General features: G+C 50.7%; 1 protein-coding gene across 3 annotated transcripts; it reads right to left on the reverse strand.

Annotated features, from left to right (window-relative positions):
* Positions 1-248: 248 nt before the first annotated feature.
* LMO1 (LIM domain only 1) lies at positions 249-46204 on the reverse strand. Of its 3 annotated transcripts, XM_039470941.2 has the most exons (5): positions 46033-46204; positions 40988-41247; positions 6193-6406; positions 2890-3015; positions 249-675 (listed from the first exon to the last, which is right to left on the reverse strand). In XM_039470941.2, exons 2-5 carry the CDS (start codon positions 41010-41012, stop codon positions 570-572), a joined length of 471 nt encoding a protein of 156 aa, XP_039326875.1. In that variant the 5' UTR covers positions 41013-41247; positions 46033-46204; the 3' UTR covers positions 249-569. The 3 variants fall into 3 exon arrangements, with proteins under 3 accessions (XP_039326875.1, XP_039326876.1, XP_074257161.1); XM_039470942.2 differs by lacking the exon at positions 40988-41247; XM_074401060.1 differs by lacking the exon at positions 46033-46204 and having other exon boundaries at positions 40988-41945.
* Positions 46205-58195: the final 11991 nt, after the last annotated feature.

The following is a 58195-nucleotide window of genomic DNA, read 5'->3' on the forward strand; positions in this document are numbered from 1 at the left end:
CTTGGGGACCTACTCAGGGCCAGGGTATGTGCTCTCCAAGAGGGACGACACCCCAGGTCTCACCTCTGGCTGGGGCTGGAAGCTCTGAGTTGTCCCCTTCCTCCCAGCTTCTTCCCCTAAAGCCAACCTGTTGCTCCCCTGCCCAGCAACAGCGTATGCTGGAGGCCCCACCCTGCTCTGTGCCCTGCCCTTGAGAGGCAGAGCGGAGGAGGCTCCAGGTCTGTGTCAGTCACATGAACAACGCAGAGTAACCTCCCCGGAAACATTCATAAGTTTAATCCACGCCAGTAATAAAATCGCATTACATTTCTCATAAAATAAATGTTCCCATTTATATACAGAAGACAGACTGTACAGGCCCAGCCTGGCCCCAGGAGGGGTCACACACAGACGGGCGGCGGTGGAGGAGGAAGGGCCATCCCTCCCATTAAGGACGGAGAAGTTGTAACGCAGCAGGAGAGCGGCTGGCCAGCCTGCACTGGTAGAGTACCTGGCCGGCCGGCCACGCAGGTGGGCGGGTGGGCAGATGGGCTGACGGACAGACGGGCCTGGAGGCCAGGCGCCAGGCGTTACTGAACTTGAGATTCAAAGGTGCCATTGAGCTGCCCCTCCTCATAGTCCATCTGACACAAGATCATGTTGTTCTTCAGGAAGAATTTGTCTCCCACACAAAATCTGGAAAATCGAAGCAAGAGAGAGAAGCCATGGGGTTGGAGGGTCCCAGTGGGTAAGAGGGGGCTGCAGACAGAAGCCAGCATGGCCCAGGAGGTGGGCTATGTGGGAGGTGGTGGGGGAGTTTGTTCCTTGAACCTTCCAGAGGGGGCAGATAAAAGTCCCTATAGCACATCTGGGCGATTCCCCTGGGCCAGTGCCACCGTTGGCCAGGCCCTGCAGCGTGGGGTAATAGGACAGACAGATGGTTGAGCCTGGTCTCCTGTGGAGGTGAGTGTGGGGTTGGGGGTTGGTGGAGAGGTACAGGAACAGCCTACCCCAGTCCCAGAGAGGGAGAAAGGGAAAGATAGACAGAAAAAGAGCAAGAGGGAAGAGAGATGGAGAAGGGCGGAGATGGGCAAGGAGGGAGGGATAGGATGCTTGCTTTCCCATCCCTCTGTCCCTCTCCCCAGTTTAAGACGATGGCTCAGTACAGGACATTCTTCCTCTCAACAAAATCGGTGGTTACCTGAGCATCCTTCTAGGAAGTGACCCTGTTCCACTATCTCCTCTCCTACCCAAGGAAGGCCCTTCTTTGGTCTCCTAGTCCTCCCCAAGGACTGGAAGATTCCAGTCCTTTCCCCAAAGATGTCCCCAGGGTGGGTGAAGCCTTTAGTGAGACCCCAAGGTCGCTGGCCTAGTTCCAGCGGATCCCAGTCCAACCACCAGGTGGCGCCGTAAGTTCACGGAGCCCTCCTAGCGGCAGGTCCGGCCAGGGCCCCCAGTCAGACCAGCGTTCCCTGTAGGTCCCTCTGAACCTCACTTCCTACCTGACCTGAGGGCTCCTGAGAAAAGCACCTGCCTTCTGGTGCTAGGCCTCCCAGGGCCTCCCACAGGGCTAGGGCACAGAGTTGGGGCCAACAGATCAGAAAAGAGGCTGGGCTGGAACCAGAATCGCAAGGGTGGGGTCAGGAGAGAGTGGCCACTCCCTGAGGGGACTTTGCCCTCCAGATTTGGGAACCCCTTCCCACTGGAACATACATGCACACATATACACATACTACACACTGGATAAAGGGGCATGAGGATACATTATCCCATGCACATGCACATTTAAAACATGTATACAAGCCAGCGGCAGTGGCTCACATCTGGAATCCCAGCCCTTTGGGAGGCTGAGATGAGCAGATCACCTGAGGTCAGGAGTTTGAGACTAGCCTGAACAACATGGTGAAACCCCATCTCTACTAAAAATGCAAAAAAAAAACATTAGCTGGGTGTGGTGGCACGTGCCTGTTGTCCAAGCTACTCAGGAAGCTGAGGCAGGAAAATCACTTGAACCCAGGTAGTGGAGGCTGCCATAGGCTGAGATTCTGAAATCATGCCACTGCACTCCAGCCTGGGCGACAGAGTGAGACGATCTCAAAAAATAAAATGAAACATGTATACACATGTATACTCACCTCATCATGCACACACATTGCACAAATACACACACACCTCCAGACATTTAAAAACACATGTACATCTGCATATCACAGACATTTAAAGCATGTGTACAACTGCCTATTAATTCCATCATGCACGTGTGCACGTAACATTTATAAATACACATGCATGCACATGCACGCTCACTATGCGTACGCAGTAAACTCAGGCACACCTCCATTACATTCACACGAAAATGTGCCACACAGATGTGCACATCCAGTATTTGAGTGCACATGTTTGGCTACCGTGCTTACACACACATAAAACACATAAAGCAGGGCCGGGCATGGTGGCTTAAGCCTGTAATCCCAGCACTTTGGGAGGCTGAGGCAGGCGGATCACGAGGTCAAGAGATTGAGACCATCCTGGTCAACATGGTGAAACCCCGTCTCTACTAAAAATACAAAAAATTAGCTGGGCATGGTGGCGCGTGCCTGTAATCCCAGCTACTCAGGAGGCTGAGGCAGAATTGCTTGAACCCAGGAGGCGGAGGTTGCAGTGAGCCGAGATCGCGCCATTGCACTCCAGCCTGGGTAACAAGAGTGAAACTCCGTCTCAAAAACAAAAAAAAACAAAAAAACCCCAAAAACACATAAAGCACATGCACGCTCCTAACCTGCACACAGCGCCACATACACACACGCAAGCTGCCTTTGCATGCACATCCCCACCGTGCCCCTGGCCCATCCCAGCAGGCCTCAGGCTGGCGTATCAGGAGTGTGTTGGGTCTGCCAGTCCAGCACTGACCTCTGGTTGCAGAGCTGGCAGGCGAAGCAGTCGAGGTGATACACATTGTCCCGGGCCCGCATCACCATCTCGAAGGCTGGGATCAGCTTGCTGCAAGCAGCACAGTTCCCTGTGGTGCCAAAGAGCCTGCCGAGGGAAGGGCACAGAGGTCTCAGCAGCATTCTGGGGAACTGGGTGGGCAGGGGAAAGGGGTTGCCTCCAGGGTCCTTCCCATCCTCCAGCTTGTGGGCTTGGCAGGTGGGCTCATGAAAGGAGGTAAGAGCACCGAGGGCAGCATCTATATTCTGCCTGGAGAGCTGGCTTCCAAGAAATAGGCATATCCCCCTCCAGGGAGGGTGTGTAGGTGGTCAGGAGCTGGCTGTCACTGCCCATCCCAAGGCCCCCTCCCAGGCTCCCACAAGGGTCCTCAAGCCCTAGAGTCACCAAGAGAATCCTAGGCTGGGCTTTGAACAAGGGCTCCAGACCCACACAGGCCTAAATTTCACGGACAGACAGTGGATCTTGGGCTGTGTGTCCTCAGGCAAGTCGGTGAGTCTCTCGGAGCCTCATTTACCTCATCTGTCAAAGTCCGAAACACACCTTTCATGGGGTGCTTGTGAAACCCCTTGTACATTCTCAGTCACAGCTCACTAAGCAACCACCTAGGTAGTGCTCACTATGTGTCAGCCACTGTTCTAAGATCTTTACAAAGATTAACTCTTAATCCTCACAACAAACCTAGGAGGTGATACTATTATTATTCCCCACTTTAAAGGTTTAAAAAACGAGTCACAGAGAGAACAGCTTGCACAAGGCCTTGCTCCAGAAGGTGTGCTCTAAACCACTGTGTGATGTTTTTCTTACCGTTAACATCACAGTGTTTTTTATTTTATTTTTTTTAAAATAGAGATGGGGGTCTCACTCTGTTGGCCAGGCTGTTCTCGAACTCCTGGCCTCAAGTGATCCTCTTGCCTCGACCTCCCAAAGTGCTGGGACTACAAGTGTGAGCCACTGTGCCCTGCCAGAGTTAAAGTGTTTCATTAGATCCTTTTTCCATGACAAACTCACCGTGTCACTTGCCTAAGTCCCTTTTTTCCTTTCTCTGAACCTCAGTTTATCCTGCTGTAAAATAGGGACGGATGATTGTATTCAAAGATGCTGTAAAACAGAACTGATGTCCAAAGGAAGCTCCAAGGACATCTGGCACCAATGCCTGAGGCAGGCATCCCTCCTCTTAGCTGCTGGCTCTAAAGCTCTAGGGACAGGGAGTTTACTCTGTCCCCATGCAGGCTAACACTTGGCTGGATATCCCAATGGTCTGAGCCACCCCAGCTCCTCCTTGCTGCTTTCCTGCACAGGGATGGAGCAAGCCCCGAGTGAGGCAAGGAGGCTGAGAAGTTGGGGGAGGCCCTTCTAATCCCTGAAGGATCCAGCTCAAGCTCAGGCGCCTGCAGATGAACTTGGCTCCATTATTTATCAGCTTGAGCTGCCTGGTGGCTCAGATTAAGGCAGACAAAGGCTGGGCCACAGCATCTGCCTGCCAAGAGGGACTTTTCTTGCCATCAGCCCAATGAATAGGGCTGCAGAGGGCGCAGGCTCTGGACAGTCATTCGCCAGGGCTGAGCAGCTCAAGGAAGCCACGCTCCTATCCCAGCCCAGGGGCCTCACTGGCCCTACAGTCATTCCTTGCCTCTGCCAGAGCAAAAAAAATTACCTTCTGTCCCTAGTAGCTGCTAGGGCCCTGGATGCTTGTGGGTGCGTTTTCCTGCCAAGTGCCTCCTGAACTGTGGACCTCCCCCTCCAAGTCCTGTGGAACCATTCAATGGTCTGTCACGTCGTCCTACCCTGAAAGGGTTGTTCCCAGGTGATGCCCTAAACCTCCAGACATGGAGGCCCCTTCTAGGCCCTCAAGGGGTGAATTCCCAGGAACATTCTTTTCTTTTCTTTTTTTCTGAGACAGGGTCTCACTCTGTCACCCAAACTGGAGTGCAGTGGCACGATCACAGCTCACTGCAGACTCAAACTCCTGGGCTCAAGCAATCCTCCCACCTCAGCCTCCTGAGTAGCTGGGATTATAGGTGTGCAGCTATTACACCTGGCTTTTTTTTTTTTTTTTTTTTTTGTAGAAATGGGGTTTCACCATGTTGCCCAGGGTTGGTCTCAAACCCCTGAGCTCAAGTGAATCGCCTGCCTCGGCCTCCCAAAGTGCTGGAATTATAGGCATGAGCCACCACGCCTAGCCTGAACATTCTTCCTTAACCCCTGCTCCTGGCTTCAGCCTCTCCCCTCCAGCCCTGGCCAGGAGCACCAAGTCACAGATCCTGTTTTACTGCATCACTTTTAAATGCGGGTGTTAAAGAGAAGGTGCAGGCAGGTCAGTCAAAGGATCCTTGAGGAAGTGGAGGAGCTTCCATTGATAACCTCCCTTTCACAACATGACCAGACATGGGCAGAGAGAGCCTCATGAAGCCCTTGCCCCGACCTGTTAATTAACGCAATGGGCCCGCAAGCCCAGCCACAAGCCCCCCACAAGCCCAGCCACCATCCAGCAGCCTGCGACAGAGCCAAATGCAGGTGCTGGGTCTCAGCCAAGGCCCTGCTTTGTGGCCTCCTTCCAGCCTTGCTGATGTCATAAATGGCCTCAGGGAGGGTTAATTGGGGGAGGCGGCCCCAGGGAATAGGATCCAGGTTGTGGGGAGGGTGAGTGAGAGCTCAGAGGAATGCAAGGCAGGGAAGTCTCGTTCTTTCACCCTTCATGGGGGTGGGGAGTAGTCAACTGAGGCCGGGAGAAGGTTAGGAGCCAAAGGCTCAGAGCCAGCTCCAACCCAGGTCTCCAAGCCCCAGCAGCAGTGGCCTTGCTCCTAGGATATGGCCATCTGCCAGGAGCTCTGGGCAGATGGATGCCTGCTCCCAAGGACCACCTGGAAAGGAAGGTTGGGCACTGGGAGATGGGTCAGAAGGAGACTCCATCAGGGAGGAGGGGCCCAGTTAAGTCAGAGCTTACAACGTGCTTCTCAAAGCCCCTCTGAGGTATCCCCTCCCAGATTTCAAAACAGGTGGGTCAAAAGCACCTGGCCAAGGCAGAGGCAGAGGCAGGCTGGGCCTCAGGAAGCTTAACTCAGGGGCCCAGGGTTACAAATGCCTGCCCAGACCTGTGTTGAGCACTGAGTCCAAGGATGCAGAGACGTGGCCTGCCCTCAGGCGACTTCTCAGACAGCTGGGGCGAGCAGCGCAGGGGCGGGACATTCAAGAATGAGGCACAGTCACACTGGGGCTGAGGATAGGGGCTTTCTGAGCAGGACGAGGGCTCGGGGGGTGGCCCACCTCAGGTAGTCACGTCGGCACAGAATGAGGTTGGCCTTGGTGTAGAGGGTGGAGCCCACCTCGCCCAGGCGGCAGTCGCAGCAGGCACACTTGAGGCAGTCTTCGTGCCAGTACTTGTCCAACGCCTTCAGCAGGTAGCGGTCCTTGATCTTGCGGTTACAGCCCGCGCAGCCCTTCTGCTTCCCTTTGGGTTGGACGGAGAGCATCGGTACACCTGCAGATGGACAGACAGACAGCAATGCCGGATGGGCCCTGTAGCTCTGGGCCTCAAGCAATATCCCCCAAGAATGGGGAGCTCACTGCTTGCTGCTGCCTCCTCTAGGTTTGGGGCTCCCAGGAGCCCTTACTTTCTCCCCAGTAACCTCCTCCCCTGGTTCTGGGTCCTGCCCTTTGGGCTGCATGGCACAGCCTGTTCCCCTGGCCCTGTGAAGGTCCCTCCGGAGGCTGCTCTGCTCCAAGGCACACAAAGACCCCAGGCCTGGCCTCCCTGAGCTGTTCCTCCCTGCCCAGGCCTCTATCCCCTGTGCGGTCTGATCCGGAGTAAGCCCGAAGCCTCGCCTTGCAAGGCCACCATCACATCAGCTCTTCCAGCAATGAGCCTAAGAAATGTGGTCTCCTCAGGCCTGTGAGGTCCACTAGAATCTCCAGATTTTTTTGGCAACTTGTCTTTCTCAAACTGATAGGCTACAGCCTCTTGTTCTAACCGTGTAGAACTGTGGTGGCATCACAAAGGAAGTGAGATGCCCCTGGAACACTCCCAGGAAGGGACAGCGGCTCTGGGGGTCCTGGCAGGTAAGAGGAGGCAGCTGGCGGGGCCTGGCCAGGGCTCCCCTTGGGGGCGCTTCAGCCGGTGTCACACCTCACCTGTTCTGGCTTGGGGGAGGGCAGGCTCTGAGCCTCTGGATCCTTCCTCATTCCACCAGGATTAGGATCTCTCAGGCATCAGCCCCTCCCAGGGCCCATACCGGCTTCTCAACATACACGCAAGCCCCAAGCACAAAGGGCAGGAGCCCAGCACGAGGTTTACCACGGGGCAGAGGCTCCCATCTCGCAGGCAAGCACGTGTGCTCACACATGCCCCTCACGCGCATACACAATGTACAGGTGTGGGCACGAAGCGACAGAGGCTCCCAGTCCCGCCTCCTGGGACCACAGTGACAGTTGAGAAGATGGGGACAGATGTACAGTAGCCTGGACATCCATGTGGCCCCGTGAGGCTTGGAGGGAGGTGCGGAGAGCCTTGGAAGCCCTGCTCTGTGACTTTGCAGGGCGGGAGCCTGTGGGAGTTGCCTGAGGACCCTTGTGAAGACAAGGAGGGTGTGCACGCTCTGTCCCTGACTCAGGTGCAGCTGGATGGGGGAGTGGGCTCTAGGCCAGCCCCTCTGGCTTTCCAACACTCCCCCGGAGGCTGTCCTCCCACTGGCCCCATCCTCTCCAAAGGACCCCCGCTCTCTCCAGGGCTCTGGCCTTCCTCCCATCCCCTGGTGTCCCTCCCAATCCCCGCCTTCCTCACTGCCCCCAGCCTACAGTCTGAGCAGCTGGGCCGCTTCTCTTCCTTTTGCTTCCCTCCTCCTGGGGCATCCGGGGAGAGCCAACCACAAGACGCCTTGGTATCAGAATCCACAGATGTAAGGTCAGAAGAGCCCTCAGAGTTCTCCCAGTCAAATGCTCTCATTCTACAGATGGGGAAACTGAGGCTCAGATAGTTACAGCGGCCCCAGGGCTCCTTCCCGTCTCCTGTGCTCGCTCTCAGCCCAGCTGCCTCCTCAATCTTCTCCTGGACAAGTGAGGCTGGGGAGCAGGCACCCACCCACAGGCTGCAGGGCGCAGGGCCAGTGGGCCCCCTCCTCCTCCTCCGTCCAGTCCCCGCAGGGCCTGTTAGCTGGGAAGTTTGCCGCCTAATTTCCTTAAAGCAGCTGTAAAGGTTAACTGGTCTGAGAGTGGGATGGGGCACAGGATGACTGTTCTTGGGCTTCCTGTGTCTCCTCCGGCAGGGCCCAGCCCAGCACAGAGCTCTGAGAGAGCCCAGGGAGGGCAGCTGGGGAGCAGGTACCCCCAAGAGCTAAACAAGTCCCGGCCTACAGGGAGGTGTGGGGAAATGGGGGAGGGGTTAAAACAGCTGATGGGGAAATGAGGGGGCTCCCAGGGTAGGACCTGGGCCAGGGTAGGGCCAGGGTAGGGCTCCAAGGGCAGGACCTCATCCCTAGGCCCTGTGCAGGGATCGTGCCGCCAGCAGAGATACACATTCAAAAACCAACTTGGAAAATGCCGGACCAGGCCGCTGATCCAGCCCCTAGCAGGCTGATGCTCCTGTGCTCAGTCAGGCTCGCCGCAGGCCTGGCTCCCTTCCCAGTGGCCCTGAGCTGCTCCCAATGCGCTACACTTGGGCTGTTACCAGAAGGTGGGTGAATGGCTGGAGCATCCGTACTTGAGATACCCTAGCTCTCTAAATTATAGCCCACAGTGAAGGGAGACCATGAGAGACCCCAGCACTTGAAGCACCTGCCCCACCCTCTCTTCCATCTACCCTGGCTCTTGGACAAGCCGGTTTTCCAAGCTGGGCCCCCAGTATGTTTTCCTGGCTCCCACGGGGCTGTGAACTACAGCGCTAGCCCACAGTCTCTCCACTAGAGAGATGGGGCATCTAGAGGACCCTGCAGAGCCATGAGGGGCGAAGCTGCCAGCTGCCTCAGGCCCCTCCCTGCTGCCCGTGCCCAGGCTGGCCCTGCACAGGCAGGTTACCTTAAGTCCTGGACACCCCTCTTCTGGGTTGCTGAACTGATTGCTGGGCTCTGGAGAACTCTTAAAGAAGCCACACAAGCAGCCTGGGTGCAGTGGCTCAGGCTTATAATCCCAGCACTTTGGGAGGTCGAGGCAGGTGGATCACGAGGTCAGGAGTTCGAGACCAGCCTGAACGACATGGAGAAACCCCATCTCTACTAAAAATACAAAAAATTAGCCGGGTGTGGTGGCACATGCCTATAATCCCGGCTACTCCTAGGGAGGCTGAGGCAGGAGAATCGCTTGAACCCGGGAGGCGGAGCTCGCGGTGAGCTGAGATAGCGCCATTGCATTCCAGTCTGGGCAACAAGAGCAAAACTCCATCTCAAAAAAAAAAAAAAAAAAAAAAAAAAAGGCCACACGGCTTCCGCCAAAGTGCCAAAGTGTCCCAGGTCCACTGAGACGTGGAACACCAGGGTCAGCCTGGTGGAGGAGGCCCCAGAGCGTCTAGAGACCCCTGGGTCTACAGACCTCCCAGTGAGAAAGGCTGGTGTCCTGGGGGAATCCTGAGTCATGGCGGCCCCGTGGGATGGGGCTGGGACCAGACTGTAGGTTTGCAGTCCAGAGCATAACCCCCTAGTCTCTCTGGGCCTAAGTTCCTTCATCTGCCCATAAGAAACATTGAAGCAATCCCTTGCTTCTCACAGGAGGTCTGGGGGTCAAACAAAACAGTGGAAACACCCTTCCTCATGGGACACCCATGCTGTGTCTGCTCTCACCGGCTGGCCACGGAGACTTAAAACACTCCTGGAAAGGGGGAAGGGCTTTCAGGAGGGGCTCTGCAGTCTGCTCCCCAGATGGAGGGATAAGCTCCCCACAGGGTCTGGGCCCTTCCTCCTGCCCTGCCTCCCATGGTTCCCACCTAGCCCCCCAGCCAGTCTGCCAGCCTGCCCCCTGTGGACACCTCTTCCCTCCCTCCTTCCCCAGCCTGGCTCTGGGACCTGAGCCTCGGGCCATGCACTTTCCATTAAGGAGATAGCATCCCTTTGCTGAAGTCCATTTGGGATCCATTTTAGTGTTATCTAAAAATCAAATCTACATGGTAATCCTTTTAATGTACTCCCGACTTTAGAAAAAAACCGCTTTGCGCTCCTTCAGGAAAGGTTTTAAAGCATTACCCAGTAATTACTACTCACCCATGAAAACACTGATATTTTACAATGGCTGATGTTTGCACCGTCGCGCACGCCTGGGCACACACTCAGATGCATGTGCTGTGCCCAGCAGAATAAACCAGCCCACTCAACTCAGGGTCACCCCTAAGTCTCAGGATGTGGGGGGAACGACATTCGAGAGGAGACAGGCCGAACTCCAACTCCTACCTCTAGCAGGAGGCAGGGCTGCTGGAGGAAGGAGGCAGCCAGGCTCAGAGAGAAGCCTCCCAGTCTGACTCATCTGGCTGCCAGACACTCACCCTCAGCTCTTTAATCTGGGGAAGAGCCAGACAGTCCAGGTGACTAGAGGTCATCCCGCCCCTCCCACTCTCTCCGTCCCGCTGGGAGGAGAAACGCCCTGGTCTTCACATAGACCCCAGAGTAGTCCACTGGGCCAGACCTAAGTCCCCAGTGACTCTTGCCCACCTGTCCCAGCCCAGCTGCCCCTCAGCTCCAGCATGTGGACTTCCCCAAACTGCCAAGCCCACAGGCTCCTACTCCGGCTTGGATGGCAGCCTGGGGGACACCTACCCCAGTGAGTTCCTCCAAAGCCAGTCTTCCACCCCAGAATGTCGACCTTACCCAGCTCCAGGTCACTCCAAGCTCTGCCCTGTGGATCCCCTGCTGGAAGCTACTGTGGCCACCCCTGGCAACTCCACTGGGCATCTGTGGCCCCTGCCACACGCCAGTGTGTCCTGCTGGGCACCGCTGGCCCTGCTCTCCACAGGATCCTGGAACACGGCTCCTCTCCCTCCCACAAACGGATCTTGTTTGCTTCTGTCTGGGGCCTTCACTCTGCTACTGCCCCAGGAAGAAACGCCTTTGTCCTGCCCATCCCTACTCTCCCCAAAAGGTCAGAGTCAAGAGCAGGGCTGAGGCTAAGAGTTCAGACCTTGAAATCACAGGGCCTAGTTTCAAGTCTGGGAACTGCTCCATGGCGCTGAGGGCCTAGATTAAAGCCCCCACCTTCCGGCTTTAATGTGTGTACTGGGGGTATGTACTGGGGGCCACAGTGGTCTCTTTCCACTCAGAGTGTGCTAAGGATAGAATGAGGTTAGGCGCATCAGGCCCAGGGCACAGTGAACAGGAGCTGATCGTAGTATTAGCACTCACCCCAGGATCCCATCCCTGCTCGGACACTTGCTTTTTCTTTTTATTATACTTTAAATTCTAGGGTACATGTGCAGATTGTGCAGGATTGTTAGATAGGTATACACACGCCATGGTGGTTTGCTGCCTCCATCCCCACATCATCTACATTAGGTAGTTCTCCTAATCTTTTTCTTTTTCTTTTTTTTTCCTGAGATGGAATCTTGCTCTGTTGCCAGGCTGGAGCGCAGTGGCACAGTCTCAGCTCACTGCAACCTCTGCCTCCCGGGTTCAAGTGATCCTTCTGCCTCAGCCTCCCAAGTAGCTGGGACTACAGGCACGCACCATCACACCTGGCTAATTTTTGTATTTTTAGTAGAAACGGGGTTTCACCATGTTGGCCAGGATGGTCTCTATCTCTTGACCTCATGATCTGCCTGCCTTGGCCTCCCAAAGGGCTGGGATTACAGGTGTGAGCCACCACGCCCAGCCCTAATCTTTTTCTTTTAACTTTTTGTCTCTTGACATAATTTCAAACTTTCAGAACACTTGCAGAAATAGTAGAAAAAAATTCCTGTAAGCCCTTCACCCAGATTCATTACACATACCATTTTACCACATTTGATTTATCCTGCATCTTTCTACCTACCTATTACCTACCTACTTCCCTATAATTATTTTCCTAAATCATTCGAGAGTTGGTTTCAAACAGGAAGCCTCTAGACCTCCAAATACTTTTGATTTGCAGATGCTTTGCTGAAAACAAGGACATTCTCTTATATAACCACAGTATGAAAATCAAAACTAGAAAATTGTCATTGACATTATTATCATCGAATCTATGGACCTCATTCGGATTTTACCATTCCTTCAAAAATATCATTTATGGAAAAATCCTGGGCCATGCATCGCATTCAGTTGTCGAGTTTAGTCCACTTACACCTGGAAGAATTCCTAAACCCTTCCTTGTGTTTCAAGGTGATGGCATTTTTGAAGAGTACAGGCCAGTCATTTCATGGAATCTCTCTCAACGTGTGTTTGTCTGATGCTTTTGGACTGCATGACCTTAGTTAACACTTTGGTTTTTTTTTTTTTTTTGTAAAATGGGTATGAAAACAGCACTCATTTCAGTTATGATGAGGAAGAATGGAGTTAACCTATGTGATGCACTCAGGCCTAAGAACACAGTAAAAAGTTAGCTCTGATTAGTGTCACCTCCTCCACACAGGGACAGGATGACCCCAGTCACAGCTCCACCTTGGGTTCCTGAAATAGTGAGACACACTTACTTTGAGGAGCAACCAACTGATTTGATGGTTCTACCATGATTAAAGTCACCCTGGCACTGGCCATAGTCCAGCCCCTCCCAAAGGCCAGTCTAGTGGTCATTGAAAGTGTATATAGAAGGAAGCCACCTCATCTGTCAGACAGGCTGTTCCAGTGACCAGCCACGTGGGAAACAGCTGCTGTGGCAGCTCAGAGGGTGACAGCTCCAGGGCAGGACCCTCTGGCTGCTCTGGGGAGAGCCCTGGAGGCAGGTGTAGCCTTGATATATATATATATATATATATATATATGTGTGTGTGTGTGTGTGTGTGTGTGTATTTTGAGACAGGGCCTTCCTCTGTCTCGCATGCTAGAGTGTAGTACTGTGGCCACAGTTCACTGCAGCCTCAACCTCCTGGCTCAAGCGATCCTCCTACCTCAGCCTCCTGAGTCAGTGGGACCACAGGCATGTACCACCACACCAGGCTAATTTTTGGGGGGAGAATTTTTTTTTTTTTTTGGGTAGAGACAAGGTCTCAGCTATGTTGCCCAGGCTGGTCTCTAACTCCTGGGCTCAAGCAATCCTCCCACCTCAACTTCCCAAAGTGCTGGGATTACAGGCGTGAGTCACCATGCATGGCCCTTGGTACTTCTCATAATCTCTCAACGTGCCTCAGTACTGGTTCCAAACCAGCACCCAGGCATTCTCTGGCCTGGGCTGGGAAGACTGAGCCACAGGCCCTGCCCAGAGCCCACACAGCGCAACACAGCTCCTAGAGCAGCTTTGGAGCTTCCCTTTCTCACCATGGGTGCCCCAGCCCTCCTCTGGGGCCAGCAGGGAGCCTGCAGTGGGCAACCTGCCGGGGGATGGCAGCGACGGAACGCCCCCCCAGTGGTCTGCCTCCAAGAGCTGTACCCACAACCGCTTACGAGGTAGGTACCATTATGATCCCCATCTCATGATGGGAAGACTGGGGCTCACAAGAAAGCTTGCTAAGTGGTCAGTTAGTAGGAGACAGAGCTGTCATGTGAACCATGGAGGTCTATCTCTAGGGCCCAAGCACTTGGCTCCGGTGCTGTGCTGCAGGGCTGCATGCTGAGGGTGCTGAGACCCAAGCAGACTTCAGAGATTAGGAGACACGTGGAGAGGATGCAGACTCTCACCACACAGCTGCAGGACACAAGCGCAGCAGCACACAAATACTTCCCCGTGTCCATGTGATCACACACCTACACTAGGTCCACGTGAGGAGGGACTGTGTCTGTTGTATTCTCCCCACAACAGTTTATTTCAATACCCAGCACAGTGCTGGCATAAAGTAGGCACTCAGTAAGTTGCATGAAAATACACACCCATGCATGCATGTGTGTGTGCGTGCGTTTGGGTGCACTCACGTAAATATACACTTAGGCATAAATACACACATATGTGCAAAGCAGCCGCATGCACGTTTAGTCTCTTAAAAGACCACGGTGTCAAAAAGTGGATCAGAGCTTAGAATCAAGCTCTGATTTCAACAAAACCTACAAGATAGAGGCCTAAAGATGGAAGGAAATGGAAGACCATGAACCTCTAGTATTACCCACATGGACCCACACGGAACGTCAGAAATTACCCAGAAAGGCAGTCCCACAATCCGCATGCCTATTGCGGCTGCTGGAGGCGGGGAGACTCACTTTCTGGGTCCCGGGTGTCTGGGTCCCTGCCACCTGCAAGGTGCTTTGCCCACCAGGACCCACACCCAGGTCTGGGAACTGCAGAGTAGGATCCCAAACCGAGCCTACCAGCAGCCCCTCCTCGGTGTCAATCCTCTTTAATAAGGAAATTTGAAAGTGTAATCTAATTCTGCAGAATCTCTTTAAATCTCGTTTTCTCAGAAGTAACTTCATTTCGCACGGACACATTCAGCCTTGTGAGAAGGCCTCCATTTCACACCAGTTTTATCTCCACAATTTCTCGTCTCACTGCACTCCTATTCCAGGGCCTTGCCATGCGGCAGGCGAGGCCTGAACTAATAGCATTTCCTACTCATTTGGAATCAAAAGCCAACAAGAACAACTGTTGAAACGCGTGGCTACAGCCACCCAGAGCACACTCATTACCGCCCTTCTGCACACCCACTCATAGGCAGCGTGTTCACTGTGGGGATGAGGGAGAGTCAGGGGCTCCCGAGGCCTCCAGCTCCCCACTGGGGCAGGGAGAGGAAGGCTGAGAAGCTGAGCTCGGCCCATGGGGTGGTGGTCAGCTCAGTGGAGGAACTGGAAGCTGACTCTGGTGCTACTCACCTCTCAAGGGAGCCTGTGAGAAGAGGCGGGGTAGTGGAGGCCCTGAGACTCTGGGCCCCGCAGACACACAGCCTGGGCTTGAATTCTGGCTTCGACACTTCCCAGCTCTGCCTCAGTGTACTCACCTGCTAAATGAGGACAGCCTACAGTAAAGGATTGAGGATTAAACTGGGTAATGAACATGAAGTACTTATGACAATGTTAGGCATAGTAGGGTGAAGCAATTAGCTGAGAAAATTTAGGTGTATCTTATGACCCAGCAATTATATTCCTAAGTATATGACCAATAGAAATGAGAGCTTATGACCATCAAAACAGATGTACAAAAATGTCCATAGACGTTTTCTTCAAAATAGCCCACTAAAAAGGACACAAGTGTTCATCAACAGTAAAATAGGATAAATTATGGTATATTTGTACAACAGAATAGTATGTAGCAATGAAAAAGAATGAATTACTAATACATACTACCTGGAGGAATCCAACAATATAATATTGAATGAAAGAAGCCACACCCAAAAAGGTACATACTGTATAGTTCCATTTATATGTAGTTCCCAAACAGGCAAACCTGATCTGATGTCAGAATAATGGTTGCTTGGGGTACGAGGAAGACATACTATCAACTGAGAGGAGGACAAGGAGCCCGAGGTACTGAAAATGTCCTCTTTCTTGATCTGAGTGTTCATATTGGTGCATCCATATATAAAAATTCACTGAGCTGAATATTTGAGACTTTGGAGATTTTCCATCTTCAGGCCTCTAACTTGTAGTTAAATAAATATATTTAACTGCATCTATCAGATAGCCAATTAACAAAAGGAACTAAGATGGAGATGCCCTCCATCAGAGTGCTGTATGCCTCTTCACAAACCCTACCGTTTACTCAGCAGTCACTGTGCCAGGTGCTGGGCTAACCATCTTACATTGTTATCTCAGTGAATCTTCACATTAACTCTGATGTACTAAATGATGACCTCCATCTCACAGATGAGAAGACAGTGGCCTGGGAAGTTTCAGGTCATGCAATGCATCTAGAAGGCTGCAGGGCAGAGATTGGAATCCTGGCCTGTCAGACTCCAGAGTTCAAGTTCCCACCTAGTACACGCCCGGGGCCTCCCTGCACAGCCTGGATTCTCCTGTGCGGCCTGGATGCCAGAGGGTGCTGGGGTGAGGCATAGGGGCCATGCTTAGATCGGGGCCTGGGTTAAGATCAAGAGGAATGACTGTCCATGGGTGGACCATAGGACTTTCCCACTTATCTGTTGGTCCTTCAAAAGCTATGACTACTGTGGGGTCTTAAAAGGGCTTCTGGGCAAAGCTGGCAAGGGGACATAGACAAGAAACTAAGTAAAAAGAGGGCATAGGACTGGGAAGGGAGCAGAGGGCCATGAAGAAGCACAGCCAAGATGTCTGCATTGCAGCTTTGAGAAGTACAAAGAAGACTTGAGATGGCACATGTCCTCAGGAGGAGGCTGGGCTGGGGGCTCCAGACCCAGGGCTATAATCGTGGTGGGAGCCTCAACCAACAGCCAAGGGGTAGGGGGAGCAGAGAGGGCCTGGAGACAGGCTCAGCTCAAGGTGAGACATTTGGAGCAGAACAGGTCCTGGAGAGGGGCCCAGTTCAGGGTGCAAGTCCAGCAATGCTTGCCTGCTGTAAGTGCCAAGCCCCTCCTGCACTCTAGAGCCCACCACAGGAGGGAAGGCCTAAGGGAAGCACTGTCCAGTCACATCCCCAACATCTGCAGCCACCAGAGTCATGTTCATCCAGGTGATAGTAAATGGCATTACCCCTTACTGAGTGCCTGCTCTGTACCAGGAATGTATGCTTGTCATGATCCTGAGTGCAGAGAAAGCATGCAACTTGCCCAAGGGTAAAGCTACCAGTGGCCGAGCGAGGCTGCAGGTTCAGGCTGCTGGCCAGGAGGCATCCACACCCTGCCTGCCATGTCCCCAGACACAGGCAGCATCACATCATCTTTTCCTGAGTGAACTTGCACTTGGACCCAATCTGGACCCTGCCAAAAGAAGAAGGCTCTGAAACTCCCCTCGCAGGAATATAAACACCCCTTGTCAGGGCAAGGTTGGGCTGCTCATCCCCAGAGCCCCTTGCAGAGGGGCCATTTCCTGTGCAGGAGTATGAAGTGGGATGCCTCATATGCTACATTTTTGCAGTATGTTTTGGTGAAGAATCTCCTATCCTTAGTAATGCTGCATCTGAAGCCTGAACCCACCATGACATAAAAGGACTGAGGCATTTCCATGCATCCCTCACAGATCTTCCTTGTTGAGGGAAGCTGAACCCAGCACAGCTTGGTTTGGGGCAACAGCCTTAGGGGACTGTCGTAGTCTATTCAGGCTGCCAGAACAGAATACCCCAGACTGGGTGGCATATAATCAATTGAAATTTATTTCTCACAGTTCTGGAGGCTGGGAAGTCTGAGAGCAAGGCACCCACAGATTCTGTGTCTGGTGAGAATCGCTTCTTGGATTATCAGATGGCCATCTTCTTGCTGCATCCTCACATGGCAAAGGGGCAAGGGAGTTCTCTGGGGTCCCTTTTAAAAGGGCACTAATGTCATTTATGAGGGTTCTGCTCTCATGACCTAATCACCCCCAAAGGCCCCACCTCCTAACACCATCGCACTGGGTGTTCGGATTTCAACATCAGAATTCTGGGGAGTCACAAATACTCAGATCATAGGGAGCTTGCAGGAAGGCCTGGATGCCACACAGTGATTCTGGAGCACAGTTATTCTGAAACACGGTGATTCTGGAGCACGGTGATTCCAGAGCAGGTGTAGATGCTGCCTGCTCTCACAGCCTCACATAATTTTCTGCAGTTCTTTAGTGGGGGAAATTCAGAAACATCAGAAGCTGCATGTGCTCACTGGAGTTTGTCACTTGGAATGAGGCTTACATTAATTGCATAGTTATCTTTAACGTGCCCTCCTTCTCCAGGATGGGTACAGGCATTTTCTTTCCATTCTTTGGTTGTCTCTAGAAAGTCTCAGACACAGCTCAAAAGCAACAGGTCCAAAACAGGATTCTTGATTTCTTCCCCAAACCTGGCCCCAGTACCCTCACCGCAGACTTCCTCCCTCCCACACATCATCCACCCGGCGCTCCAGCCAGAAACTCAGTGTCGTCCTCAGACTTCCATCCTCCTCACCCCTTTCCCTGCCAGCTCTTGTCCCCCATCCCACCTTCCTTCTCCATTGCCACAGCCATCACTGTCTCTTGCCGCACTATCATCAGCATAGCGTTGTGTCTGGTACCCACAGCCCATTCTTCACACAGCAGCTGGAGAGACCATCCAGATAAACCAGGGCAGGTTACTGCTCAACTCAAAACCCTTCCATAACATCCAGTGGCCTGAGAATAACAACCCGACTCTCCATCCAGCCTGTAACATCCTCATGTGGTCTGGGGTCTGCCTCCTTCCCACACTGTGCTCCAGCCGCACTCCAAACTCCTTCCTGCCTCAGGGCCTTTGCACATGCTATTACCATCCCAGAACACCCTTCCCTGCCTCTGCCTCTGCATCTGCTCAGCTCCTTCTCATCTTTAAGCTTCAGCTTAAATGTCGTCTCCTCAGAGAAGCCTTTCTTGACCTCCTTCTTTCCTTATTTAAATGAGCTCCCCCACTTCAGTCATTTCCTTCTGAGTTTTTTTGAATCACAATTTGTAATTGTTTTATTTTTCTGTGAGCTTCCAAAAACAACCAACCAACCAAACAAACAAACAAACAAAAACAAAGCGTGATTGATTGGGTACTCATAAGAACAAAAGCCCCATGAAGGCTGCTCTCGGGCCCTACGTGTCCTGTCTGCTATTGTGTTCCCAGAGTTGAGCCCCACAGCAGTCACTGTTTAGCCGTCAGTTCAAGTCATGCATGAAGAGACTGAATGGAATCTATCCAGGTATTACTGACACGAGTCTGCTGGCCAGGGGTGGGCCAATCCACATAAGCAGGGCCCCCAGAGATGGAGCCTTAATCAGGCTTGCTGCTGCCTCTGTGCCACGCCCCCTAGGTACCTGTAACTCTGTGGCCCTAACAAACAAAGCAGATTCAACCACAGCAGCTCCTGGGTCCTGCCTGCCACAGTCCAGGCTTTTGAGAGGCCATCTCACAGCTCCAGCTGAGGAACCACAGCTCTATGCAAATATAAGCCCTTTAGCCCTTAGATAAAAGAGCAGCAGAAACCCATCCTCCAGCCCCTGCCTCCACTGCCTCCCTTTACACATTAATACCCATTCTCAGCCCTCAGGGAGCAGCGGGTATCTCTGTAATTCCAGCAGCTCTGGCTGTCACCCATGGCACAGACCTGGCCTCCTCACCCTCTACCTGAGGGTCTTTTTGGCTTACAAAAATACTCTTCCCTGTCAGCATAGTCTGAGTCTCTGGGGGCCAGTGGGAGGAAGTGGCCCCTGGAGTTTGCTACAGAAAAGCCCTGGGCCCAAGCCTGTCTCGATCTGTAGCCTCCGCCAACCCCCATCCCATCCTGGGCTGCTGGAGCCAGCCCCTAGGGTCCTTAACAGCTTGAAGCTACACATCCGTGGGGATCAGGAAAGAAGCATCTGGAAGCTGTGGTCCCCCGACAACAACTCAGCTGCTCCCTGGGCACCGGCAAAGCCCACGCCACCCATATAATGAAACAGGGCTCCCAAGAGGCCTGCAATCTCCACAGAGGAGGAGGACATGGACTCTCAGACGAGTCTCAATTTCACAGCATCAGGGACGTGAGCACCAGCGCGCTGAACCAGAAAACGAGAGTCTGGCAGGAGCTGCAGACACACCGTGAGCACCAGGGGATGGGAGATTAGGGCCCTTCAAAATCAATTTTGAATTCAAACTTTTAAATGTGTTCTCCAGGCGCAAAGAGAGGACCCTCCCAGCAAGCTGGGCCTAGCCAGCTGCCGGGTCCTGCTTCCTTCTTGAAGCCCCCAGGGCTCATCTGCTAGCCACTGGGTGAGGGGAGGAAGGGTTGGGGGTTAGGAGGGGGACTCCAGGCCTCACCCCCAGGAGAGGCAGGGATGGGAGCCCCTTCGGCTCTGGCTGAGACAGCACTGTCTCTGGGATGCCTGCCTGAGGCGTTGCCCCGGGGCTTCCTGTTGAGGCCCTGGGGGTTGCTTCAGCCCTTCTTTACAGACCTGGATAAGAGAGAGATGCTGAAAGCAAGGCCCACAGGAGCCAGATCTCCCTTCAGCCCCCGCACGGATCAGTGGCTCAGGGAGCATCCGTGGATGAAGCCGTTTAGAATACGAGCTCTGGAGTCAGACAAGGATCTGTATCCTAGACCAGCCATGGGCTCGCAGGGAGAACATCCTTGTTCAGCGGTGAATGTCTCTTCTGGAAACCTGGTGGGAGAATGCCTGCTGTGAGTGTCTGCAGTATGGTCCCTGTGATGTGAGGGTGGTCTGAAGCCCCCAGGTACAAAGGGAAAGTGTCATCCTGTGTGAGAGTCACAGGGTGGGCCGGGTGCTGGGCAAGCTGGTGTGGGTGCAGGCTGCATTATCCAGAGCACAGAGTCTGCAGCCAGGGAGCTGACAGCCACGCTGTCTGTGATCTGTCAGACCATGTCTGGAGTACAAGAATCATCTGGGCCCTGTACCCAGGTAAGGTGGACAAGGAGGACAGGGCAGTGGGCCTCACCAAACCAGAACAGACTGATGTAGCCAAACCCTGGAGAGGGCCCCAGGCCTGTGAGTAGGACGGTCTTTGGAGGCACGGGCCCACAGAAGGTGTCCCTGGCAGCTACAGCTGTGGCCCCCACTCCTGTCTGGGTCCCTGTTGAGCCCCATTTGTGATTCCCAGCCTACCATCAGTTCTCAGTGCATTCCCCATCTCTGGGTAAGGAAGCTGGTCTGTGACAAGAGTCCTTTAGATCACTGACCCCAGACCGAGTTTTCCAAACCCCTGGCTAGCTCCCAACTTTAAGCCACACTCCTGACACACAAACATGAACGACTGTGAACCACCCTGTGGGTAAGAGACAACAGAATGCAGTCACTGAGGCCTTAAACCTGCAGGAGCTCCACGAAGAGCCCTTTCTGGAACAAGGGGCTCTGGGAAAGGAGGCTGGGGTCACCAGACCACATACGGGAGAGGAGGCAGGGACTCCCCAGCCCCTCCCAGCCCCCAGCTTGGGAGTGGGCTGCTGGCTTTCCAAGGAAATTACAACACGGGCCTGGGTAATGCTCCTCTTAGTTACAGCATAAACTGCGGCAATAAAGCGTACCTGGGGAATGTTTAGAGAAAGCACTAATGATTTCTTCCCTAGTGGTTAATAAATTCACTTCCAGATCAATTTGTTCGCGATAGAGCCCCGTGAGCGGAACCTGCACGGCGGGCACAGCCGAGTGTGTCTTTTTCAGTATAAATGATTTATTATGATGATTAGCAGCACATAAACAATTTAAAATACAACGCTAATTAGTTTGGGGAAGAAAGGAGGGGAAAAGCCACCCTGCCTCTCTCCCCATTATGTTCTACTTCCCTAAGTGTGTACTTTTTAATTAAATCCAAATGTCACAATAAATTTAAAGTGTTTTATTACCACTCGGGCTAACTGAGGCAGTCATGCAAGCCCCCCTTTCAGGCATCTGCAGGCTGGCCTGGGGGTAAGGGCTGGGGATACCAGTGGAGCCTGTCCGCAAACTCCGAGCGTGGCAGATCTCTTGAGCACCCTGGAAACCCCTTGTGGTTCTCAGCAGCCCCAGGTCAGAAAACGCTGGGACTTCCCAGGGGACTCTCCACCTTCTTCTTACCTTCCCGGCCAGCCCAAGTGAGATCTCCTCCTTAAAGCTGCTCTGACCAGCCCAGAAGCCAGCCATTTCTCCCCGATAGCCCCACAGTACCCTGCACCCTCTTCACCCCTCCTCATGTGCCCTATAACCTTCTACCAACTACTTTGCATGTGCCTGGCATCATGCCCGGCACTTCATGCGCAGCATCTTACCAAGTCCTTGTTGCGGTGCTATAGGTTGTAATTATTGCTTCTATTTTGTGGATGGCGAAACTGAGGCTCAGAGAGGTGGAACAACTTATTTAAAATCACACAGCTAAAAATGGACTTTCGTAACATCCTTTTCCCTCTGATAGCATGCTCTGCTTCGGAGCCTACAACTGGCCCTGTCTGGGCCCTGCCTTGCTTAGAGACACATCTGAGGCAGGGGTTCAGGCCAGGGACTTGGACTCTGGTGAATCTGGGTTCCAATCCAGGCTCCGCCATCGACCCACATTGTGAACTCAGTCAAGTCATTTAGCCTCTCTGAGCTTCAGCTTCCTCATCAACACCACTAGAGCAATAACATTCAACTTTCAGGGCTGAAGAATGAAAGTACCTAAAGCAAGCAGAAGTCCCATGCTATCCTTGACATACTATGCATGTAGCAGTTATTTACAGAAGCCCTTGAGGTGAGCAGAGATCAGTACTAACTTCACTTCATAGATCAGAAACTGAAGGCAGCAGGCAAAAGACTTACCCAAGGTGCCAATGAACCCCAGGAGCTTTCCTTCTTCACCGGGAAAGTCTAGGCTAAGGGCAGCCTCCCTTCCAGAAGCTCAGACAACCAAGTATGGCTTCTCTCCTAAGCACTCATGTGCTATTCATTTGAATTTAAAAACAAATATCCCTAAATGTGTAGTTTTCATATGACCCAGTCTGTTAGTCTGCCTGAGGCTGGGTAATTTGTAAAGAAAAGAGGTTTAATTGGCTTACAGTTCTGTAGGCTGTACAAGCATGGCTCCAGTGTCTGCTCCTGGTGAGGCCTCAGGAAGCTTCCGATATGACAGAAGGGGAAGGGGAGCGAGCAAGTCACATGGTGACACCAGGAGCAAGGGAGATGGGGGAGCTGTTGCACTCTTTTAAGCAACCAGATTTTGAGTAAACTGAGCAGGAACTTACTCATCACCAAGCGGGTAGTGCTAAGCCATTCATGAGGGATCCACCCCCATGATCCAGACACCTCCCACCAGGCCCCACCTGCAACACTGGCAATCACAGTTGAACATGAGATTTGGCGTGGGCAAACATCCAAACCGTATCACCCAGCAATTCCCCTCCTAAGTATAGCCCCAGGAAAAATGAAAATATAGGTCGTAACAAAAACTCGTACATGAGTGTTCCTAGCAGCATTACTCACAGCAGCCAAAAGACACAAACAACCCAAATGTCCAATGTCCATCAATTGACAAGTGAATAAATAAAACATGGTATGCACGCGCGCGCACACACACACACACACACACACACACACAGGAATGTGATTTGGCCACAAAAAGAAATGAAGTACTGACATAGGCCGCAACATGGAGGAATCTTACAAACATGGTGCCAGGAAAGCAGCAGATACAATAACCACATACTGCATGATTCCATTTCTGTGAAATGTCCAGGACAGGCAAATCTACACAGACAGAAAGTAGTTTAGCGGCTGCCAGGGAGGGAGGAAAGAGGAGTGAGTGCTAATGGGCTGAAGGTTATTTTGGGGGTGATAAAAACGTTCTTAAAGTAGATAATGGTGATGATTGTACAACTCTGTGAATATACTAAAAATCACGAATGTATATATTTTTAAAAGGTTAATTTTGTGGTATGCAAATGATAAATCAATAAAGCTATTATAGAACAAAACAAACCAAAACAAAATAAATATTCCTTTGAAAACAGGAGCAACTCGTTTATAAAATATTCAGTCCTGGGGTCAGCATAGGGGGACAATAAGCGGTGGCAGCTAGATGCTTCCAGGTGGGGGGATCTGGGAGACCCCACGGCCAGCCTCACAGCAGGTAGGCCCTGGTTACCCCAACTCTTCTCAGCCCATCTGCTTCCTGCACTGCATTATCGTTTTGTCTTCCCAGGTCTCTCTTTGCTGAAATTTCTGCATCCTTCAAGGACTATGCCCTATCTCCAAACTGAGCATGCCCGTGGTGGAGGGATTCCCTCCCTCTTTCAGGACCTTGAGCTTATCCTACCTTGGACATCATGAGTACATAACAGTATGTGCATAATAATACGTGCATAACGAATAGCATCATATTGAGGACTTTCAGGCCCCCAGGCAGGGTTGGGTAAGGAGTGCTGCCCTCTCCAGGGTCTATGAGACCCACCTGGCACAGGGATGTACCAGCTCAGATCCAGGCCATGAGGCTAGGAAGGAAAGCAATGAGGCTGCCTTTGAAGGGGGAGAGCACCATGCCCAGATGAGAGACAGCACCCTTTGTAGCTAATCTGAGAGGGTGACTCAAAAAAGATGAAGCATTCTGGCCAGCAGGGGAAGCTGGGGCCACACTGGGGCAGGGGCACTCGCCTGTCCCAGAGTTGGGAATGAGTGGGAATATACTGAGAGTAGTCATAGCCATTCAGGCCGCATCTCTGCAGAGGCAGAACAGCCTCCAATTCTCCCACATGTGGACAGAACCCTATGGAGGTGACAGGACAGCTCTGGTCACTTGAAAGGAATATCTGGGGGTCCAGGTGCAGTGGCTCACACCTGTAATCCCAACACTTTGGGAGGCTGAGGCAGACGGATCATGAGGTCAGGAGATCAAGACCATCCTGGCCACCATGGTGAAACCCTATCTCTACTAAAATACATTAAAAAATAGCCTGGCATGGTGGCACTTGCCTGTAGTCCCAACTATTCAGAAGGCTGAGGCAGAAGAATTGTTTGAACCCAGGAGGCAGAGGTTGCAGTGAGCCGAGATCATGTCATTGCACTCCAGCCTCATGACAGAGCAAGACTCCATAAGAAGAAGAAAGAAGAAGAAAGAAGAAGGAGGAGGAGGAGGAAGAGGAATAATAATAATAATAATAATATATCTGGGCCTTGAAGCAAGTGGACACACGTTCATTTTCTAGTCATGAGGCCGGTTCCCTAAGTCTACAGGGATTCAACATGAAATGCTGTCTTGGGAACCTGCCCCTTAGGGAAACTACCCTTGAATTTCTCTAAATTTCTCTCCCAAAGTTCTTTGAGGCCTAGGGCTGAGAGGATCTCTCAAGGTACGGGGTGGCAAGAGTGCATGCTGCAAGTGCCCTTCCCTTTATGCAGCCACTGTGTTCTCACCCGCAGCTCCTTGAGTGGGCACAGTGCTGCCTGGCTGGCAAAATGCATGGAAACATTTTCTCTCATTTGAGTTCTGTGCAGGGGACAGGAAGGATGTTCTGGGTCTTAACTTATGTGACTAAGGCTCGGAAAACTTAAGTGGTTTGCCCAATACCACATAGCAGTGGGTGGCAGAGCAAGACTTGCTGGAGATCTCCCAATCAGAGGACTGCAGAGCAGGACTGAAATCCACAGTCCATGCGTGTTACCTCCCAAGCCAAAAGACAGCTACCCCTACAGCAAGTGGTCAGGCCCTCATGCCGCTGCTGTTGCTTTCAAAGAATTCTAAAGATTTCACGTCGGCATGTGTCTGAGCTGGTGCTCTTGGGGGTTCTCTCTCCTTGGGAGAGGGAGTCCAAAACCTTTACCATGTAAGGGAGGGCAGGATTCTTAGTAGGATGGACTACAGGGAGAAGAAGAGTGTGTGCCCTTGAGACAGCATGGAGTGGGCTGGTGGGTCTCCAGGCCCTGGGGAGGCAGGTGGGCATGGTGCCCATGCACCACTATGCAGACAAACCACTATACAGACCACTAAACAGACCACTATACAGACCTCTCCCCTGAAGGGCAGCTCATTGTAGACGCAAGCCCTTAGGCATAGTTCCCAGAACACACGGAGGTGCTCTGCAGCCTCAGACAATTCTGCTCCTCTCTGGACTGATCTTAGTTGAATATAATTGGGGATGGACTGGATTAGAAACAGGTAAAGGGGACAGACATGGTGGCTCATGCGTGTAATCCCAGCACTTTGGGACGCTGAGGTGGGAGGATCACAAGGTCAGGAGATTGAGACCATCCGAGCTAACAGTGAAATCCTATCTCTACTAAAAATACAAAAAATTACCCCGGCATAGTGGCACATGCCTGTAGTCCCAGCTACTTGGGAGGGAGGCTGAGGTAGGAGAATCGCTTGAACCTGGAAAGTGGAGATTGCAGTGAGCCAAGATCGCGCCACTGCACTCCAGCCTGGCGACAGAGTGCGACTCCATCAGAAAGAAAAGAAAAGAAAAGAAAAGAAAAGAGAGAGAGAGAGAGAGAGAGAGAGAGAGAGAGAGAGAGAGAGAGAAAGAAAAAGAAAGAAGAAAGAGAAAGAAAAGAAAAAAAAAAGAAAGAAACAGGTAAGAGTAGGGAGACCCTGAGCCACGCCTCTTTCCCAGAATCAGCAGCTTTCATGAAAGCCAGTCAGAGAAAGAACATTGGTCCAGAGTGGGAGGGCCAAGAAACACTTAACTGACAGATCACAGGAGGCCAGAGGACTCAGGGACTGACCCACAGGTGGCTGGATAGGTCTGGACTTGCTGCCTCCCTGGCCTGGTGACCTCCCATCTGCCTTGGGCCCACGGGCTTTGGCTCCCTCCCTCAGAGCCTAGAAAGCCAGGATCATGAAGCAGCAGAGGGAGAAGTGTAGTGTCAGGGAAGCTTTCAGGCCAAAGCTGGGCTGGGCAAGCAAGGGCCTCAGAGACAAAGCTGGGCAGGGACAGGCTTGCAGCCAGAGACTCTGGTCTACCTTCCCTGGAGCTCAACTCCAGCTCTGGCCACAAGTTCAAGCCCCACTACGGGGAGCTAAGCAGCTCCAACCAGGATCTTGACCACCAGGAGACCTCAGATGAGCTACTATTCTCAAGGCCAGAGCTTCAGCACAGTTTCTCTCCCAGAACTCAAGTACCTCCTCTAAGCAACCCAGACCTCCATCTGCCCCACCCCGCACAGACCCAGACTGCAAGCTCCGTAGGAAACTGAAGGGAGGCAGGTAGGAGTGTGGGGCCATCTGAAGCTGGAGGGATAGGCAGGGGTCCCTCTGTAAAGCTGAAAAAGAACCCCTCCCTCCCCATCATGTGCTGCTTTCTGTGCCTCTAGTTTTATCCCCCTGCTCCCATTTGCTCTTCACAGAGTAATCCAAATGGTCTTAATAAAATGTAAATTTGAGCCTGAGTCTTGCTTCTACCTAAACCCATTCAAAGAGTTGTTGTACTTTATGTCCCATTGTACACATGGACATAAAGATGGGAACAACAGACACTGATGGATGACAGGATCCGACATAACCTGAACCTCAGCATCATGCAATATACCCATGCAACATGTAACAGACCTGCGCACATGCCCCTGAGGATGCAGAGGAACTAGACCTCCTACCTACGGCCTGCAAGATTCTGCACGATGCAGCACTGCCAACCCTGACCACCCCTGCAGCCTCACTGATGATACCCCAACCTCAGTCACAGTGGCCTCTCCAATCTTGAACTTGGAGTTCCTTGTCCTCTCTACGGGACAAAGGAATACTTACGATTCTCTCTGATCCTCTCCTGGCTTCCTTCACCTGTGAACTCATTCATTCCTTATCCACTCAAGGAATATTTACGAGGCATCTACTAGTAGGGGCTAGCCCTTACCATCTACATTTTGATAAGAATTATACCAACACTGATGATTTTTTTATCAAGAAAGTAACTCTTAATGAGCTTCATTAAGTCCATTTAATTCCTTGATCACTTTTCTGTTCATTCATGTTAAACCCTTTCTTCACCCTTCCCCCCTTTAAAAATTTTGTTGCAATTATTTTCATTGTGATCAATTATTTTTAAATGTTTAAAGGTGACTGTTGGCTTATGATCAGCTTTTGGCTCACATCAAATTTCACAAATTAGACTTTTCGCCATCACTGAGATTTCTTTTCTGGCAATTATTTCTACCAGAAAATGTTTCCTGAGCCAACTTCTGCAGATGTAAATTTTGTCAGTAAGATTTGATTCTTCTGTCAATTTTTAGTCAATAACATACTTTACCAGGTGCAGTCTTAGTTGCTGCCAGTTTTACTTTGTGTTAATTATTTCAACGAATTTTAATTTTTTCCTGGATCTCTTTATTGAGAATAATATCTCAATAATACTAATGATACCTTATGCTCATGTAGAAGCATATTTTAGCAGTGATCTGATAAAGCATTCTGAGGATCAAAGAGTAGCATGAAAACATCCTTGAGGCACAAAGGCAGGTCAAAGCATTGAACTCTGCATTTGGGAGGAGTACCAGCTTGGAACCAGGTACCTGAGGGAGCCCTGACCCCTGCCAAGAAGATGCCTCGCAGATGGGAAACAGCTTCTGGCTCAGGGGAGAGCAGTTGCCTGGAAGAGACAGCCTCTGACTGACAGGCAAAGAGCTGGGGTGCAGCCCCGAGGCCCCATGCCAGTCTGTATGTAGCCTCTGTTGGGCACAGGCATTTCTACTCAGAAAGCATCTCAGAGACACTCAGCAGAGAAAGGAAGGAAGCAGACACTTCTGGGTGCCTTAGTTTCCCCAGCCATAAAAGGATGTAATTGACGGGGGTACTCTCAGCCCGAGGCTATGACTTCCACTCACTAGGCTCCAGGCTTTGAACCTACTCCAGGGGGTCCCCTCTGCCTCCTAATTGAGACTCTACCTGGAAACAGCAGGGGACAGGGCCTTCCACCTCGATTCGAGTGTGATGAGACCAAGTGTGGAGGGTTGAGGGCTACAAATGCTCTCACCTGGGAAACTGTGTGTCCTGAACCCAGAGTCCAATGAAAGAGAAAGAGACCCCATTGGGAGTTTCTTTCTGCTGGCCCAGCCCTGCCACACCCATTCCCCAACAGTCATGTCTCCATATATGGCACCACAAGGTATGAAGCCGGCAGTCACCCTGGGAATGCAAATGGGGAACCAAGACCCAGAGAAGGGAAGGGACCAGCCCAAGGACACACGGTGAGGTGGTGGCAGAGCCGGGACCTGGATGCAGTTCTGACTTCTAGCCCTGTGCTGACCATGGGGCTCTCCTGTGGGCTGGAGCACTCCCATAAGGTGCTCCCAAGTGAGGAACCAACGACACGACCTCTGCCCAGGCTGCCTCAAAGATGCTGCCTCCACTGCCCCTGGAGCATCCAGGGAAGAAGTGGGGCCCTCAATCTAACAGCAGCGGGGAGGCTGGCTCAGGAAAGAACCACCCTCACCTCCTCTGGGGGTATCATCCCCGAGGACAGAGAAGGGAGTCCCCGCGGTGATAGACCCCATTGGGGCAGCTTTGTAGAGACCCCTCCCAGCCTTGGAAGACTTACCATCTGTGAGAGCAAAATCCAGCAACCCCCAGTCCTGACCTGGGTGTGTGTGTGGGGGCTGTGTGTGTAGGGGGGTGAGTGTATGTGTGAGAGAGTGTGTGTGCCTGTGTGTGTGTGTGTGTATGTGAGTGCATGTGTAGGTCTGTGAGAATGTGTGTGAGTGTGTGTGGTGTGGGGGTGTGTTGTGTGTGTGGCAGGTATATGGTGTGTGCACGTGTGTGAGTGTGTGTGTGTGTGCCGTGTGTGAATGTGCGTGTATGTGAATGTATGTGTGTGGTGAGTGTGTGAGAGTACGTGTGTGGTTTGTGTGCGTGTCTGTGGGTGACGGGTGTGCATGTGTGTGAATGTGAGTGTGTGTGTGTGGTATGTGTGGGTATTATGTGGGTATGTGTGGTATGTGTGGCACATGTGTGCTGTGTGTGCATGTGTGAGGCATGTGTGTGTGTCTGTGTGGTGTGTGTGTATGTGAATGTGTAAGGTGAGTGTGTGGTGTGTATGTGTGTGTGTATGCGAATGTGAGTGTGCATGTGTAGTACGTTTGTGGTGTGTATGTATGTGTGTGTGTATGGGTGGGTGTGCATATGTGTGAATGTGTGTGTTTGTGAATGTGTGTATGTGAGAGTGTGTGTGTCTGTGTAGTGTGTGTGTATGTGAATGTGTATGTGAGTGCATGGTGTGTGTGTATGGGGGTGTGTGTGAATGTGAATGTGTATGTTGAGTGTGTGGTGTGTGTGTATAGGTGTGTGTGTGTATGTGAGTGTGTGTGTATGGTGTGTGGTATGTGGTGTATGGGTGGGTGTTTGTGCGAATATGTGTGTATGTGAATGTGAGTGTATATGTGTAGTGAGTGTGTGGTGTGTATGTGAGAGCATGTGTGTGTGTCTGCACACATCCAGCACCATCCCTCCCACAGCTAGGGTAGGGAGGGCTGCGAGTGTCTTCTCACCACCACCCCAGGCTCATGGCAGGCAGAGGCCTGCTTCTCACTGGAACTCTTCCACATGCCAACTTGCTGGGGCATCCCAGGCAAGTGTCTTCTCTTATCTGGACACAACTTAGTCCTCTGCAAAATGGGGCTACTATTTGTCCTCTTAGCCTCCTAAGGGTGCTGTGAAGATGAAATGAAAGACTCAGACATGTGTGCCCTTCCCTGGCATGAGGTGACCCTGGGGACGGAGCTGGTGAGGCGTTCTCTCTGGAGGCAGCTGCTATTCCAGAGGCTGGCCTCTGAAGGCAGGCCACCTTCCAAGATAGTCCGCAGTGATCCTGCCCCCTGGCATTCATACCCCTGTGCCATCTGCCCCACTTCCTGGAGTGGGGGCTGGACCTAGTGACTTGGTCCCAAGGAAGGAAACACAGCAAAGGTGATGGAGTGTCACATCTGTGGTTGGTGGACAGACTTCCTTCCTGTGAGCAGATATTCTCTTTCAGTGGCTTTCAGGAAGCAGGTGGCCATGTTGGAGAGGCCAATATGGCAGGTCCACCACAGCCAGCAAGGCATGGAGGCCCTCAGTCCAGTAGCCTGTGAGGAACTGCATTCTGCCCACCACCAAATGAACAAGCTTCAAAATGGCTCCTTCCCCACATGAATCTTGAGATGCACCCACAGCCCCAGGTGACACCTTGATCACAGTCTGAGAGAGACCCTGGAGCAGAGGACCCATGAAGCTATACCCAGATTCCTGTCCCACAGCAATGAGAGAATAAGTTGGTATTGTTTCTAGCTGCTAATTTTGGAAGTAATTTGTTAAGCAGCCGTAGATAATTAATACACGGCCACACTGGCACATATACTCTGCAGAGAAGGACGCTCTCCTCAAGTCATTGAGACGAGGCCCTGCAGACAGATCTCTGCCCAACAACCTGTGTGGCTGTGAACTTCCTCCTAGAGCACAGGACTTGATGTGGAGTGCTTCGAGGCGAGGAGCCCAGTGGACAGAGCCCTGTCACCAGCTGCCCTCCCCAGGCCCCCACTCTCAGCTGTGCAGACCAGGAAAGCGGGGGAAGCTGCCTCATGTCCTCAAGGAGCCACCGCCCTGGATCCTTTCCAAAGAGCAATCCTCCCAGGGCTGGGAACTCCAGGACTGTCTGGAGCAGGGCAAGCTTTCCAAAGCACATCCGCTTCCCCCATCTCCCCTGCTCTCACCAAAACTCCAGGGAGGACGGGAAAATGGCACCAATCATCTATAAGACCGTCAGAAGCTTTGCCTGCTCAAGTCTCAACAGACCTAAAAGGTAGCGTGATCATATCCATTTTACTACTTGGACTTATTATTAGAATTTACCCATCAGAATGACTTAGCAGCAGAGGCAGGATTTGAACCTGTGTGACTCAAAGCCCATGTTAATTCCATTTGTTTTACGATAGGAAAACTGAGAACCAGAGAGTTTGAACATTCTGATGGCCCACAGGCAGCCCCACACGGTCCTTCCTGGATACTGTCATCAGGGATTGGTGTTTAAAGATCCAGAGGAGAAGACAGGCAAGGCAGAGCAGGGCTCTAGGAGGCCAGGCCAGCGCTGCTCCCACTTGTCTGGCAAGAGTGGGTCTCCCTCCCATTCTCTATCAAGTCATCGTGCCAACCAGCAAACCTGAATTATTAAAACTCCCTTCTGGGGTACCACATGAATTCTTCTCCACCGAGACTCAGAGAAGAGGGGCAGCCACTCCCGCCACACAATATTAAAATGTCAGGAGTTTAAGGCCTGCGTTGGTTGAGTCATAAGTTATCAGCACCCAGTGAGGGCCGACAGAATGCCTCCCTTAAATTATTAAGCAGAAAGCGTCAGACTGTAATATTTTGCTAAACCAAAGTACAGACACAGACAAAGATGTCATTTCAATATTTGAAACCAGCAAGTTTAATTTAAAATAAGAGCAAACCAATAAGCTCAGAACATAGCGGCGTATGAGAGGAAAATTATACTGTGAGAGGAAAAAAGTGGAAGGACTTAAGAAATTTATAAAAGTAATCTCCAAGTGGAAATTAGAAATCAAGGCCTAGAAACAGAATAACACAAAAGAAATATTACTGTCCACTTTCTAAATCAATATAACACTGCTCCACGCCGGAATTACCATGGTAACTCAAGTAAAAAGAATCAAGCAATTCTTATTATTTCAAAATAAAATCACAGCCTGAAGCCTGGGTTTTATTACAACCACTGATAGATCGCTGGCTTGTATTTATCTGAAATATTGCTTTTCAATCAGCTGGTTTATGAATGTACACAGGCCTCTCGCCAGCCCACTTACCACCCCATTTTGAGGCTGGGGGCCAACCAATGAATTGATTCTCACCTGGCTGTATCTGCATATATGCCCAGGTCTAAGTCAGCTCTGGGAACACAGAGCCGACTTAGAACACGCTTTCAAGCTGTTTGGTAGCTTTGCAGGACAGAGAGGAAAGCCTGAAAGAAGCAATGGGGGCTGACCTCATTCTGGTCCGTCCCCTGCCAGGCTGGCCCTGGGAGGAAAAGAGCTGGGCTCCCACAGCAGCCCCCCACAAACTACCCACAGTAAGCTTCCTCCCACCTCAAGTCATCTTCTCACAGGTTCCACACCCTTCCTTGAACTTTTGAGTGTCTTTACCTCCATCCTCAAGTCTGACAGCTGGAAAAGGGAGCAGACAGGGCACAGAGAGTGAGTGCACTGACTGCAGTCAGCCCGCCTGGGCTCACAGCTCAGCTCTGGCACTCTTGAGCTATAGAAGCTGGAACCAATTATTCAGTCTCTTTGTACAATGATTTTCTCATCTGGAAAATGAAGGTAAAATAGTAGCTTTTTCCTAAGGTTCTTATGGGTATTAAGTGAGATTATACATGGAAGATGCTTGGTGGACTGATTACAAAAATGGTCCCAATTCTCTACCCTTCCCCACAGCCACACCCCTTGTTATATGACTTTTCACCTCCTACTTCAAGAGTGGAATCTGCTTCTCCGCACTCTGAACTTGGGCTGGCCTTGTGATTTATTTTGGCTAATAGAATGCAGCAGAAGTAACAGCACTGCAGTGCCAAACCTTGGCCGCAAGAAGCCTTTCACAGGCTGGGCGCGGTGGTGTGCCGTGGCACACACTTGTAATCCCAGCACTTTGGGAGGCTGAGGCAGGTGGATTACTTGATTCCAGGAGTTCAAGACCAGCCTAAGCAACATAGTGAAATCTCTTCTCTACAAAAAATACAATAATTAGCCGTGTATGGTGATATGCACCTGTAGTCTCAGCTACTTGGGAGGCTGAAGAGGGAGGATCACTTGAGCCTAGGAGATCAAGGCTGCAGTAAGCTGTGATTGTGCCACTACACTCCAGCCTGGACAACAGAGCCAGACTGTGTCTCAAAAAAGAGAAGCCTTGGCTGGGCACAGTGGCTCACACTTGTGATCCCAGCACTTTGGGAGGCCAAGGTGAGCAGATACAAGGTCAGGAGTTTGAGACTAGACTGACCAACATGGTGAAACCCTGTCTCTACTAAAAATACAAAAATTAACCAGGCGTGGTGGCGCAAGCCTGTAATCCCAGCTACTCAGGAGGCTAAGACAGGAGAATCATTTGAACCTGGGAGGCCAAGGTTGCAATGAGCCAAGATCACACCACTTCACTCCAGCCTGGGTGACAGAGGAAGACTCCATCTCAAAGAGAGAGAGAGAGAGAGAGAGAGAGAGAGAGAGAGAGAGAGAGAGAGAGAGAAGCCTTGTGTGCTTCCACACCCTCCGCACCAGTCTCTGCCGTAAGAACAAGTCAGACAAGCCTACTGGCTAATGAGGGCCATGCAGTCTTATCACGCCCAGCATCCAACTGATCAGTCATCCTCCATCTTCCAGGTGTGAGTGAGCCCAGCTGAGACCAGAGAAACTGCTCAGCCAAGCCCTGCCTAAATCACTGACCCACAGATGTTCGAGTTAAATAAATGCATATTATTTTAAGGCTCTACATTTTAGGGTAACCGATTATGCAGCAATAACTAATTGACACATATGCATAGCACAGTACCTCACTTTTAAGTAAGAGTTCAGTAAACTGATAGCTATTGGGTTTTGTTGTGACTCCTAAAGACTGAGAGGCCGAAGTCAAAAGATCATACGGTAACTGTGCAGAGAAAAATGTCAATTCACATGAGCATGAACCTTTCTGCTTTATCCAGTGTGTGCCTGGACATTAGGTGCCAGTTAGGTGTTTCATCCTTTGTAGGGATGAAAAAACCGAGGCCCAGTACCTCGCCTGAAGTCACATAGCAGTCAGCTGGGACAAAACCCAGGTTTTCTGAAGCATGCTAGCAGACTACGCCTGAAGACAGGAGACCTCTCAAGAAAGCCCAATTGACCTCCAAGGGAAGGGGCAGGAGGTAGGAGCTGGTGATCTGAGTCTGGGCCAACCTGCTCACTCTTCTCACACCACCTGCTTTTAATTTGCCCCTAGTTGGATCAGCTACCGTGGACTCCTGCCTTAGACAAAAGACAAAATGAACACAGTCCCACCAGTGGTGAACAGGCGTGTTGCTAGGTTTGGTGTATGCATCTCTGAGCATGGCCTGGAATGGTCTGTGAGAAGCCAGCTAAAGGGGAAAGCGCATGCCAGACAAGGAGGATGACAGGAGCAAGGGAACAGAGGCAAATGCTGAGTTTGCATGGAATGCAAAACCAGAGTAGACATACTAAACCTGCATAGCTCAGTGTGATGGTCAAAGCAGCAGGAAGCCTCAGGCAGGACACCGGGGTAGCAGGGGTCAGGTCAGTCTGGCTGTAATGAGCACCAGGAGAAAGACAGATGAGATGAGAATGGTGGTGGCAGAGGAGAAAAGGGTAGGTCCAGAGCCCCAGATGATTGCAATCAGTGGTGTGCTGATGCATGCTTAACCACCAAGTCTTTGGGAAAACGCACTGATTTGTAGTGTTTGCCAATGACCATGGTACAAATACTCCCAAAGTGGCTGATTTCAAGTCACCAATGCAGTGCCTCTGCACTGGGGTAGTCCAATCCCAAATATGGGCCCGCCGGGAAAACTCACTCTAGCAACGCCACAAAGAGCTAACTCTGGGAGTGGGAGGACATCGTGCATGTCTCAGTCTCCTTCCACTACAGGCAGGACAGGCAAGCAAGATGGGCTACATGCCATAGGAACCTCTCGGGCCTCTCCAGCTCAAAAGGCCCAGGACAGGTGAGTGTACATTAGAACCTTCCACCTTACATCTGAGGATAGACCCGAATCTTCTGGGCTGTCAGTAGGCTGGCAAGGAGCATAACTGGGACACCCAAGCACGTGGTCTATGGTCCCAGTCCAGCTGATGTTTGCTCTAATCAGAGTTTTCTACCACCCAGCCTCATCACACCTCAGGGCAAGGGCAGAGGGCATGGCAAAAAGATGCTGAAGCTCTAGGCTCCAATTTCCCATGGAATCCTAGGCAGGTCTTTTGCCTGTTTGAGCCTCAACCTTCCCCCTATAAATGGAGGAACTTACAAAGAGTGGTCTTAGAGACCTCTTCCCAAGATGCCACCTGCTTTGGGGATCTGGATGTGGGTGAGTAGTGAGGTCACCCTGCCTCCCAGGCAGCAGTAATTGAGGGCCATGACAAATAAACTGGCAGATGAGGGTGCAAGCCCAGTGCTTACCAGTGAACAAAGCACTGGACTGGACACAGGGTTATTTCAGATCATGCTGTAATAGCTCCACACCGCAATGAGGCTTTCTGGCTTAGCAAGTGTGTACATGGGCAGTATCTCACTTAATCCTGATTACAATCCTGCCAATGAGGGGTGGCTGTTCTCACTGTAGAGATGAGAAGGTAGAGGCAAAGCAACCTCTTCAATGGGTGGGTTTGGAACACAAAACCACAGTGGATATAGTGGACCTGCATAACTTAGTACAATGATAGAGGGGGCAGCAAGACCAATAGTACCTGGTACACTGGGACACCCATGTTCTTTTCTCTACCTCCTGCCCTAACGTCTTCCAATCTTCTCACTGTCCCTGATCAGGGCTTTCTGGGAGGCCCTCTGGCCCCTAGAGATGAATCCAACAACAGTCTTGGAGTCCCTGCTACCTGAGGGCACAGCTCTGGAGGGAGCTCCTAATGCCCTGGGCCTGCATCTGCGCAAGACCCCCAACATGGCTCAAGTCACTCGTCCCCAGCTTCCCCTAGCTGCACCATCACAGCTCTGTCTTCTGCTCAGACAGCCCAGCCCGTCTAGCCACAGCTACTTCCCAACTCCGGCAGCCTCGCCCTGGGCCATGGCTGAACCTCGTGCCGCCTTTGCCCATGACCACAGGGAGTCAACTGTCGGTGCTCACTGGCAATCATCCATTTGTTCCAAGGGTGAGAGACCAAAATAGACCTCCTCTTGGTCCTGCCCACAAATAGGGCCTACTGCCAAGTTCCTCAGATGGAAGCTCATGGGGCAACCACCTCGTCTAACTCTGGGACACAGGGTGGCACAGGATGGAGTAAGGAATCAGTCCTCAGGAGGGATGAGAGGCGGGTCCCAGCTCTAGGAAAACATACATTTCTATGTGCTAAAAGCATCTTAGTGAGACATGTTCAGATACAGACAACAAGAGAGAAAGACAGTTCCCACAGCCACAGAGGCCGAGTGGCCATGCCAGCACCGAGCCCCGGCATTAAAAGGGTAAAGCTTTTAGGCGAGCAGCGGCCAGTGATCTCAGCTTCCCCCAGTCCTAATGCTCCTGAAAGGCTCTCTCCTACTCCCTGTAATTGGGCATCAGTAGTTAATGCAGTATTGACTGCATTACACGCTCCCGTGCCTCCCCTCACTAATGCCAATTGCATCACCTTGTACAGTCACCGGCTTGCTTAGCCAATAGCCGTTAAAAGCAATCCAAATCATGAATCATATGGGAAACTTTTAGCAAGACACCGCCATCCAAGGAGACAATTTACAGTTGAGTTAATCTGGGTACATTAGCAAGACATGGATTCTGGACGACAGACCAATTTATGTTGTTTCCCTGTCCCCCCTTAGTGCTGCTCTGTGTGAGCAAATGAATGGAAGAGCAGGGCACAGAGAGAAGCACCTGCTTCTTCACCCAAGGCTCGGGTGTGTGTGTGTTGTGGGGCGGGGGGGGGGGGTTACCATCTTTACAGATGCTCTGCCTGGCTGAGTTTGGGCAGGAAGGGGAAGCAGCTGTATGTGCCACTCAAGATGTGATGCCTCATTCCCAGCAGAAAGGAGAGCTGCCACTGGAGCTGGTTATGGTAGATGCAGATGGTAGTCCTCCCACTTCCCTGTAGGCACTGGACATGTGCACGATTTGGTCCCCACTCTGCCAGCCTCACAGGCCTTTACCAGGCCTCAGCAGGCAGCAGTGTCTACTTGGCTCTGCCTACCTGCTGATGGGCTGGGGTCTCTGGCATGGAACAGCATCAGGGCCTGCCTCCCTCTCCAGGGTTGGAATGTGGCCACACTCTGCCCGGAGAGGCCCCCAGGACTCTCTGCGGTCTAGAACATGAGAGTCTATCCTAGGAAGTCCTACTGGTGGCCCAGCAAGGGCTGGTTGGTACCCAGGCATAGTCATGTGCCTGCTCTTGTGGATCAACTGAGTCAGCTGTGGAGGCTGTGCTCCTGGCAGTCATTAACAATTGAAGACTTCACTGTCTGTTCCTCCTCAGTCCAGTTTCACTCTCTTGGGCATTTTTACTTATTAAAAATGCTCTAGGAATCATGTCTGGTGTTTAGTTTCACAAGCCACCTGCTGCTTCCTGTGGTCACCCCTGCCTTCCTGCTGGGCCTTTGCAAAGGCCATTTATACCCAGCCCTGCCCTTCTCCAGTGCGCACCTGAGAGCATCTTCTCCTGCCCAGCATCCTCTCCTGCCCAGGCCCCCACAGACCAGAGCTCTCGCTGTTCTTGGGCCCTGTCAGATTCTCTGCTGTCTGCTCCTACTCAAAAGCCTCTTCTACAACAGCCCAGGGGCTCATTTGAGTTGGGCAGGGTTCAGAGCTGTAGTCTCTTTGCTCCCCTGGGACTTTAACCCTCCCAAAGAGCCCACTGTGTGGTGCCAGCCCAAGCCGCAGGTGCCAGGGGAAGAAGGGCTGTTTCTCCAGGAAAGTTGGAGCTCAGCTGCCTTTCACTGACAGGCAGACCCAGCAGTATTTAGAAAGCCTGGACCCAGAGTTCCAGTAAAGTGGAGATGGCTAGGCCAAGAGCAAGCATCCAAATGAAAGCAATTAATCTTAAAACCCGAAGTTTAACCGTTTGCAAAACAGATCTTTCTGTGGTGACCCTTCACTGCTCGACCTAATGGATTACTTTATTAATAATGCACTGTGCTTAAAAGCAAAAAAAAAAAAATCATTTTTTTCTGACGATTCAATACTTCAGAAAGTCTCTTAAACCCGTTGCTACGGCAAAACGATTGATATTTTATTATCTTTCAGAAGTGCAACATGAAAGCCCTGCAGCCCAGCAGAGCGGGAGCTTTGGTCCTCGGCAGCTGGCAGACCCGACTTCAACCAGAGGAGCCCCAGCCTCTCCCGACAAGATGCTGTCAGGTGGAGAAAAGGCATTGGGGGTGGTTAATAGCAGCTTGAGTCCCTGCTGCAGCCAGACAAAAGGTGCCGTATGCAGGGAACGCACCCTTTGGGGACCTGGGGGTGGGGGAAATGCTGCCACCCAGTTCAGATAACCACCCGCTGGGAGGTCAGAAGTGTTCAGGAAGAAGTTGGGTGGTTGGTTTGGAGCAGCAGATGAGTGGATCCAGAACCTTTCTCCCTCCCCCAATTGAAGGTGCTATCTTCAAGGTTTCCTGGAACTAGTGGAGGCCAGACTCTCTTAATGGGGAGTGGAGTGTAGATGCATGAGCAGAAAGGTTGCTTTTGAAGAACAGCTATAGGCTGAGCAGAACAAGAATAGTGGCTGCTCAGGACCCCAGTGGCTGTGCTTGTGCTGTAATGGACCCCAGAGCCCAGAAGCTCCATGGTAGTGGGCACCATATTGTTTAGATTGGACAGGGTGGGGACGGAGGGGCTTCTGGAGCTCTCTTCCACAGCTCTAGCAGAAACAGAAGAAACATGCCCAGAGTGCTTGAGGGGCAATTTGGAGGCAGGGAGCTGGTTAAAATGACCTCCCACTCAAGGCTCATCTGAAACCCTTTGTATTATCTCAGAGCCAGAGGCATTATGAGGTGCCTGGACAGAGCAAGATCCTGGGTGCAGGTGGCAGGTGTCATCTTGTTGGGATGAGACTAATCTCCCTGGCCTGAGGTGTCCCATGTACAGAGCCAAGTCTTCTGGATTCCTGCTAAAGCATGCCAAATAACCTCTGCTAAAGATGAACCCTGCATGCTCCCCATAGTGACAGTATCCCCAGGTACCAAGGAAGGACCCTCTTCACTGGCTTATCTCCAAGTCCTTCATTTTTGCTAAGAAGGAAAGTGAAGCATGACTGTTCCAAAGTAACATGGGGAGTTAGTGATGAAAGGCACTAAATCAAGGCCTCCTCCCTCCCTGTCTGGCCTGACCCCAGACCCCTTCTTCTCCTTTTCATTCTATATGAAGTTCTCTGATGGCACATATGGGGCTCTAGGGGAGGGGTCCGTGAATAGAGAAGACATACTGAAGATGGATGTCCCACTGCAGCTAGCCCAGAAGCAATGATGTTTCCCCATTCTCTCTCTTCCTATGCATACTGTGAGCCACAGGGCTTCCCAGATGCCATCCCAGGGCCAACACTTCAAATTCCCCCTCACTGCTGGATGTCTCAGACGGCAGTACTGGAGACATCAGCACAAGGCAGCAGCAATGCGAACATCCTGTGTGACCCTGAGCAAGTCACTTAACTTTGCATTTTCACCAACTGGCCACGTCAATAACAACGCTGTCCCCCGGGGCAGAGGGCACGGGCCCAGCAGAGACTCCTGAGTGGAAGGTCAGAGGATGGCCACTGCAGTCACTTTAAGAGGATTCCCGACTCGAAGCAAACCTACCCTTTCAGTACCTCACCAATGGCAGAACGCAGGCAGCTGCGTGGGCGCCAAGAATCACATACAAATGTCCCTACAACACCAATACACAGGCCTCACCTACAGGGCAGGAGGTCCTCCTGCCAGCCAGGGGACTGCCTCTCTCCTGACCCTGGGGACTCATCTTAGGGCACCCACGTGGCTTTTTCCCCAAGGGGGCTGGGATCCCCAACCTTCTAAGACACTTAACTGCAGGGCACTCCCTGCCGGGAAGGCTTTGGGGTCTATGGGGCCACCTGCTAGTGGCTTCCAGCAGCCATGGGCTCCTCTGTTTTGACCTTTCCCGTGCCCTGCAGTTTGTTAGGGTGCGTTGAGACTCAACAACGGAAGGTCCATGCCACTCTCGCAGGCCGCTCCCGCACGAATACTACTGGCCGGCGGCGGGACACTTTCTTCCTCTGGGCCAAACTCCAGCCTCCGCGCTCACAGAGACGGAGATAGCTGGCCAGCACAAGAGGCGGCTCTTTCTCTCGGAGTCACGCTCCTGGACAGCTGTCCTCCTGAGGGTCCAACCTGCCTTCCCCTCGCCTGCGGGGCACCCCTGCGCTCACGCAGTCCTCCCGCGCTCCCGCTTGCCAGGAGCTCTGGAGTCCTGTTCTGCCCGAAGCCGCTGATTTGCTGGGAGCTCAGCGCCTCTCAGGTTACGCGGCGGCGGGAGCGAGGGTGATGGCTGCGGTGAAAGCAGCAGCCGCAGAGACGAAAGGTTCACAGCAAACCTCCGCGGCGCGGAGATCACAGGGGAGCCGGAGCCTCCACGCGACCCCGCGGCGCAGCACACGGCCCGCGTCCAGCTCCTCGGCTCGCGGCCGGGGTCCGGGCGGGGGTTGCGTGGAGGCCCCGGGCACATGCAGCCCGGGGCTCGCCCACCGCCTCCCCCGGCAAGTCCCGCTTGGTCGTCCCCAGTGCTTCCCCCTGCCCCAGCCCTGGCCCCACGAGCACCGCCCGCCCCGCAATCCCCGCATAGCCCGGCGTGTGTTCGCCCGTGTCCCCGCGTGTGTGCCTGCGCGCCGCAGCGGGGGGCTAGGGTTGGGGGGCGACGAGACCCCGGCCCGCCACCTACCGTCCTCCTTGTCCAGCACCATCATCTCGGGCGCTCCGTGTCCAGCCGCAGCTCGGCTCGGCCGGGAGAAGGGCGCCGACTCGGGGCGCGCTTCGGCGGGGCGGCCGGTCCTCGGGCTGGGAGCGGGCTCTAATTACCCGCTTGTCCGGCTCTTAACCTAGATTGCACTCAGCTAGAATTACATTCAGGAGTGAAGCACTTCGCAGATACAAAAGCAGTCTCACCTACTTTTGTGCCTCAGAATTGCAAGGAACTACGAACTGCAATTTAGAGAGAGAGAGGAGAGGGAGAGAGAAGGGGGAAAAGAGGATCAGAGCCGTTTCTTTGATTCTCACCTTCTAAATGGCTCAATTTGCCCAGTATAATCTGTCTTAATGTAATTGCATTTGATAGCTCATAACCCTGGTTCTGGCAACGACACAGCTTTCAGCCTCATAAAGTGTTTTCCTCTCGGATTTAATCTGAATCTCAATCTAAAATTATATTCAAAGAGATGGGGGAATCTCGCGGCCGTCTCCCGCTGCCTTTCTCCCTCAATGTATGAGGTTTGCACTCCTGCTACTGAATAAATGCACACATTTCCCGAGGCCCCCTCCCTCCCGGGTTAATGGGGAGTGGAGACGCAAGGATGCCGGCTCCGCAGCGCCACCTGGAGGCCTCTAGGTCCCAGCTCGGAGAGGGCCTTTGCTCCGATCCCAGGGTCGTGGTCTGCAACGTGTCTGGAGGACGAACCCCATCTGTTACTCCCAGGTCCTCAGCCTTGATTTCTGTCTCCTCTTCAGAGCAATATTTCTCTGATCGCATCCTTTCCCTTCCTACCAGCTCTGTCTGGGGTTTCTTGCTGCTTCCCGAATTGTTGGGCAAAATTAACCCTCTTCAGGGCACAAACACTCCTACCCTGAGTCTTGCAGCACTTCTCCTGACCCCAGCCGCCCCCTTAAGAGCATCCTGACTCCATGGAGTGGGAGTTATCTCAGTTTCTCTCTAAGCAGGCCCAGGCATGGCCTTCAAAGCTTTTCTCATTCTACAAATATTTACTGAGCATATATTATGTGCCAAGCACAGTTCTAAGACACTGGGGACACAGCACTGAACAAAACAAAGATTCCTGCTGCAATTATGTAGTTGATCATTCTTGCTCTGTAACTCATAAGGCAGGAAAAGAGACAGTATTCATCTCTTCTCCTGGACTGTGCTTCTCTCTAGAACCCTGGGGCTGATGCCCTGGCTGCCTACCCTAGGAAGGCCACCTACTCTTCAATCCCAAGCCTTTTTTCTTTCCCTAGACAAGTACAGAGTTCCAGGGTGGGATAGAAATAATGATCTTTCAGCCAGGTGCAGTGGCTCACACCTGTAATCCCAGCACATTGGGAGGCTGAGGCGGATCACCGGAAGTCAGGAGTTCAAGACCAGCCTGGCCAACATGGTGAAACCCCATCTCTACTGAAAATACAAAAATTAGCCAGGTATGGTGCCTTGCGCCTGTAATCCCAGCTACTGGGGAGGCTTAGGCAGGAGAATCGCTGGAACCTGGGAAGTGGGGGCTACAATGAGCTGAGATCCTGCCACTACACTCCAGTTTGGGTTACAGAACAAGACTCTGTTTCAAAAGATAAAATAAAATAGAAATAATCTTTCTCCAGCCCAAGGAGGGCTCCAGACAGATGTGTTGGAAGCTTGGTCCTGCCAGTCATTTCTGAGGACTAGACCCAGGCAAAGAGAAAGGAGCTGAAGGGCCATCAGTTGGGATTCTATCTCATCTCTGCCAATGGCCAACAGTGGACCTTAGCAAGTCCCTTTCTCTATTTGGGCCTCAGTTTCCCTGATTGTGAAGTGGGAGACCTGTTCTTCCTGGATCTGTGGTTGCTGTGGGGATCAGATGAACTAACACATGTTAATGTGCTTTGTAAACTGTGGCACTCCAGATAATGCAGGGGGGTGGGGGGAGATTATCTGGTTCAAAGGAGACCTGGAGGCTAGGTCTTACCCCTTAAACCCTAGGAAGCCCCAGTGCTGAACAGGGGTGGAGAGTAGGGGGCTGCAGTCATCCTCCTCTCTGCTAGGCAGGGAAGTCAGGCTTTGAGAAAACAGAAAAGCACTGCTTCTAATGAGATGCCTCATCTGCAGCTCACAGGGTTTCACTTTCCCCTTCATCTTGAATACTTAATCCTAATAGTCCTTGAGTATATTTGATGTTAAATATATCATTTTGCTCAGACTCACCATGCCTCAGGACTGTGAGCTTGATCTCTCCCCGCCACTGCTGCCAGACCCATGCCCTCAGGGTCTGAGGGAGGCTTTGGTACCGCTGCCACTGGCATATTTGGTGCCAACCCCCCACACCCACCAGAACTGGGGGCTAGAAAGTATAACAAGCACAGGGCCTGACAGGCTGGCAAGGGGCAGCTTCTTGCTATAGAAACCTCTGTGCTGCTGGAGGCATTCACTCCATCAGGGCTGCACGCAGCCTTACTCCTGACCTCCAGGGGCAGCTTCTCCTGACTTTCAGGGGCTGGCCCTGACCCACAAACCAGGACTGTCCTAGCTGTGGCCACTCTACCACTCTCTTGTCCATGAGTTTGTCTGAATACCAACTCACCCCAGCCTCCAAGATACCACATGGCTGGCATTTGGCAGCCACATGGCTGGCATCCCTTTGGGGAGTCAGGGCCCTGTGCCCCAAGCTCAGGGACTGAGGCAGGCCTGGGGTGCTGAGCAATGGGCTGCAGAGGCAGGGAGGATATGCCAGCAGGTGGTTCTTTCTGCAGGTGGCTCTTTCTGCACCCCTGGCTGTGAGCATGGTGCTCCCAAACTGATCTGAAGAGGAACCGTCACAGCAAGTCCTGGAGGGTTTGGGTGGCTTGAGCTTCCAGCCAGGAAGGGGCCTGCGGGGTTGACAGAGGCAGACAGGAACCTCACTCATCCCATCCTGTGGCCTCTCTCCCCTCACAGGTAATCCCTGGGCAAGCAACTCTCACCCCCATACTCACCCCACACCCACGCTCACGCTCACCCCCACCCAAGCTGCTTCTAGGTCCAGGGACACGCCCGCAGCACCAGAGTGGAATTCTCAGATCCCCTGGGGCTGGGGGAGGTAGTTTTCACCCAACACATTCCACAGGTGAGGAGCATGTGCTCTCACTTCCACGGGCCAAGACTGCTCCAAAATGCCCTTGAAATGCCTCTGGGGACAGCAGGGAGAGGACAGCTATCAACCCCCAAGGTTACTTTGAGGAGAAAGCCGTGCTACTGGCTGTCTTACAAATATCTGGGCAGGTCCCAGCAACTTGCCCCTGCACCTGGCAGGAAAGTCCTGAGGAAGAGTTCCTGCATTAGGAGTGGGGGTGGGAGATAGTGGGCCTCAGGGCCTCAGGGCCCAGGCAGACTAGATATTCCAGAACTCTTCGGTGGAGACTGTCAGATGTGCCTCAGCCTGAGGGCCTGTTTCCAACACAATGCAGCTGCCTCCAAGATGGAGTTACAAGCTAGCCACACAGGTGATGCTCAGAGAGGTACTTCGGTGACGAGGGCCCCTTCTCTGTGGCCACCACAGTTGACAGGACAGAGTAAACCTGCAGACTTTGCAGTGCAATCAGGATGCCTGCTGGTCAAGTGCAGATGCCCTGCCCTTCCCCCTACTTATACAAAAGCAGCCAGTGCACAGGAATTTGCAACCAGCTGGAGTGAAGAAGTGCACAGTCGGCAGACTTTTCCCCTTCTGGTTTCTGGAGAGCCTGGACAGGCCTTCTTGTAAGCTGCAGTTCTAAATTCTTAGGCCTTCTGGAGGCCTAAGCCAAATCTACACCTTAGCAAAGAAATCTCCCCTACCCCATGATGAAGACCAACCACCCCTGCACCGCAGCCCTGAGAAGGTTGTGGGTGTGCACTGACCAACTGTCCAAGTTTGCCCTGTGATTGAATGCATCCCAGGATGCAGGACGTCCAGTACTAAAATTGAGATAGTTCTGGGCAAACCAGGACAGTTGAACACTATAGTGAGTGGTGGTAGGGTGGATCAAGGGGCTAGCGGGGCCAGAGAGAAAGGCCAGGCAGCCACACCCTTTCCCTGCGGCCCTGCAGTTGCTTCTCAACCCCAAACTTCCCAGCCTCCTGCCCCAGCACTTCATCCTTCAGGCACTAAGGGATTGTCCCGGCCTCCATGGATGGTCTCCGGGTCAGCCAGGGCTGTGAGTTCTTCCAAGAGACTGGCAGTGGAAAGGGTAGGAGTTGGGATGGATGGAAATTTTGTGAGGTCCAAAGCTTACTGCAGTTTGGAGGTGGGGTTCCTCAAGAAAAGGACTAATACCAAATTACCACCAAGGACCTGGCAGCTGAAGGAACTTGAAGGACCCCAAACTTCATTGGCTTCAAGGTAAAACCGCCTCTAGTTGGACCTGATATTTTGGACTAGATGGCCCACCCATCTACACCAGCCAGCGTGGCACCTCCCAACGTGCCAGACCGGGTGAACTGATGGCAGCTCCCTCCCCAGCCCTGCCAGGGGCGGAAGCACTGTCACCCATCCCGCAGCTACGGAGTGCCAGACCTCAGGGACCCAGGACCGTGCTGGCTTGACCGCACCCTCACCCCTGCACCTGCAGGACCTGTGGGCACCCACGCCCCCGGGCGGGCATCCATTCCGCAGTAGGGTGCGGAAGGGGAACGTGCGGACACCCAGAGGGCCTTGGAGACTGGCTGGCAGTGGGGACTGTCGGGAAGCCCGCGGCGGGGGTCTCAGTTGCGCTCCCGAAGCCCGCCAGGCGGCAAGAGCTCGTGAGAAAGTTCCCCGGCTGCAGCGCGCGGGGCTGGCGGGCTCGTGGGAGGCCGGGAGACTTCCTAATCCAGCCGACAAAGCCCGGGCGCTGAGCCGGGCACCGCAGACCCCGGCACCGCGCGCGCATCCAGCCGCCGCTCTTCCGGGAAGCCGCCAACCAGCCCGAGGCGGCCCGCGGGTGCTGGGGGCGCCGCCGCCGCTAGCGGGGTGGCCTCCGCGGGGCCCACGCCGCCGTCCCCTCCCCGCGCCCGGCGCGCCCCAGGTCACCTACCGTCCTCCTGGTCCAACACCATGGTCCTGGCGGCTCCTGCCGGACACGCGCGGAGGACACGGAGGGGCGCACGGCTCGGACCCCCGCCTCCGGCCGCAGAGCCGCGGCTGCCGACCGGGGCAGACGGAACCGCGTCCGGAGCGCAGCCGGGCGGGCAGGGAGCGCAGGAAGGAGGAGGGACTGGGGGCGGGCGCGGGGGCGAGACGGCCGGGCCCGGATCGCTGGAGCCGCGCGAGCAGCCGCTGCCCGGGCCGGGCCGGAGCCGGAGCCGGAGCCGCGCGCTTTTCCTCCCTCCGTGCCTGCCGCGCTCGCCTCAGCAGAGTAAAGGCTGCATTTCCCAGGGCCCCTCAGATTCCCCTGTTAATTAAATCAATTCATTATGCTCAGATCTGATTAGCGGCCCTTCCCCCCCTTTGAATCAATTATTCAATACACAAACATAATTGCTTGGGCCAGAGGTGCCCGCCATTAGCTTATTTAACTCCAAGGACACTAATTACCCGCAGGGCACGGGAACTTTTCTCATTAATTCTGACTAAACACAAAAGCACAGCCAGAGTGTGTGCGTGTGAGGGGCTGTGTGCGTGTGAGGGGCTGTGTGTGTGTGTGTGTGTGTGTGTCCGCATGCCAGAGTGAGGGCTGTGTGGGGTGGTGAGCCACTGTGTGAGCGCAAGACCAGACTGGGGTGGGGGTGGGACGCGTGCGATGGCGGGTGAGTGTGTGCGGGTGTGGGTGTGGGCTCTGTGCCTGTGATTCTGAATGAGTGCGTCGGGCTAGGCGTGACTCTGGATCTGGGGACTGTGGGCCGCGACTGGGACCCGGCACAGGAATGTGTATGAGATCGCGAGAGTGCTTCTGTGTGTGACTGTGTGAATGTGACTCCGTGGCTACCGTGGCAGGCGCCCCATCTCCTTTCTTTTTTCATTATTGCCCCGCTATCCCCCGCGGCATGCTCATCCCCCTGGGAGAAAGTGCAGATCACAGAGGAAGAATCCGAGAGGATCAGGAGGCGGTGGGTGACTCTGGAGCCAGGCCGGGCCACATTGTCCTCCTCCCCGCCACCTGTTTGGGCCTTGGCTGGGCTTTGCTCTCCCTCAGCTCCGCCCCCAGTTATAAACCCCAGGTTCCTATCTTCCCCTCCCCCGGCCCCCACCCCCGCACTTTGCCCTCTTTCTGCCTCTCTCAATATCGCCCCCACTCTCAACTTTTATCCCAAAGCCCTCCCCCACCCCACCCTTCACATTCGCCTGACAGTCCACGAACCCCCAACTCCACCCACCTCGTTCTTCACCTCCTGTCTCAAGGCTGTACCGAGGGTGTGCCTATGGTTGACCAACTTCTCCACATTTTACCTCCCAGGAAATCTCTATTGAGAGAGCCAGTGAGAGAGCCCACAGAGGCAGGGACACAGAGGGTAATTGATTCCCCCAAATTAGGTTTCTGCTTTCTAAAGACTGGCATTGTTCCTTTTCTCAATGTGCACAGAGGTATTGAAGATTTCCTTTTTGTTTCCTCTGGCAATGAATGAGCTTAATCCATTTGGCTTTATAAATCAGGAAACTAATATTCGCTCCTTCCACAGCAGCTTTTAAAAAATTTTAATTGGTAAGGGAGGCGCAGTTAGTCACCCTTATACTGTCCCCAGGCCCCCACTTATCAAAACATATTCTGATTGAGGGGTGGAGAGAAGGGAGGGGGCTCATCCTGATTCCTCCCTCTCTCTTTCATCCTCCCAAACGGATCCACATAGTGTCTGGGAAAGTTTCTGAGATGATTGCATGAATTGTATTCAATTTGGTGAAGAAAAGGAGGAGTGCTCAGAGAGACTCTTCAGAATGATCTCCCAAATCAGCTGCTCTCAATTCCCCAGGAGTGACTGCCTAGATGGGTGCTGGCTATTCCATGTACTAAGATCAAAGGGCAAGTAGGGCCTGAAATTCTGTCCCCCTCCACCCTCCAAGCCATGTACCTGGCACAGACTGCACCCACCCAGAGAGGGCGCCTTTTGCTACTTTGCACAGAGGCGCCATCCAGACTAGCAGGGCTCTGCAATTGGGTATCTCTGCTTGGCCAGAGTTCACACTCAGAGAAGCCAGCCTGAGGCGTAGGCACCCAGACTCCCTGTTCCCACCATTACTTGCAGCAAGGGCCTGTGTGAGCTCTTAAAAGATCAGCCTCCTGGTTTTCATAGAGAGAAAGAGAAAGTTCAGAGAGTGTAAACATCATGGGGTAATCAGGGATAATGAAGCAGTTGCCCCGCCGTATCTCTGCATTTATATGGGGCTCCAGCTCCTGTTGAAAGACACTGAACTCAGTCCACAGGTGGGATTGAGACAGGGACAGATCTATCATGAGGACTAATGTCTTCAACGGGGGCCATCTTGGGGAGAGACAATGAGAAGAGATCCTCGTGGGTGGACTAGACTGAGCAGCAGGGCCAGGAGTTCAGAGAAACAACAATTTCAAGTATGGTGCAAGGTGGGGCCTCACCTGCTCCGATCAGCACTCTGAGAAGAAGGGGGCAGTGGTACAAATGAGGAACAGGGTCACTAGGAGCCCTGCAGCTTGGCTCTGGGAGCCCCCTCTGAAACAGCTGGTCATTAGAAGCTGAGGTGTCACCTTGCTGGGCCAAGAGGAAAAGAGCAGCTGGGACAGCAACTTGGTGGCATTAACAGCAGCTCAGGCAAGATGGCAAGAGCATCAGGCAGCAGCTCTAATTATACAGACGGTGTCCCTTCTCGTAATCCATCAACCCCCGTCTCCCAACCCTGGGATTGCTAGGAGGAAAATGACTATCTAGAACTCAAAATCTAATGGTGTCCAGAGGGCACATGGGTCACAAGGGTAAGCATTCCTAGAAGGTCTCACAACTATTTGGAGAGGAGGATCCTGGAGAGGATAATTGGAGCAACAGAATTTGGGGCTCATTTATTGTAAAATTATGGGATCTGGGTACTCAGCATTTTTATGCCTTTATGTTCCAACCTGTCTTAGCTGCGTGACTGGCTTAAAGGGAAAGGCTGTGAGAGCAAGAATGGACCAGAACAATAATAGGGGAGCAGTCTCTGGTGCAACCACCAGCTTTTCCTAATGGCAGTGGAGGTCGGTATATCAGTATGTTACACTAAACATGAAGAGAGTGAATTTCCCTATCAAAAAACAGATTGTCTGAGTAAGTTAAAAATAAAATACAGCCAAATGCTGTTTACAAGAAATACTCCCCAAACAAGGTGACAAAGAGACTGAAAATAAAGCAATGGGCAAAGATATACCAAGAAAATGCAAGCAGAGAGGGAGTAGAAACAGCAATATTAATGTCAAACAAAGCCAACTTCAAAGCTAAAAGCATAAACTGCTTGAAAATCAAGAAACACCCTATTAAATTAGCACTGGATCCAAATAAGATCAAAACTGAAATTACCAATCTGGGAATGAAAATAGAGAACACAGCATATCATACAGAATTTATGGAACACGCTGTCCTCAGAGGAAGAAATACAGCCTTAGGTGCTAGAAATATTAAAAAAAAAAAAAGACTGGAGGCAAATGAACTAGGTATTCAATCTAAGAAATTAGAAAAGAACATACTGAACCAAAAAAAAAGTAGAAGAAAATTAATGAAGTCAGAAAATAATGAAATAGAAAATAAACAAGTAATAGAAAAGGTAAATAAAAGGAAAAATTAGAACCAACACTTGTTTTTTGAAAAGGCCAACAAAACGTGGGGAGAAAAATTTCCAGAAAGACCTAGTTAAGAAAATAAAGGAAGCACAAATATATAATATTAGGTATAAAAAAAGAGATATATCATAGGTACAGAAAAGGTTAAAGAATTATAATAATAATAATATGAGTAAGCCTATGAAAATAAATGTGAAAACCTAGAGGAAATGGATGACTTCAAGCAAAGTAGAAAATTATCAGAACTGAGCATAGAAGACGTTGAAATCCCGAATAGGCCAATAAACAGAAGACATTTAAAAAGCTATTAAAACTATGCCATTAAAATATCACAAGGCACCATATGCTCCAACAATTCTACTTCTGGAAATATACCCAAAAGAATTGAAAGCAGGTTCTCAAAGAGATATTCGTACATCCATGTCCACAGCAGCGTTATTCACAATAACCAAAAGGTGGAAGCAACCCATGTCCACCAACAGACAGATAAACAAAATGGGACACACACATACAGAAGAATAGTATTAAGCCTTTCAAAGGAAGGAACTTCTACACATGCTACAACATGGATGAACCTTGAGGACATTATACCAAGTGAAATAAGCCAGTCACAAAAAGACAAATATTGTTTGACTTCATTTATATGAGGTGCCTAGAGTAGTCAAATTTGTAGAGACAAAAAGTAGAATGGTGGTTGGCAGAGGTTCAGGGGAGGGCAGAATGGGGAATTTAATGGGTATAGCATTTTCAGATTCACAAGATGAAGCATTCTGGAGATTGGTTACCCAACAATGTGAATGTGCTTAACACTGTTAAACTGTGCACTTAAAAATGGTTAGAATGGTGCATTTTATGTTATGTGTATTTTATCACAATTAAAATAAAACCCCACAAGGCACAGATTACATTAAAATGAGTTTTATATAACCTGAAAAACAGATGATTTTAATGTTTTTTAAACTATTCCAGACAAGAGAAAAATTTGGAAAGCTTCCTAGTTTGTTTTATGAGCCAGCATTTTCTTATTCCCAAACCTTATAAAGATTGAATTTTAAAAGAAAGAAAAGAAAAAAAATTCACAGAACAGCTTGCATATGAGTGCAAAATCTGAAATAAGATATTAGCTATTTTGACATGAAAAAAGGTATCAAAAGAATAATACACCATGACAAAGGAGGATTTATTTTAACACCACAAACATGATTCAGCATCAGAAACTCTATTAGTATACATCAACAAATAAAGGAACAAAATATGATTATAGTAATATATGTCCAAAATTATTTGATAAAATTTAGCACATATTACTAATAAAATGTTAAGAAAAACAGAAATAGAAGAAAACTACTTCAGTTTGTTAAGACTGTTTACCAAAACCCAACAGAAAATAAATAAATGTGACGTTCTGAAACTGTTTCCACAAATGGGAAATAAGAAGGTCCATTATCATCATTATTATTCAACATTTTTTGAGACTTTAACTCAATAAGGCAAGAAAAGAAACTGCTTAAACAGCTGTTTTTAAAAAGGACAAAAATATATTTATTTACAAATTATGTGATATGTAACCTAAAATCCAATAAAATTTACTTTGAAAGTTACTAGAATTATTAGATAATTGAGAAGGTAGCTAAATACAAGATAAATAGATGGAAAGCTGTAGTTTTTTTCTAAATAAAAGGATGTATTAGAAATGGCAATGAAATAGAGCATTTGCAATAATGACAAAGCTATAAAATATTTAGGAATAATTTTAAAACAACAATCATCACAAAGGTAAAGGTCTTCTTTAAAGGAACTCATGAAAGCATATTGAAGATATTACAAGATATGGATATATAGAAAGACAACCACATTTCTAAAAGAGAAGACATTATCAAAAAAGCAAATCCTTTCAAAATTAATATATCAATTTAGTGCAATTTCTATTAGAATCCCACATTAAAAATATTTAGAATGAGAAAATTTAACTTGAAGTACAATTAAAAATTAAATATATGCAGCTAGTAAAGAAAACATTAAAAAAAAGACTAGTTGGAGACAACTTGCATTACTAGATAATAAAACATACTACAAAGCTACTATAATTAAATAGTGTGGTGTAAGTCAGGAAGAAATAGATCACAGGAACAAAGAGACAACAAACAGGTTCAAGCACAGAACGGAATTTAATATATGATAAAAGTTGCATTTTAATTCATCAGAGAAAAATTAATAAGTGGTACTACCATCTAAATAGACATTTCTCCACAGGAGATATACAAATAAACCAGTAGAACCTGAAAAGATGCTCAACGTCATTGGTCATCCAGAAAACACACAACAAAACCACAGTGTGATACCAATTCACGTCCACTAGGAAGCTGGAATTAAAAACTTTAGATAATGACTGTTGGCGAGAATGTGAAGAAATTGGAACCCTCATACACTGATGACGGAAACGTAAAATGGTGCAGCCACTTTGGAAAACAGCCTGGCAGCTCCTCAAAAAGTTGAACACAGAGTCACTGTATGATCAGCAATTCCACTCCTAGGTGTACACCCAAGAGAATTGAAAACATAGGTCCATGCAAACATTTGTACAGTGATGTTTATATCAGCATTAGTCATCACAGCCAAACGGTGGGAAAAAACACAAACATTTGTGAACTGACAAATGGATATTATTCAGCTATAAAAAGGAATAAAGTACTGATATGTGTCACAAGATGGATAAACCTTGAAAACATAATGCTAAGTGAGAGAAGCCAGTTACAAAAGACCATGTATTAAACGATTTCACTTGTATTGAATGTCAGAATGGGCAAGTCTGTAGAGAGAAAGTAGATGAGTCATTGCTAGGGACTGGGGATAGTAGGGGTATGATAGCTGAAGGGTGCAGAGTTTCTTTTTGAGGTGATAAAAATGTTCTAAAATTGTGGAGGTTGGCATATCTGTGAAAATATGAAAATGCATTGACTTATATACTTTAAATTGTGAATTGTATGGTATGTGAATTACATCTCAATAAAGTTGTTTCAATAAATGATGCTGTCATAACTCGTTATTTACCTGGAAGAAACAAATAAGATCTTACCTCCCCAAAATATAAAAATTATGTTCCAAGTGGTTTCAATATATATATATATATTTTTTTTTTGGGATGGAGTTTCGCTCTTGTTATCCAGGCTGGAGTGCAATGGTGCGCTCTCAGCTCACCGCAACCTCTGCCTCCTGAGTTCAGGCAATTCTCCTGCCTCAGTAGCTGGGATTACAGGCACGTGCCACCATGCCCAGCTAATTTTTGTATTTTTAGTAGAGATGGGATTTCACCATGTTGACCAGGATGGTCTCGGTCTCTCGAGCTCGTGATCCACCCGCCTCAGCATCCCAAAGTGCTGGGATTACAGGCTTGAGCCACGGCGCCCAGCTGGTTTCAATATTTTAAAATAAGAATGAAACATTGAAAATATTAGAAGATATTTTAAAGAAGCATTTAATAGATTTGGATAATAACAACATGAATAAATTTGTTGGCACTAACAAAGAAAAAGGTAAACATACTAAATTTGATTTTCAAAATTTCTATGGTAAAAAATAGCATAAACAAAAGAAAAATACAAATGATTTATTAAGAAAATATTTGCAAAATATGCTGTATATATGAAGAGTTTCTATAAATTGTAAAGAAAAGACAAAAGTATAAAAGAAAGCTGGAAAAAGAGAATGAACAGGCTATTCAGAGAGGAAATCTAAATGGTCGACAAAATGATTGCCCTCATTATTCATTGGGAAAATGCACATTAAAACAAAATAAATTTTCATTATTTAACTTCATCAGATTGGCAAGCAATTTTAGAAGAGTAAAATGTCCAGGTCTGCTAAAATTTTTGAGAAAATGTGTACTCCTTTGCTGCTGAGCAAGTCATCTGGCAGGATCTATTACTTTTGGGGCAGGTAACCTGGTACTATCTATTAAACATATACGTGCCTTTTGAGCTATAAATCCTCCTTCTGGGTCTTCATCCTATAAGGAAAAATCACCTATATATAAAGAAAATTCTAATTTTAGCATTGTTTGTGGTGGCAGAAAACTGGAAACTGTATGAATATCAATGATTGAATTCAATCAGTGGTTGAATTAATTGTCCTACAACTCTACTGTAGAATATTATGCAACTGTTAAAAAATGAGTTAGAGCTACTGACTTGCAAAAGACATCTGTGATGTTTTGTTTAGTGGGAAAAATAGATTGCAGAGTATCGAGTAACATTATCCCATTCAAAAGAAAACCTCTTTCTATTAAGATGCACATGAAGGAAAAATGTAAAAGGCAGCACTTGTTTAGGCTGTCAACATTAGTGACCTTAGCCGGTAAGAATGGAAGGTAAGAGAGTAGGAGAAAGTATACACTGAGCCAGGCATGGTGGCTCACACCTGTAACCCTGGTGACTCAAGAGGCTGAGGAGGGAGGATCACTTAAGCCCAGGAGTAAGTGGGCTGTAGTAAGCCATTATCCCATGATCACACCACTGCACCCCAGCCTGGGCAACAGAGTGAGACTCTGACTCAAACAAAGTGTACACTTATCTTTTCCTTATTTATAATGTATAGGTAATTTATAATTTTTAAAATTTAGAAATTAAGTGGGAGTTATTTTTGACACTCCCTCTAATCAGTCACTGCTATTGCCCTAGTCAAGTCACCATGATCTCTTACACACTGCTGCAAGAGCTCCTTACTGGCCCGCACCCAAAGTCCACCCTCAGCCTCAATGATACAGCCCCTATACTCCATGCACAACCAGGAGATACTTAAAAAAATGCAAATCAGATCTTGCCAACCAATCCTCAAAGCTGTAATGGCTTTCTGTTGCTCTCCATAGCAAGCCCTCGGTCCTCTCTCTGCATGTCCCACTAGGCTCTGCATGAGCAGGCTCTCCTGAGGCATCTCCCATCACTGACACCCACCCTTGCTCCTACGACGCAACATATTGCCCTTGTCATTGCCTGAACTGCCGCCTGTATCCAGGCCTGCAGATGCACCATTTTTTCTGCCTGGAATATTCCTGCCCCCCTTTATTTGTACTACCTCATGTTCACCCCTTGGGTCCAGGATTAAATGTCAGCGTGGCCTCTCCCCTCAAGACTAGCTTAGATCGCCCTGTTGTAGTCTGGCATGGGCCCTCCGTGCTTTTCCTCTGTAGCTCTTATCACAATGATCTAGTTAATTACAGTTATTTGTATAATTATTTGTGTGACAGCGATAAAAGAAAAACTATTAAGCTGTAAGTGTTTGCATCTTCTTTTCCAGCCTCCTACTTTGGGAGAAAAACGGGTCAGAGAAGAAGGTTTCAGGGGTTCAACCCAACTCAGAGATTCTGAACTCGCTCCATGCACCTGCCACTCCAGCCCCAGTTGGGAGAATTTGCCTGGCTCAAATATTTCTCTACTCTTTCATTTATGTAGCCAACTAGCTTGCTCTGAGACTTGATTATGGCAAAACCCTCTGAGGTGCTGATGAGCTTTCAGGCTTCTCCAGCCAGCTGTTGCAGGGACCTCTCCCCACCTCCAAATGGCTTCATTTCTGCACCTCCCACCTTTCAGAGACCCTTACCAAGGGGGCTCCTGGATGCCTATAGCCCCTTTGAGGCTACAAATACCCCAGCAACCAAACCCCACCCGGCCTGACCTGCAATGTCAGAATCTCAATTTGAACCCTGATTTTACATGACTAGGGGTCATCTGCTCCCTCTCCCACCCTCCTAATCACTTGTCCACTGATGACTGGAGACCTGGAGCAATCCTGGACTGGGTCTAAGGGGCCAGCTGTGCCACGTGCTCTGGAGGCTGGTGCTGGTCCGTGAGCTTCATGGACGCCAACCGACTGGGCCGTGGGGCTAAGCACCGTGACTCACTCCCAGAGAACAGACTGTTTCCCAACAAGCTCACCAGAGTGAACACACCCACATGCAGGTGGTCCCCTTGAAGCTACAACTGCATGTCCCAGCAGCACACGCATCTCAGAAACTCCTTTTCTATGCTGCAGGCAGGAGCCCAGGGATTTGGGACTGATGGGAAGGTACACCTAGTTCCCCTCCTGGTCCCTTTCCCTCAGTCTCTAGTGGGGTCTTCCTGCCTCACCCCTACCCCATGATGGAAGAAGCCAAAGGAATTCCTTCTTACCCAGCATTCAACCTGTCTGAGAGCCCCTGCCAACTTCCAAATGATACATGTTTGGAGGTAAAAACAAAACAAAATGAAACCCTGGAAGCACATATTCCTCCATAGCTGCTGCTACCCAGGACTTGCCTGGGCTTCTCCAAGCCCCTATGCTCAACCACCTTTTGTGGTGAGTCAGAAATATTTGACGCCTGTCAGGGCTGGAGGTCACAGCTACCACCTGGAGCTTGTACTAGACGTGCTCAACCCAGGCAGATTGAGCCGTCTAAAGCCTGGGGGACCACACCTGGGGACAGGATGCTAATTCAAACCCTCAGAGCCTGCAGGTAGAACTGGAGCCGCAGACTTGCTGGTGACGCTAGGCTTGTGATTCTCTCTCCACTTCCTGTAGTTCTCATGCCGTGTAACTTCGCTTTCCCGAGTGTGGCAGACTGCTGGTGGCAGATCCAACCTGTCTCTCCCTTCCTCCACGGCACATGGCACTGCAACTGTATTTCCAGCTTCCATTGCAATGGGTGTAGACAAGTTACTAGTTCTCATCTGTAGGCAGAAGAGAGATATAAGCCATTTTCACCTCTCCTACTTACAAGGGGAGAGACCCAAGCTAGGCCAATGGGTGTCCCCAGTGGGAGTTTTGATATTGGAACCAGGAGAGCTGGGTTGGTTTCTCTTTGGTGGCTGAAGCTATCAGGTGTAAAATTTAAAACTCATATTGTCATGTAGATAAATCTGTTCTGTTGGAGACTACACTGACATGAAGAAACAAGTTGCTTATCCACAGCTTCCTATCTTCCCCCATTTCCATAAGCTGGAATAGCACCCAGATTTGATTAGTCAGATGAGAGCAATACCCTAAGGTATGCAGAGAAATAAGATAGAAGGAAGCTGGGTCTCTAAGTGACCTTGTGGAGTAGCCCTACCAACCTAGATTTTATCTCCTGGTATGACAGATAAATGATGACATCCCATCTTCTTTAGGCCATTGTAGCTTAGGACCTCTTTGTTACAGTGGCTTTGCCCTTTTCCTAACAAATACAGGGATCCTCTGATTCCTCATCAGTAAAATAGTCCGAATGTGTTCTCCAAGTCCCTGTTTCCAATTCTAGACTCTGCTTTGCCAGGCCCCTCATTTCCAAAGAGCTTCCCAGGATGGAAACCTCTGTCCCTTCGCCTGGATCCAAGGCTAAGCCTTGATGTGCTTGCTGCTTTCTCCTTGTTTGAAGAAGTTCCCTGATGCTCACGGAAGGGCCTGATCCTGGGAGAGATGGAAGGAAGGATTTGAAGAAACATCCAAAGTTCTTTCTGTTTGGCTGGAGCAGGGAGCTAAGGGCAGGTGGATTAGGATAGGCTACTGCCTACATCTAAGGCAGCTTCATATTTCAGGCCCTCCAGGTGAGCCCCAGATAGGTATTAATCCTGACCCTACATTTCAGCTCAGCTGCTCCAACTGTAGGGACTCTGGCAAGGCTCACCTTCACACTCTCTTTCTGCCGTTGTAGACCAGACTCTGAAACTAAAAATGAGGTCCAGGCCTACGGACACAGAAAAGGTCAGGGGGCTGCTTTTCCCAGTCTCTACCTCATAGACCATAGATGGGTCCCTGGCTCAACAGGTTAGGAGGTGCTACTTTATGCCTTGCCTGAGGGTCCCAGCAGCTTGGCTCTGCAACTCTTAGAACAATGTGATAACGCCCAACCTGTGCCGGGTGGGGCAGCTTCTGAGTCCTGTCTAGCCCAGCCTGAGCATAAACATTTGCCTAGAGGCAATCCTAACAGGAGCTTGGAAGCTGGAAGCTACTAGCCTAGAACCAAATGGCCTAGGATAAACCTAGACCTGCTAAGGCCAGTAGAACCATCTCAAGGAATGGAGGTGGGGCTGAGACAACTGCTTGCTAGCCTGGACTGAAAGCCTCCCATTCGCCTTCATTTTCCTCTTGTTAACAACCAGCAGTGTCTCATGCATCAGAAGGCCAGGTCTCCTGCTGGGTGCCAAAGTTCATGGTCACTGTCTTAGTTCATTTTGTGCTGCTGTAACAGAATACCTGAACCTGGGTAATTAATAAAGAACAGAGATGTATTTCTTACAGTTCTGGGGGTTGGGAGGTCCAAGGTTGAGAGGCCTGCATTTGGAGAGGGCCTTCTTGCTATGTCAGCCCATGGCAGGAGGTAGAAGGGCAAGAGAACACAGTGAAGGAGAGAGAGAGAAAAAAGAGGCTGAATTCATCTTTTATAAGAACACCACTCCCTTCATAACAAACTTACTCCCAAAATAACAGCATTAATCCATTCATAAAGGCAGAACCCTCATGACTAATCACCTCT

The sequence above is a fragment of the Saimiri boliviensis genome, chromosome 6 (genome assembly GCF_048565385.1).
Source record: "Saimiri boliviensis isolate mSaiBol1 chromosome 6, mSaiBol1.pri, whole genome shotgun sequence".
Taxonomy (NCBI): domain Eukaryota; kingdom Metazoa; phylum Chordata; class Mammalia; order Primates; family Cebidae; genus Saimiri; species Saimiri boliviensis.

Coding starts and splice junctions, on each gene's coding strand:
- LMO1 (XM_039470941.2), bottom strand. CDS start 41,012: ATGATGGTGCTGGACAAGGAGGACG. Junction 3,016..6,192: donor TGCCGACGTGACTACCTGAG/GTGGGCCACCCC, acceptor TTCCCTCGGCAG/GCTCTTTGGCACCACAGGGA. Junction 676..2,889: donor TGCCAGCTCTGCAACCAGAG/GTCAGTGCTGGA, acceptor TCGATTTTCCAG/ATTTTGTGTGGGAGACAAAT.